The following is a 63,811-nucleotide window of genomic DNA, read 5'->3' on the forward strand; positions in this document are numbered from 1 at the left end:
ATAAGTGAAGAGGGAGGAACGTTGTCATTTATTCAGCACAGTTTGTTTCAGCATATATTCTTTGTTGGGGTGTCAGTCAAACAAACAGCACTCTGTATATCCATGCAGTCAAATGAAATGGTAGCATTGGACTGTACGACTTCAGGCAGCAGGGGTGTGTGTGTGTGTGTAAATTCCCTTTTGGAATGCTCCCCTAGCAAAAAACAAAACCCTCAGTGTCAGTAGCAAACTTGCACTGTTTGTAGGGAGAGAGCAAAAGTAGAACCTTTTCCCCTGAGGTGCTAAGGGAATCTTCATGTGAAAGGGCATCAGAAGAGCAGAGCAGGCCATTCTACCATTTCAGCTCTCAACAGTGTCCTTTTGCTGCTTGTGTTGACAAGGCCCAAGCAAAGCAATGGGCCACCGGTAAAGGAACTTGTGATTGTAGTAATGCAAGTACCTAATGAGAAAAGGAGTCCAAGATGGGTGGGAGTTTCTAAAAAAGGAAATTCTAAAAGCACAATAGCAAGCAATTCCAACAAGGATAAAAGGGGGAAAACAGCAGAAGAAGCAAATGTGGCTTCCTAAAAAGTTTAGAGATGACCTGAAAACAAAAAAGGACACATATAGGAAGTGGAAAGAAGGCCAGGTCACAAAGAAAGAGTACGGGCAGGTATCATGCAATTGCAGGGATGGTGTCAGGAAGGCTAAAGCTGAGAATGAGCTGAGGCTAGCGAGGGATGCTAAAAGCAACAAAAAAGCTTTCTTCAGGTACATCCATAGTAAAAGACAGAGAAAAGAAATGATGGTACTCAATGAGGAAGGCAAAATGATAACAGATGACAAAGAAAAGGCAGAAGTGCTCAATTCCTACTTTGGCTCAGTCTTCTCCCAAAAAAGGGTCTATGACCCTCCCGGGAAACATGAAGTAGAAGGGTCAGGATTGGAGCTTGAGACTGATAGACAAATGGTCAAGGAATACCTAATCACTTTGAATGAGTTCAAGTTGGCAGGGGCCGATAAACTGCATCCTAGAGTATTGAAGGAACTGGCTGAAGAACTCTCTGAACCGCTCTCTATTATCTTTGCAAAATCATGGACAACTGGTGAAGTGCCGGATGACTGGAGAAGAGCTAATGTTGTCCCTATCTTCAAAAGGGGCAAAAAGGAGGAACCAGGGAACTACAGACCAGTCAGCCTAACATCAATCCCTAGAAAAACTCTGGAGCAGATTATAAAGCAGTCAATCTGTAAGCACCTTGAAAACAATGCAGTGATTACTAGGAGTCAACATGGATTTATGAAGAACAAATCCTGCCAAACTAATCTCATCTAATTTTTTATCTGGTAACCTCCCTTGTAGACTGTGGGAATGCTGTGGACATAATATATCTTGACTTCATCAAAGCTTTTGACAAAGTGCCCCATGATATTCTGATCAGCAAGCTAGCTAAATGTGGGCTGGATGGAACAACTATCAGGTGGATCCACAGTTGGCTTCAGATTAATACTCACAAAGTGCTTATCAATGGTTCCTTCTCAAACTGGGCAGAAGTAATGAGTGGGGTACCACAAGGCTCAGTCCTGGGCCCAGTGCTCTTTAACATTTTTGTTAATGACTTGGATGAGGAGGTACAGAGCATGCTTATCAAATTTGCAGATGATACAAGGTTGGGGGGCATAGCTAATACCGTGGAAGACAGAAACAAAATTCAAAGGGACCTTGATAGGCTGGAGCATTGGGTTGAAAACAGAATGAAATTCAATAGGGATAAATGCAAAGTTCTACACTTAGGAAAAAGAAACCAAATGCACAGTTATAAGGTGGGGAATACTTGGCTCAGCCATACGACATGTGAGAAGGAACTTGGAATTGTTGTTGATTACAAGCTGAATATGAGCTAACAGTGCGATGTGACTGCAAAAAAGGCAAATGCTATATTAGGCTGCATTAGCAGACGTATAGTTCCAAATCACGTGAAGTATTAGTTCCCCTGTATTCAGCGCTGGTTAGGCCTGATCTTGAGTAATGCATCTAGTTCTGGTCTCTGCACTTCAAGAAGGATGCAGACAAACTGGAACAGGTTCAGAGGAGGGCAACAAAGATGATCAGGGGACTGGAAACAAAGCCCTATGAGGAGAGACTGAAAGAACTGGGCATGTTTAGCCTGGAGAAGAGAAGACTGAGGGGAGATATGATAGCACTCTTCAAGTGCATGAAAGGTTGCCATGCAGAGGAGGGCCGGGATCTCTTCTCGATCATCCCCGAGTGCAGGACACGGAATAATGGGCTCAAGTTGCAGGAAGCCAGATTTCGACTGAACATCAGGAAAAACTTCCTAACTGTTAGAGCCATACCACAATGGAACCAATGACCTAGAGAGGTAGTGGGCTCTCTGACACTGGAGGCATTGAAGAGGCAGCTGGACAGCCATCTGTCTGGAATGCTTTGATTTGGATTCCTGCATTGAGCAGGGGGTTGGACTCGATGGCCTTATATGCCCCTTCCAACTCTACTATTCTATGATTCTAAGTAGAAACAGTGTTGCACCAACTCACAAGAAGGGGGGGGAATCACAGAAACACACAAAAAGGAAGCAATAGGGCTTTCTGCCAATAGGGATGTAAGATGGCTTTGTTTTCCATTCTGTCCTATATTCGTCACATGCAGCACTGTTTCTCTTCTGCAGCAGTTTGTCTGCAGCCAAAAACCGCATTATTCATCTTGACGTCTGCTGTGGCAAAATTATGTAACTTACATAAACTATGTAACATGCATTATTTAAGAAATTAATCACATGATTATGGAGGCTACATTGCCATTACGGTATTCCACCCTACTCAGGTCAGTGCAAAGGAAGCACAGTGCAAATGTGGGGGCATAGTCATTTATGGATCGTTTGTGCACTGAAAGCAATAACAAGAGCAAATACAGATTATATTTGCTGAAATGATTTCCATTCCACACATGGGATAAATAAGCAAACTTCAGCAATTTCTCCTCCCATTTCCTGTTTTCTTCAGAATTCTCTGACATCCCTATCTGGCAGGGACAATGTGATAATGTGATCTCCATTTTTCAAGCTGAGTTCTCTGTGTGTGTGTGTGTGTGTGTGTGTGTGTGTGTGTGTGTGTGAGAGAGAGAGAGAGAGAGAGAGAGAGAGAGAGAGAGACAGACAGACAGACAGACAGACAGACAGAGAGAGGGAGGGAGGGAGGGAGGGAGAGGATGGACAGGTGGACAAATTTGATGTACTCAGCAGTAAGCTGCAGTAGAAAGTACTTGCTAGCAGCTCAAAAGGCACTTGTGATTAAGAGTGGCAATGCTTTCCATGTGCTGGGATTATTTTGGCCGCTTTAGCAGTTGTTCACAGAGAATTCTGGGCACTGCAGTTTTGTGAGCAGGGCTAGGGATCTCTGACAGAAAATTCTCAACACCTCCTTCAAACTACAGTTCCCAACATTCTTTGGGAGAAGCCATTGAAACAACATGAGAACAAGTTATGTCTTCCTGTACAAAGCACAGGAGCCTTGGGAGACTTTCGACAGCTAAATCTGGGCACCTTCCGCTTCCTACGCATTCCTTTCCTGACTTCCTGACAAATGTACCTGTATGTGGAGTTGGGGATTGTGATCGGATTAGTTTTGCAGACTGAGGAAGTGTGTTTTCCCTGGGGATGACTGTGACGTCCTTCCCTGGTTCTCCCTGTCAGGTTCCCACCTGCTTGTGGCTACTGCCTTTCACTAGGCACCACCAGGGACACCACCAGTCCGGACCGTCCTTTATATGGTTTCTCACTCCGCTCTAGCACAGATCTCACTAGATCCCCCTGCTAGGCAGCACCACCAGTCACGTCCTATAACCAATACTCCCAGAGACTTTGCCTGAGTCTCTCTCTAGCTGGTTACTTTTGTGACTGCGTGCTTATGCTGTTCCCCACCCTCTTGTATCTTTATAGATAAAGCATACAACTCTGGGTTGCTCTGGATACTTGAATTGTTATTAATCCTCCCTTCACTGCTGCCACCATTAGATACTGTTTCTGTTCAGCCTTGGTAATTACCTTGCCCTCCCTTCTGGTATGTATATCCCCCAGCCAAGGATCAGGCCTTTGGTAAACCAAATAAGTATTTATTAAATATCAGAAATAACAAGATTAGTTTTAGAATGTTTCACAAGCGTATGGTTTCATCTATTCCTGTTTTGTACTTGACTTATTATTAATCAGAACTCCAACTCCCTTTCTCCACACTACTGACCTCCACCCTCAAACACCTTCTTCTCCACCCTACTAACATCCACCCAGATTCAACTGTCATTCTTCCATTTATACTCCCAGCCATTCAAACGCTCAGCCAATCATCTGGCATTCTACTGCTCATGTATTTATTTATTTATTATTTTATTAATTATATTTCTATACTGCCCAATAGCCGTAGCTCTCTGGGCGGTGCACAACATAAAAACATCCAATATACAAGTAAAAACATATATCAACAACTTAAAAACAATATACCAAAAGTAGTAGAACATAATTAAACATATAAACAACTACAACACAAGCCTAAAAATATTAAAAACGTATTAAATCATGTACTCCCCCCTCTTCTTTCACTCCACTTACTATATGTCTTCTATATAAACAGCACTTACCATATTTACACTATAAGCAGGAACATCACAATGACCCTCCTCTGATCATCCGCACAGCAATTGCTGAGCCCCTCCGCTCACCAAGCAGCTCTTGGGTTGACTGGGAAGGGAGTGTGATTTACACAGGGAAGGATGGCGGATGAGGAGGGTCGTCTTTGTGCCCTAATTCCCATGTAGATCATGCACATGGCAAACAGGAGGGATGCTGTGAAACTCAGTGGTGGATGGAAATGAAGCACTGCGCAGGGCACACAAAAGGCCCCAGAGCCCACCAGTTGCCCACTAGTGACATGTCCCTAAAAAGGTAACATGTGAAGCGGCCCTGACAACTCCAGTTATGTACAATAGAGACACATGAACCTAGGAAGCTGGTCCATTTAGCGCAGTATTGTCTCCACTGACTGGCAGGGGCTTTCCAAAGTTTGAGGCAGGGGATCTTCTCAGCCCTACCTGGAGATGCTGGGGGCTGAACCTGGGACCTTCTGCATGCAAGACAGGTGCTCCACCCCTGAGCTACGGCCCTTTCCCAGGGATGTTACAAAAATGTATGTGTGTAGAGTGTGTGTGTGTGTGTGTATATATATATATATATGTATGTATGTATATGTAAACACGAACAGCTAAGGACTTCATTATTTTGCCTATTACGTTACTCTTTAATTTTCACCACTGTGCTAAGTATTGCTTTGCCATTTATGGTTGGCTTGGGGGAGAGGTCCCCCGCCTTGTTCATTTTCAGAGAACAGAAAAGCAACCCGCTAACCCATTTTGTTACTAGTGGCTGGTTAGCGCTTTTGAGCAACGGCCAAATCTTTTATTGAAGGGCTGACAAGAGAGGTCTATTTATCTAAATTTCCTGGGAAACAGCCGATTTGCAGGACTAATTGAGGGCTGGGGGTGGCACTGGTGATACAACGCCTATACGAAGCAGAGCCGCCTTCTTTAGAAAAGAGATTGTTGGCCAACAGCAGACAGCCGGTGCTGCCTTTGTTCTGAGCTATAAGTAAAATCTCAATTCCGCATCCAAATTCTGAGCCGAGAAAAGACTAATTCTGCAACCTGAATAGATTATGCAAATCAAACAAACAAACAAAGGGAGCCTTGTGGAGATTGCTTTTTATATGTCCTGCTCATTGTGTCTTGTGGCATTTTATGTCTTCTGGCTTTCGGGGTTCACTTTGCAGTCACAGGGGCTAGAAACTTGCAGAAAAAAGAGGAAAAACCCTCAGTTTCCTACCTTTGTCCTTCCCTTTGAGTCCCCATTCTTCCCCCCACTGTATGATTTTTAAAAAGCTAAGGGACCCCATCCACCAGGGAGTTTTCTTGCAGAAGCCCCATTTAACTGGTTGAGAGCAGCACATGATTACTGTCCTCTTGAATTCCTGCCACTCATGTGCAGTCATGATACCTTTATTCAGCGCTTCCATTTCTAAATGCATGATCACTCTGGTTTCTCTTGCACGCACTAGGAAAGGTGGTGGAACCGAGGTGCAGTAGTCAGATCTGGAGGTACAAAGTAAACTGATAAGTCACGGCTGGGGAACCCCTGGCCCTCAGGCCTCCCAGTTTCAGCCACAACGCCATTATGCCCAGGCCACACCGACCTGGCATTCACCCGACATCACCTGATGTCAGGTGCAGGACGGGCAAAACTGTGGCTGCCAAGGAAGAATTGGGAGCCTTCAAGTGTGCTCTCCAGATTGTTTCTTTACAAGAGCAGCTTGTCTTAGCCTCTGTTTAAATTTGGTGGCAAATGCAAGCCGTGCTTTTTTTCTGTTGGGGGTGTGTCAGACCCTCCTGACACCTTATGTTGTCCGATGAATAAGAGGAGATCTGCCCCTCTGGCTGAAAGTGGTTCCTCGTGATAAGTAATCTGACATCCTTTCCTGCAAACAGCAATGCTGGCAAGCTCTTTCTGGAATCAGTCAGAAGAAGGGACAGAGCTACTGTGCAGATAGAAAGTGTCTCAAGGCTAAGTTGCTCTCATTCATTTCTAGGGGGCGCAGCTGGTAGACCATCAGAGGAGGGGAGGGGGAAATCAGCCTTCCCCCCCCAATATATAAGGTATCAAGAAACTGCCTTATACCGAGTCAGTAGCTCAGTGGTAGAGCTTTGCATGCAGGTCGTCTCAGATCCATTCCCCAATAGCATCTCCAGGAAGACTGGGCTGGGAGAGACTTCCTGTCTGGATCCTGGGCAGATGCCGCCAGGAAGTGAGCTGGATGGACCTTTATCTTTAAACCAGGCTTGGACCAGACAGCCCTTCAAATAGAAAATTGTCCCCTGTAAAGTAGGACACATGGCGATTGTACCCTCATTCCAAATCTCTGCATTGGTGATCTCAATGGGCAATCTTCAGGAACTTGAAAGCTGCCTTATATTAAATAAAACCATTGGTCCATCTAGCTCAGTATTGCCTACACGGACTGGCAGTAGCTCTCCAGGGTTTCAATCAGGAGCCTTTCCCAGCTGTGCCTGGAGATGCCAGGGATTGTACTCGGGACCTTCTGTGTGCAAAGCATGAGCCTTACTACAGAGCCATAGAGATTCCCATCTAGCTCAGTATTGGTGACACTGTCTGGCAGCAGCTGTCCATGTTTTCAGGCTGAAGATGCCGGGATTGAACCCGGGATTTTCTGCATGCAAAGCACATGCTCTGCTACTGAGCTATGGCCCTTCCCCCCCCTTTTTATGATGGGGAAGAGCATCCAGCTCATGCCCATTGCAAGGAAAGAGGCAGCAATATTAAAACAGCTGGGGTTCTCATCAGATTAGATGATGCATGTCCCCCACCCATCTGCAGACATGTTTTCTTGTTGTCTTGTAACTGTCTCCCCCTCCCCTCCCCTCCCGGCCTTGCCACAAAGCCCCGTGAAGAGAGACTGAAAGAACTGGGCATGTTTACAGCCTTGACAAGAGAAGACTGAGGGGAGACAGGATAGCACTTTTTCAGTACTTGAAAGGTTGCCACACAGAGGAGGGCCAGAATCTCTTCTCGATTGGTCGTCCCAGAGTGCAGGACACGGGATAATGGGCTCAAGTTACAAGAAGCCAGATTTCAGCTGAACATTAGGAAAACCTAACTGTTAGAATGGCACAAGAATGGAACCAATGAGCTAGGGAGGAGGTGGGCTCTCCAACGCTGGAGGCACTGAGAGGCAGCTGGAGAGCCATCTGTCGGGGATGTTTTAAGTTGGATTCCTGCACTGAGCAGGGGGTTGGACTTGATGGCTTCATTATATCCCCCTTCCCACTCTATGATTCTAAGTTCCAGAGTATGGCTGCCTCTTTGCCATTGCCACCTGCAAGGTTGATTGGGAAAGCAAGGCCAGCTGTGGGAGAGTAGGTGGGTGTTGAGAGATGCCTTTGCTGTGATGGGATTACTTCTTGCCAGCTGCAACTTCTGTCTGGGGGTGGGGGGAGGAACGATGACCAGATTGCCAGGCAGAAGATGGGAAAGGAAAAATACATCTGATTCTCATCCTCTTTCTGCTTCTGCCAGGATGGATGACCTTACACCACATGTGGCCAAATTCTTTATTCTTGGGTGCCGCTCTCTTTGGCACACAAAAAACAAAGGAAGCTGTGCTGATCCATTAAAAAAAAGAAGAAGCCAAATCCACTGTCTAGAAATTCCTTTATTAGGACCAACCACAACATCACAATCTAACTTAACAGACCATTCTGCCCCATAGATTCCTGCTTGGCAACGCTGCTCCTTAGATGGGGCAATGTTGAGAATATTGGATGCCCTAGAGGTGCTCTTAGTTGGTACTAGAAACCAGGCTTTTAGTGTCACAACTCCAGCCCTCTGGAATCACTTACCAGCCAAAATTAGACAGGTGTCCAGCATTATGAAGTTTAGGCACCTACTGAAGATGTTTTTGATTAAGAAAAGTTTCCATGAAGTATGGAAGATGTTTTTGATTAAGAAAAGTTTCCATGAAGTATGACCCGTTCATTTATGAAATATTAAATGTACAATTGCAGAAATGGTTTTAATTGTTTTTTGAATTTGCATTTTTTTTGTATTTTATTTTATTTTTATCTTGCACATTGCTTTGATGGCCTAAGGCCATGAAGCAATTTACAAAACTGTAAAAAGAATAATCAATAATCAATAAAGTAGTGTGCAAGCTTTCTGGTTTTCACATGCTCTTTCATCAAGCTGAATGTCAAGGAGACAGACACGGGACCAGGAGTCAGAATACACCAACCTTTTGTGCTCTGTAACAATGGCCACATCCACACCATACATTTAAAGCACCCTTATACCACTTTAACAGTCATGGCTTCCCCCAAAGGATCCTGGGAACTTAAGGGTGATGTGAATTGTAGCTCTATGAGAGGTCTCCTAAAAACTCTCAGCACCCTTAACAAACTACAGTTCCCAGGGTACTTTGGAGGGGTAGCCATGACTGTTTAAAGTGGTATAAGGGTGCTTTAAAAAGTGTGGATATGACCAATGTTGATATCACCTAGCACAGCCATCTCTAACCTGGTGCCCTCCAGATGTTTTGGACTACAACTCCCATCAGCCTCAACTTCTAGGTCTGATGTAAGTTGTAGTCAGTAGTATAGTGGCAAATTCAGAAGTGCAGAGTCCCTTCATATTAGTCACAGCTACCCCCCCCACTCTTACTTTGCTGCTGGGCTGAGAATGAGATCCTTGTGCATGCCTTCTTCCACAACAACAGATATCCCTAGGAGCCAGTAAGCATGAAAGCGGAGAGTGTTAGCTGATGAGAAGAGTCTTCTCAATGGCTGACTCACCTCCTTTCACTCTGATTGGCTTCAATCAGCAGGAAAGGACTAGGAAGCATGTTAGAAGACTCTTCTCAGTAGCCAACACACTCTCCTGTCATGCTAATTGTTTCATAGGATGCTGAAGACATAGGGACCCTGTTCCCAAGAAAGTAAAGGATCTAAGACCCCCTGAGACCCTGGACCACTACACCTCTGGTTGTAGTTCAAAACATCTAGAGGGCACCAGACTGAGGATGGCTGATCTAGCAGGGAGGGCCTCTTATCTCTGCTTTGTTCTTTTGGTGCCAACAGAGGCGGCTTCAGGGCTGTTCCTGTGTAAATTGACTCACAAATAAATAAATAAATAAATAAATATTTATTTAAAACATTTTAAGCCCGCCTGCATCAGGGCGGGTTGTATCCATAAAACCATAACAATGTAAAAACAAAGGAGCACAGGAAGTTGTATAACAGGGAATCACTGGTCCTCCTAAATAAGAAGAGCCTGGCTGCAGGGTGAGGCCAAAGGTGGCCCATCTAGTCTCGGGAGGTCTTAGACCCTTTACTTTTTGGGAGCAGGGTCCCTATGTCTTCAGCATCCTATGAGACAATTAGGATGAAAGGGGAGTGTGTTAGCCACTGAAAAGAGTCTTCTAACATGCTTCCTAGTCCCATCTAGTCCAGTTCTCACCGTGGCCCACCAGATGCCGCAATGGGAAAGCCACTGTCTACTTCAGTATGTCTACGCTGACTGCAGCTCAGCAGCTGTCCAGCATTTCAGACAGAGAGTCTTTAGCTGGAGATGAGGAGGACTGGGACCTTCTGGTTGTTCCAAGTAAGAGTGGGGAGCTCACCTCACTGCAGACTGGCCCGTCCGATGTCTGGGAAAGGGCTAGAGCTCAGTGGGAGAACATCTGCTTTGTACACAGAAGGTCCCGGGTTCAATCTCCTGGATTTCTCTGTAGGGCTGGGCATGTCCCCTGCCTGAAACCCTGGAGAGCTGCTGCCAGTCAGTGTGGACAGTATTGAGCTAGATAGACCAGTGGTCTGACTTGGTACAAGGCAGCTATCTAGGTTCCAGTTTCACCGCTGGATCTGTCCTTTAGGTCAATTAAAAACTATCTACCCTCTAAAGGCCCAAGGCACTCTGTGTTCAGGTCTAGGTTAGTCATTCCTCTACCAGGGGGGGCATCTGGGAAGGAGAGCAGGGATCCTCCACCCCTCCCCACAATCATCCGCAGTGCAGCAAATGGTTAGTTCTGTTCTTGTCCTGTTTTTGCTGCTTGGGGTATTTACCTTGGCTGGCTATGGGTACAAGGCACTGTTACAGGAGGGGGGCACCATTTGCAGCTCTGCCTCAGGCAGCAAGATGTCTTGGGGCAGCCCTGTCTGTCACAGGGATGAGGGACGGAAGGATCATCTGCCAGTTTTAGTTCTCTCACTTCCTTCCCCCCAAATCTTAAATTCAGTTCTGCAACAATTTGTGAATTTTTTTTTAAATCCTCTATGAAACCTCTTTAGTGTTTTGGTGCAAATTACTCCTAAAAAAACACATCTTTGTATGCAGTTTTGACTGACATTTTGTCAAGCAATTTTCTCCTAATGTAATGCATTTTTGGGTGCGATTTTCACTGAGCTATGCACTTTTAAGCACACTTTCCCCTAATACATAAGTTTTTGTCAACATTGTTTGCAACAGTTGGAAAAGTGCGCATTTTGAAGGATGGCTCAGTTTTGGTCCTCACATTGCTCCAGAAAGTGTGGATGGGACAGATTCGCCTTTAAATGTGAACTGAATCCCATTTCTCAGCCATCCCTAACGGAGCTACTCCCCCAGCTCTTTTGCCAGTGCTTATCTCAGTGCTCTCGTTCTGTATCCAGCATTTCCGAGGGAGGGATTGTAGCTCAGTAGTACAAGCGCCCGCTTTGCATGCAAAAGGTCCCAGGTTCAGTCCCCGGCATCCCCAAGCAGGGCTAGCAAGAGTCCCTGCCTGAACCCTGGAGAGCCACTGCCCAGGAGGGTGGGCAAGACTGAGCGGGATAGACCAATGATCTGACTCAACTGAAGGCAGATTCCTATGTTCCTATAACTGGGCATGTAACCATCATGCTCAGGCCAGCCCAAAAGATGCAGGCGCCACAGCTCCCGACATGACAGACAGAAGTTCTCCCACACAGTCATTTTCTTGTGCAGCACCCCATCATTTCAGTGGGGCTTGTGCAGGAGAATGTCTTGGCGGATGGTGCCTAATGTGCATTAGGTTCTGCAAGTAGATGGCATGTGGGTCTTCTGCGTGCCGCCCAGGCATCAAAATATTTCTGGCCAACCAGAATCAAGCTATTTCCACTCTCTTCTCCCCTCCCATGCTGTTTAGCATCCAAAATAATGCCAGCCACCAGAAAGAAGAAAATTATTTATTGATTGATACTCTGTCATTCCTCAGAAAGAGCCTACCACAGCTAACAACCTTCATAAATACATCTGGGGTTCTGGACTTCCGGGAAGGGTGACTTAGCCTGTGCCTGCTTTTGAGACGGGCTCCTGCCTCAAAAGAAGCTTATTCAGATATATCAGTCAGATTTTTTTTTTTTTTGACTGATTAAACTTCTCCCGGGTAGGGAGAAACGAAGAGATTAACCTCAAAGCCTATTTTTGTTGGGACGACCAGATCTCATTAATTTATGGGACGAGGTCCAGCCGACGAAGGTGGGACGGATTTTCAACAACAAGCTCTATCTGATAAAGCGAACGTTCATCTTATCTTCTAAGAGAGAACGCACTAACAGGCAAGCACCCTTCTTTCTATATTTTTCTTTTACTTGACTTAAATTGTTGCTGTTTAAAAGAGATTTGCCAGATTGATCGGTTTTTGACATCTCACTGGGGAGCTATAACTTCTCTCTGCTACTCACTAATTAATAGCTTATCTCTGTTTTTGTTGCAAAAAGCTGTCCTGGATTTGCATTCTAAAGATATACACAGAAGAGGGATTTCTATTCCAGATTTTTATTTTGAAGAATATTATATTGTCTGAGACTACTCTCTTTTTGGTCTATTTTATTTTGACGAATCTGTTTCCTGACGACCGCCATTAATTGTTTCGATCCTGGGAACTGCATTTTGTTTACTTAAGCATGGAGAGATAAGGCTGTCTGCTCTGTTTATACTGTGATGTCACCAAGTTTGGAGTATTAACCCAATTGTTGCTGAAATAAGAAGTGGTTTTCCTATATTTTTCTTTTAAAATGGCAATTAAGAAAGTGGCTGAGAATCTGGAAATAACTATGTTTCAGAAAATAATGGATGAGATTGAGATAACGAAACAAAACCTGCGACAGGGTTGTAAGGAGCTGAAAATTGAATTGAGTAAAATGAAGCAGGAGATTAAAGATATAGGGGTCCCTGTGAGAGAGGTGACCCTGGAAGGGGTCCCTGTGAGAGAGGAGACCCCGGAGATTGGAACAAACGTGGAACAGGAAAAAGATTTGGAGTCTATGGACTTTAGAAACAAAATCTATTGTTTGGAGACACAGGAGATTAAAGACATAGGGGTCCTTGTGAGAGAGGAGACCCTGGAGACTGGAACAGGGGTCCCTGTGAGAGAGGAGACCCTGGAGACTGGAACAGGGGTCCCTGTGAGAGAGGAGATCCCGGAGATTGGAACAAACGTGGAACAGGAACAAGATTTGGAGTCTATGGACTTTAGAAATAAAATCTATTGTTTGGAACTCAATGTTATCTCTGAAGAAATTAATGAAGATTCTAGAGATAAAGTTATCAATGGCATGGATAATCTTCTGGACTGGAATGATGTGATGGAGCCCAATATAGAGAAAATCTATGGAATTAACTGCAGCCATGTGACAATGGAAAAACTTTCAAGAGATGACCCAGTGTATTTTGAAAAAAAGAACAGAGATATGATTTTACAGCAGTATTTCAGCAACCTATTCAGAATGGATGGCAAGAAAATATTTGGGATAGAGGTAATTCCCATCAGACTCTTACTATATGACTATGGCTTTGACAGCAAGATTATTATGGAATACTGATAATGGAAGATTGGATACTGAAATTACTGGACTTAACAAGACTACTGAAGATGGAAGATGGAAAGTGGAACTAATAGGGATAATAGAACAATGGCTACTGAAATTACTGAACCTAACAGATTCTGATGTGATGGATTAATTGAAATGTTTATTTTGACTATGGTTATGACAATAAGATTATCATAATTAGTAATGAGATGGATTAATCGATATGCTTATCTGGAAAAAAAAATTGATAGATATATTTCTTAAAGAATTGAAACCTCTCTTTGACTTTTTGTGGAAAGAATAAAGTAATGTTTATGAGATTTGATGATTAAGTAAGATAACTACTGGAGGAAAGTGATTTTATAATATGACTTAAGAGACAGGATTGTTATATATTATAGACTTATAACTGATTTGATCTTTGACAAATGGGAAGTCAATATTTTACTCTTTATTTTTTATTTTTGTTTTTTTTTTTTCTTTTTTTTTTTTTGTTTAACTATTTTTGATTTTGTTTTTTGTCTTTGAATGTTTTATGATTTCGTCTTGTATGTTTTATGAAAATCTGAATAAAAATTATTGAAAAAAAAAATACATCTGGGGTTCTCAAAATGATGCCTATGGGCATCATGGTGCCCAAATGCCCTTTACTATCTGCCAAGATTCCCTGCATTTTCCCCTTTTTAAATAAGCTTTTGGGTTTTTTTGAGGGGGAGGGTGTTTGGTTGGGTGGTGCCTGCTTTTTTGTCTTTGTTTTTGCATAGGGAGTCTATGTTTTGCCTGTTTTGGGGGGGATGATTTCTTTTCTGAGCATCACCAGTTTTCCCCCCCGTGAAATGAGCATACTGTGGTGCCCATAATAGATTCTTAGCTTTCCAAATATGCCCCGGGGTCCAAAATGATTGAGGACCCCTGAAAGGGATCAACATAATTAAAATCATGACACTGAAATCACAAAGATGCTAGACAGGATGCTACAACAGAGTAAAATGCCAGCAATTTGTTGGCTCCTAATTAGCTCCAGTCAGCTAAAACGGCAGTACAAAAACTTCCTCGTGCAAAGCGGTTCAAGTCCACCTTGGCACAGCTGGCCTCTTGGCAAGCTGGTGAGAGATGTCATCCCTAGAGATCCAGACAGTTTGCCTGTATTTAATACTTTCTTTCTTTCTTTCTTTCTTTCTTTCTTTCTTTCTTTCTTTCTTTCTTTCTTTCTTTCTTTCTTTCTTTCTTTCTTTCTTTCTTTCTTTCTTTCTTTCTTTCTTTCTTTCTTTCTTTCTTTCTTTCTTCTGCAGTGGCTTTCCTGGAAACATTTTCCAAGGCGCAGCCACCTTTCTCTGTTATTATAAATTGGCATGGAATGAATAATTTAGCTTCCTCTGGATGATGGATGTGGCCATTGCATGGGAAGGCTGAATTATTCATGGCAAGGAAAAGCAAGACCGAGCAAGTTATCCCTCTGGGCCTTTTTGGAACATGGGAAGCTGCCTTGTAGTGAGTCAGATCTTTGATCCATGTAGTTCAGTATTGTCTACACCAGCGTTTCCCAACGTTGGGTCCCCAGATGTTGCTGGACTACAAGTTCCATCATTCCTGTCTATTGGCCATGCTGGCTGGGGATGATGGGAGTTGTAGTCCAGCAACATCTGGGGACCCAAAGGTTGGGAAAGGCTGATCTACACTGACTGGCAGTGGTTCTCCAGGGTCCCAGACAGGGAATCTTTCCCATTTTCTATCTGGAGATACTGGAGATTGAACCAAAGAGCTTTGCATGCAAAGCGGGTGCTCTACCAGTGAGTTGCGCCACCTCCCACTGGGGCAAAGCTGAGCCACTGGTGGAGGCACCCAACCCTGCACAGAGTGCTGATCCTGTGCAAGTTTACATCTTCCTGGGATGGCCAAAAGGAGACATTTGCTGGGAGGGTGTCTCCATCAACAATCCAGCTGTAACATTTTGCACTAGCTGGAGCTTCCGGACCAGGCACAAGGGTAGCCCCACACAAAATTCGTTGAAATAATCAAGCCTGGAGACTACCAATGCATGAATCATCACAGCCAGGCTATCCCTGTCCAAGAATGGTCATAGTTGGTGTAGCAGCTGTGCCTGGTAAAAGGCACTCCTTGCCATCGAGGCTACCTGAGTAGGGTTGCCAGGTTCCTGGCCTGATCCTGTGTCTTTAGGAGAAGAAAGAGTCAGCCAAGTGCAGGTGTTCTTGCAACACGGTAATGGGAAAAACCACAAGGTGGAATTCTCCCTTCCCCCTGCACAACTTGTAAAGATACAGAAGACCTCTTGGTTGCCAGGCCCCTCCTCCATGAACCTGGCAACCCTATATCTGAGCCTCAAGCGACACAGATGGATCCAGGGTCACCCCCAAACTACGCACCTGTCCTTTCAAAGGGAGAGAAGCTTAGCTGCAAATGGGACCTTGGAGTGTTTGCATGCAGACCATGTGCTCCACCCACTGAGCTCAATCCCTCTCCCTATTATGCACATGACTCCTCCCTTAAGTTGTCTCTGTGGGGATCACCATCAGTCACTTTTGGAATGCTGGAGATCTGTCTCCACTAGTCCACCAGAGATCAACCCTGACAGTCTCTCCTTGGCATCCTGGTACTCTGGCCCAGGAGGGACTGGGCAAGGCATTTCCACTGCAGTGGTCTAAAAATGATTCCCTTGACCCCGAGCGAGGCCTTCTTACAAATAGAGGCCTGCTTATGAGACAGAGCCCACTCTTGAAAGTGACAAAGGAACTGTCAATCTGTGTTTAACTATTGTGGTAAATGAAGGAGCGCATCAGAAGACAGATTATGAAATATCTGCTTAAATTATATGAAAATCACAGCTGAGCTCTGGTAAACAGATCTCTTGCACGCCAAGTGCAACAAAAAGGATGCAGACTTAGGAGCTTCTCAGAAACTTATTATAGCAGCCAACATGGTAACATCCAGAGAGTGAGAGAAACATAGAGATATATCCTTTAATGGGACTTTTCAAATGCAGATATAGCAGTTTTGTGTTCAGTGATCAGGTATGACCATGGCTATGAGAAATGCTTGGATGACTTGATTCAATTTTCAGTAAGAAAATGATGTACTTTTATATTAAGAGCACTATCCTGTGCATGTAGTGTTTACTCAGAGGCATCCCACTGAATTTGATGGGTTTTATTCCTCATCAATCTGTGCAGGATTGCAGCCTGAGACTGTGAGAAATGCCTTTTGCAATCCTCAGTGTGAGAAATGAGAATATCCTGTATGATTTATGTTGTGTTTATGGAAAGGGAGTCTCAAACACAATTCTTGATCAGTTGCCCTATTACTGAAAATCCACACAGACTTTCTTCCTTTTTTCTTTAAGTATCAAGAGCATTAGTACCATTTGTGGACGGTGGGGAGCATTTTCAGTTGAGAATACCGAAGTGTAGCTGTTTTGGCTAAACAATACCAAATGGATTTTGATATGCATGTCTCTGCTTGTTACCTGGAGGATATCTATGTAAAGGGATGAGGGAGAAATTCAGTTCATATTTAAAAGCGAACTTACCTAATTCCCACTTTCAGAAGCAATATGCAAACCAAAGCACAGCCATCCTTCAAAATTCACACTTCTCCAAATTTTGCAATGCAGTTCTTCAGCCAAGTAATGTGCATAAAAATGCATATATTAGTGTAAATAGCATAAAAAAATCCATTATATTGGAGGGGAAATGCTTGGCGAAAATGTGCACATTAAGCAAAATTGCAGACAAAGAAAAGTGCATATAAATAATAATAATAATAATAATAATAATAATAATAATAATAATAATAATAATAATAATAATAATAATAATAATAATATTTAATTTGTTTGTCGCCTATCTGGCAATTAGCCACTCTAGGCGACATACATTAAAATGAGATAAAATACAACAATACAACAATATCAAATACAACAATACAACGATATCAAATGCAGTCATATTAATAACAGCAGATAAAAATACTGGACAGTCATCAATACATATAAAAGCACTTATATTAGCAGCATATGATAGATGGTAAAATCATAAAGATTTACCCTTCCCAAGGACCTCAAAGGCCTGTTGGAAAAGCCACGTCTTCAGGGCCTTGCGGAATACCTCTAGGGAAGGAGCATGTCGAAGGTCATATGGGAGGGAGTTCCAGAGAGTGGAGAAATTCACACTAAAATGATGTGATGAATTTTCACAAGAACTTTTTAAAAAAAAAAAAATGCAAACTGGTGTGCAAATGCGGAGAACTGAAGACTGCAAAAACAAGAGACTGAAAATGGCAGATTTGTCTATCCCTATCTATGTATGATACAAGTGCAGTCAATTTTGAAGATGTTGTCTCGATATTTTTGTATATGTTTGTTTATGGCGAAACAATTACGTTTATTGCTGCTGCTACAAAATCCAGCCATAAAACCTACAAGAAGTACAAAAACATAAATGGCCCCCCAAGCAACCTGAAACAACAGCAACCAGAGAACAAAACGAGCTGTGTGTGAGATTGTGAGAAGTTTCACCAAAACAAAGCTTTAATATACTTTGGACGACCAGATCTCATTAATCACTGCATTCTGGACCAATTTAAACTTCCAAATGCTCTTCACAGGCAGCCCCCCATAGACCACATTCCAGTAACCCCAATGTCGTTGGGAAGTATGATAGTGGCCATGTCTTTGTCTCCTAAGGACCCATCCGTATGACTGTATAATCTGCAATGTTATAGCCTTGTGTCCTCATTAATTCACTGTCATCCTTATGATGTGTCAAGCTAGTACGGATTTTCGCGTTCACAAATCCCCATTAGAAATACCACCAAAACCCTGATATGCTTTCTTAAACGGATAATCAATCACATTAACGTCCATACGCTTGGATGCAATGCCGTGGACATTCCTGCAATAGGCAGTCCATGGACGTTTCTCCATCATATGCCAAGCCCCCTGTCTCCTTCCCACCCAGTAGCACATCCACAAACCTGCACATGCATGGATTTTTTTTAAAAAAAACCCACGTTTCTGCACTCTTCCAAAAAAGTGCACGAAAAACAAACGACCATTATGGACCAATCACTGAAAAGGGGTGGACTTAGGGGAGTGACCAATGCTAAAGCAAAAAAAAAAAAAGCCCACATGTATGGATGCTTGATAGTCAGGTTTTCACAATAATCCAACCACAAACAGAACATGTATGGATCTTGAGGCCACCAAGCAAATATGGAAAATGCAGATTCTGTGATTAGATACTGGGCCACCTTACTTGTGGTCCTTCTTAAAGTTTGGCTTCTGAAACTGGAAGACAAGGAATGGCATGAAGGCTCATCAAATTCAGCCTTCCTGAAACTGGTGCCCTCCAGATGTTCTGGACTACAACTCCCATCATCTCCAGCCAGCATATCTGTGCTGGTGGGGCCGAAGAGAGTTGTAATCTGAAACATCTGTAGGGAACCAAGTTGATGAAGGCTGGTTTTGAGATAAATCATTCCCAGCCTTGCTAGTAGAGGGCCAGGATGCTGTCAATCTAATCCAGCACTCCCCAGCCAGGTGCTCACCAGATGGCTATCTCCCATCAGCTGTGCTGCCTGGGATTGATGGGAGTCATAGTCCAAACCTTCAGGTTGGAGAAGGCTGATCTAATCCAAATATCTTGTTTCTAACAGAGGCCAGCCAGGTGGCCATTCCCACATCCAGTGGTGTGAAATTCCAGGATTTCATTGTATGTTGTGCAAAGAACTATCTTGTCATGTGGCTTGAGTAGCAACAACCAGCTTCTGCACAAATGGGGGTTCAGAAGAAGGACTATGTGAGATCAGTAAATGTGACCCAGCAACTCTCCTTTTAAAAGCTAAAGACCACAGGTCAGAATCCATAAGAGGTGTCTTGAAATCCATTAGTGTAGGCACTGAAGCCTGTTGGTTTCCCAAGGAGAGAGATGTTCTACCCAGATACACCAATGAAGGTTCTTCAGAGAGTCCTTTGAACCACGAATTAAACCTGGAGCCTGTTTTCAATGCCCACGAACACAGGAGATGACAGCACTTCTGAGCTTTCCCATGTCTGTAAGTGACCAGGAACACAGGAAGCTGCCTTACACTAGTCAGACCACTGGTCCATCTAATTCAGTGTTGTCTACACTGACTGGAAGCAGCCATCCAGAGTTTCAGGCAGGAGTCTTTCCTAGCCCTACCTGGAGCTGCCAGGGATTGAACCTGCAATGTTCTGCATGCAAAGCACATACTCTACCACTGCACTATGGCCCTAATACAGCTACAACCAGCCCTGACCCTTCTGGTTTTAGGGGAACAGTTTCCAGGGCACAAAGCAAGAGGTCTAGGCAGGCTTGATCCCACTCCAGCCAGGACATCTACACTTTTATTATATGTTTTGCCTGTAAATAAGTTCCTGAGAAACCTTGAGCTATAATCAAAACTCCTCGCTGAAGCAATGGAAGCTGGTCCATTAGGGCAAATGGGGCACCGCCCCACTAACCTCAGCCTACCCCTGCCTACCTGCCTCCTTACGTACAAGTACTCCTGGGGGCAGAACGGCCCATCAGCTTCCTTCTCCTCAGTCTCAGTGGAACTCAGCAGGAAGGAGGATAAGGACAAAACTAGACTGAGCTGGCTCTGCCTGTCATTGGCTCTGGCTCCATCTACCATGGGCCTCCCTCCTTTCCACCCTGCCAGTTTCGATGGGCACCAGCCACCTCTGCCCTGAAGCTTTGCTGACTGTTGTTGCCTGCCCTGCCTCAGTGGCGCTTACCACCGGCTTGAACATTAGACTCCAGCGTGGTGTAGATTAGCTTTAATTGTGTCTAGTTCATGGCATGTGTCCTTGAATTATGACAGCGCCAAGCAGTACACACAGATGGAGCCTTTAGCAAGCAGTGAGGTTTTTTTGCATCTCTAAGCCATAATTTTGTCTAACAAAACAGAAAAGCAAAATGCACTAGGAAGCTCAGCATGGCCAGGATTTGGCATCCAGATGCAGTACAGTATTTTTGAAAAGTATACCAAGATGTATCATATTCATTTCTGCCCTTTTGGACTCTGCCAGCCAAGAAGGGGCTGTGCCTTGAGACAATATGGCAGCTAGCGTTTTGCTGCTTGAGGCACTCCCACCTTTGTAGAGCCTAGTTTAGGACCGGTGAACATATTGTTGTGCACCACCCCAATCTCTGAGCTGTGCAAGACTTCCAGGGGCTCCTGCACTTATGCAGAGTTTGGTTTCCTTGGAAAGAAGGTCAGCAGAGACTGTGGTGTCTTTCTGAGATATGGTTTATTTGCACATATTCACAATGGAGGGGCTCACAGCATTAAGATGGTTCACAGCATTAACAGTTCAATAGATCTTGCTTTTTCTTCAGGCTTATAGGGAAGCACCCAAAACCATGGTGGAGAAAGCAGGCATCTCTGTGTTATCTTCCTAGTTCCCAGCTTCTCCAGACTAGACTAAAAAACACAAGCCACTACTTGCCTCCAGGGAATGGGGAGGAGGAACTCTCCCTGAAGAGTTCCAATAGCCACAGGATCTCTCTTGGCCACATCCCTTTGGATATATAGATTTCCCATTCAACAAGTCCATTAGCTCACAGGCTAGCTTAACAAAGGAAACTAGCCTGACCAGGGGGATTACCTTCAAATCGATTCCGACTTATGGAGACCCTGCAGTTGATCTCAGTGATCGAGCTGGGATATAAGGGTTCAGGCAGTAAGTAAGACAAGACAGTCCCTTATAAGGGAAAGTTACAACATTTGGGGCTTTTTAGTTTAGAAAAAAGGTGAATTGGGGGCAGTACTATAGTGGCAAATTCAGAAGTTCAGGGTCCCTTCATGACAGTCACAGCCACACCTCACAGCTTTGCCCCTTCTAATATTAAACAACCTTCTAAGATTATAATCTGGAAAGGTTTGATTACTGCTTTCTGCTTCTTTGTCCTTGTTAATGCCTTCTCCCATAACAATAGATGTCCCTATGAGCTAATCAGCTTGAAAGGGGAGTGTGTTACTACTGAGAAGAGTCTTCTCAGTGGCTGATTCACATTTTTCACTGATTGGTTCCAATCTGCAGGCAATATGTTAAATACTCTTTTCAGTGGCCAACAGTCCCCTTTAATGCCAATTAGCTCACAGGATACTGGAGACATAGGGACTCTGCTGGGAGTTCCTAAAAATGTAAGGAGTCTAAATTCCCCCAAGACCCTGGATGACTACACCCCTGGTTAAAGGAAAAGGGATGTGTTTCCCTCCCCCTCATAATACTAGAACCCAGGGCTGTCCAGTGAAGATGAATGTGGAAAGATTCAGGACAGACAAAAGTAAGTCCTTCTTCACACAGCACACAGTTGAACTGTGGAATTTGCTGCCACAAGATGTAATGATGGCCACCAACTTTAAAAAGGGCTAGATATCAATGGCCATTAGCAGGTATGGGGAGCCTTTGGCCCTCCAGGTGCTGCTGAACTACAACTCCCATCAGCCCCAGCAAGCATGGACAATGGCCAAGGATGTTAGAAGTTGTAGCTCAGGAACATCTGGAGGGTGAAACGGTCCTGAAATCTGCTATTAGCTATGATACCTGTGTACTACCTCCAGTATGCCTCTGAATACCAGTTGTTGGGAAGCACAACTTAGGCGAGTGCTATTGTGCTCATATTTTGCTTATAGGCTTCCCATCAGCCACCATGAGAACTTGATGGGACTTGGGTTTCATCTCAACCTTTTGAAGAGGGAAATTGAAATGTTCAAAGAGACCAAAACAACATTGATTGCCACTTAGGTCAAGAGCTTAACAGTCCCTTCTTCCTTCCGTCGCTCATGTCTCCTTTGTCTTCTATTGCAGCTTCACCCTCCTGGCAAGGAGCCACTGAGATTGCCCCAGGTGACCATGCTTAACGGGGAGACAAGCTCCTCCTCAGCTAAGAATGTGGTCCGGAGCTCCAGCATCAGCGGAGAGATGTACAACGTTGAGAAGAATAACGGAGGCAACCCAGATTCGGCTAGTCTTTCATCCAATAAGAAGCGGCGATCCAGCCTGGGGGCCAAGATGGTGGCTATTGTGGGGCTGTCACAATGGAGCAAGAGCACGATGCAGCTCAACCATCCTGGTAAGGAGGCTGTCTGGTCCTTTGTTATGTTGTGAGAAATCAGGGAAGCGAGGCTGGCATCAGCCTTCATAGAACTGTGAGAGTTCGGCACGCTGGATCTATGGCACACTCCCTCTGTAGATCTTTGGGTGTAATGCTCCAAGACCTCAGTGTGTGTATGTGTGTGGATATTAAGCATTGACAGCTGGAAAAAGCATGGGCAAAAGTATATGCGTCTGATGCAGCCATGGGGAACCTCTGACCGTCCAGATGTTGATGGACTCCCACCGACCGCAATGATCAGGGATGGTGGAAGTTAGGGTCTGGTAACATCTAGAGGCTCACAAATTCCTAATTCCTGCTCTAGGGTCTCAGATACCTACCTGAAGTCCAAAGCGTGGGTGAGAGATGGTAAAGGGTGTGAAATTTCAGTAGGGTTTGGAGTACATAAGAACATAAGAAGAGCCTGCTAGAACAGTGGTGTACACAAAAGCAGAAAATGAAGCAGTAAAATCGTAGAATTTTTATCATAAAACCAAATGTTAAAACCAAACATACCTTAAAATGCCAGTTGGAACAAGGAAGGCCTAGTCAAGTTCCTGAAGTTCAGCAAGGTGCCTGTCTCAGCTTGGGAGGGAGTCCCACAGAGCTCCATACAACAGAACCAGCACCTTGAAGTTAGCCTGGTATCTAATTGGTAGCCAGTTGAATACCACCTCAGCTTTCCCCTGCAACGGCTTAATTAAAAAAGGGTAGAGGTGCCCACTTCCCTTTATCCCATGTGCTGAGGAATAAAGGAGTTTGGTGCTATCCTCTCTTGTCAGTTACTGGAATCTTTTGGGGGCAGACCACATAGCTCAGGAGCACAGCACATGCTTTGCATGTAAAAGGTCCCAGGTTCAATCCCAGGAAACCTGGACAGCCACAGCCAGTCAGTGTAATGCTAGCCTAGACGGAACAATAGTCTGAGATGGTGAATGGCACCTTCCGCTGTTCCTATGAGTGACAAAGGTAACAAGCAACACACATGTGCAAATGGATTACAGATACTTATACTTGTTTTGGTTGGGATGAACGCTGAGGAGCCATAGAAAAAGCCATAATAGAAGAGATGGGGTTTGAGGGAGAGGTGTGAAGGAAGAGCCAGTGTGATGCAGTGGGTGGGTAGACTTGGGCTGGAGAGGAGGGTATTCAAAATCTATGCCTTGAAGCTCACTGGATGATCCCAGGCCATTCAAGATCTTGGACTTACAGGGTTGTTGCTGTAAGAATAAAAAGGGAGGGCTGAGCACCTTGGAGGAGGGGTGTTATATAATCATGAACAGCACCAGTTAGCAAGTGGTCAAAGCAGAGGGGAATATGTCTCAAGAGAGAGGCATATTGTAAAAAAAGAAATCTTCATGCATTCTGCCACTGCATGCATATAGTTTTTGTGGTGCAATTGCATTTTGAAGTTTTAGGCTTTGAATAGCTGCAAGGCATGAGAGAACAGGCAGCCCTGTCCTGCATTTGGCATCATTAATTTTCAAAAGAAAGCATCAAGAGGAATTGCTGAAGGGGTGTGGAAAATGGTTTTTCAGAAATAAAGGGACCTGTCAACTATTACAGCTTCGGGATATTTTTATGTGCCTAAAATAGATATTTTTGGGGGAAAGCCTGAAAAATAATAATAGGAAGAGCCCATTATAATCTTGGCAGTTTCTCAAGGCCATTCCTTTGCATTATTTCAGTTCTGGTATTTGTTGGCATTTCATGGTTCCGCTGTGATTTGAAAAGAAGGGGTTTATTTGGAGCTTTTAAAGACTTGCACATCTGAGATGAATCCAAAGGGCTGTAATTATCCTCAGAAAGGCTAAGAAAAAAAAATAACAAAGATAAATAAGTGGAAATGGTGGAGAACGTATCTCAGTAACGAGGAAATCTAAAATACCATTCTCAAATTCTATTGAACGTGAAGAAGTAGTACCAGTTCAATTGGAGACCCCAACCCAGGTTCCCCTTTGATTGTGTAGATCATCCTTCCCCAGCCTGGTGCACTCCAACTGTTTTGGACTACAGCCATGCTGGCTGATGGGAGCTGTAGTCCAAAATACCTGGAGGGCGCCAGCTTAGGGAAGGCTGGTGTAAATGTACACTTCAGGGCCTCTTTCACAAATGATTATTGTGTAACAGAGGCATTTATTTATCAAACCATTTGCATCAGGCATGGGGAACCTTTGGCCCTCCAGATGTTGTTGGACTACAATTCCTATCATCCCTGACCATTGATCATGCTGGGGTTGGAGCTGGATGTCTCTCCAGCTTTTGAGATGTCATACGCATCAGGGTTTGAGTGCAATACTCTCTAGCTCTTGGGGGAGGGGGAGACAGACAGAGACGTTTACTGTTGAATGTGACAGAAATAATTAGAAGGGGAGAGATTGGGGGAGAGAGAGGGCACATACATTTCAAGCACCTGTAAAGCACATGGCTTCCCCCAAAGTATCCTGGGAACTGTAGTTTACCATTCACAGAGCTATAATTCCCAGCACCCTTAACAGACTGCAGTTCCCAGGATTCTGTGGGGGAAGCCACATACTTGAAATGTGCTTGAAATGTACAGGGTGTACTTAGCCAGAGAGAGAAAGAGACGGAGAGAGCTGAGAGTTTCTGCCTAGAGTTGGTTGATGATGAAGCACGCGTTTCTTGTGGCCCTCTTTGGGAAGCCGAGTAGCAGATTTTCTGCCTGCTGGAGGAGTGTCTGTTTCCAATATGCTTAGGTTGACTATTTATAATTAAAACACATGCTACAAAGATGCAAAACAGATTGCTGTCCTGATCCATTGGAAACTGAACTGCACTGTGATGCACCTGGATTCCTCCCTGTTCAGCGAAGTCAGGAGCAAGGGCCAATATATAAAGATGACAAAGCAGAATTCTGAGTACAGAATTCCGGCCCGTCTGGTATTCTCATGAACCTAATGGCTTTGCCAAAATCCTAGCAGCTGCTTAGAAAGGGTTCAGAACTTAGTGCTGAAGTAGCGTCCCTTGACGCTCAGTGCCGTATACATTACATCTTACTTCTCCTGCTGTAGGTCAGCTGCATAGTCTCTGGGGCTAAGAACTGAGATATCATTCAGTTCCTATTGTGCTTGCAATCCTCCGATACTCTGAAGCTGCCGAGTTAGCATGGGCTATTGGGTGTGTGTGGCTTGTGTGACGTAGGTGCCTATCTACAGGGAACTGGACCAGAGAAGACAACAGCACTTTCTAATCTCCACCCTCTTGAGTGTTGGACAGAAAACTAGAACCATCTATGCTTCACCTCTCCTCTCCCTTGTCAGTTGCGTTCAGTGTAGGGAACAGATCAGCAACCCTTCACTATGTTGTCCATGGTGCTGAATCCTTATAAGGAGGGAGGTGTGTGACTTCTGAGATACAGGTTGTGCACACACCATGAATTTAAAGCATGCAACTTCCCCCAAAGAATCCTGGGAACTATAGTTTGTTAAAGGTGCTGGGAATTATAGCTCTGTGAAGGGTAAGCTACAGTTCCTAGGAATCTTTAAGGGATGTCATGTGCTTTAAATGTATGGGGGGGTGTATGCAGCCGTGGTGTACTGGATTTAGTGCAGAATCTGGAACCCCTCTTGCTGTGTTGACTGGCAAGTCTTTTTCAGAATAGTTCAGTCCTGAGTGTATTTCCTTCACTGCCCTCCTCCCCAGCCCAATTACTTCTCTCTTTACCCTGCACTGAACTCTGGCAAAATTTGCCATGAAGGAAGAGAAAAAGGGAACAGCAGAGGTACAGCTGTGAGTGTTAGTACAAATGGGGCTAAATAATCTCTGCTATGGATTGGCCCGCACTGTGTGTTCTGATGGTGAAGCAGAGCAGAATGGGGAGGGGTGGCAGGACTTTTATCTTTTGTGACTTGTTAGAAAGTAGCTGTCTTATGCCAACTCAGGCCACTGGTTCCATCTAGCTCAGTGTTGCCTTCTCCAGCCTTCCCTAATCTGGTACCCTCCAGATGTTGTTGCACTATAGCTCCCATCATCCCTGGCCATTGCCCATGCTGGGAGGGGCTGATGGGAGTTGTAATCCAAGATAGTTGGAAGGCACTAGGTTGGGGAAGTTTGCTCTGTTCTGATTAGCAGCGCTCTCTTGTGTCACAGGGAGAGAGTCTCTCTTATCACTTGTTCCCTTTTGATGGAGGATGTCAGGAGCTGAACCTTGCAGTTTCTGCATGGAAATAGGCCTCCCATAAACCAAGATCTAAATTCATTTTCTACTTCTATTATTTATTTGTTTGTTTGTTTGTTTATTAAATTTATATCTCACTCTTCTTCCCAGTAGGAGCCCAGAGAGGCAAACAAAAACACTAAAAACATTCTAAAACATCTTAAAAACAGACTTTAAAATATATTAAAACAAAACATCTTTAAAAACACCTTTAAAAAAAAAAAGCTTTAAAAACATCTTAAAAAGCAATTCCAACACAGCCACAGACTGGGATAAGCTCTCTACTTAAAAGGTTTGTTGAAAGAAGAAGGTCTGCAGTAGGCGCCAAAAAGATAACAGAGATGGTACCTTTCTAATATTTAAGGGGTAGGAATTCCCACGGGTAGGTGCCACAATGCTAAAGGTCCACTTCTTATGTTGTGCAGAACGGACCCCCTGATAAGATGGTATCTGTAGGATGCCCTCACCGGCACAGCAGTGATGGACTGGGTATATAAGGGGTAAGGCGGTCTTTCAGGTATCCTGGTCCCAAGCTGTATACGGCTTTGTACACCAAGACTAGAACCTTGAAAGTAGGAGACTTCTAACACCAAACTCATTTGGCAGCCTCAGGGCAGTCATTCTTTCTCATCTCCAGCCCCTTATCTGCAACTTGGGGGTTATAATGATGACAAACCTCAGAGGGCTACTGTAAGGATTATGAAGATAAGACATATACACCACTTTGAACACTCAAAAAGTTATGTATACATGAATTTGGGCTGTTTTCGGCATAATTACAATTATTTTATACTATACAAGAAAAGACTTTGAGCACTTTCAACTCTAAATGGGATGCATCATTACAATACTAAGGCCCCAACTGCGGAATACTTTTAACGCAGTATCGTGCCACTTTAAATAGTCATGGCTTCCCCCAAAGAATCCTGGAAGCTGTAGTTTGGTAAGGGTGCTGAGAGCTGTTAGGAGACCTCTTTTCCCCTCACAGAGCCACAATTCCCAGAGTGGTTTAAGGAACTCTGGGAATTGTAGCTCTGTGCAGGCTTCTACTTGGCCATGATGAGAACAGGATGCTGGACTAGATGTATCATAAGAACTTAAGAGCCCTGCTGGAGTCCTGATGACTAGGTGCCAAAGACCCATTTTGCTCAGCATCCTGTTTTCATTGTGGCCAAGCAAATGCCTGTACAGGGATGTGTGGTTTAGGTTCCAGTTCTGTGACTACAGGAAGACTGGACTTTGGCCCTTCTGCACCATTTAAAGCAGTATCATTCCACTTTAAACAATCATGGCTTCCCCCAGAGAATCCTGCGAACTGTAGTTGGGTAAGGGTGCCGAGAGTCGTTAAATGTAAATGGGACTGCCCTCAAGTTGATTCCGACTTATGGCAACCCTATGAAGAGGGTTTTCATGGTAAGCGATGTTCAGAAGGGGTTAACCATTGCCTTCCTCTGAGGCTGAGAGGCAGTGACTGGCCCAAGGTCATCCAGTGAGATTCATGGCTGTGTGGGGATTCGAACCCTGGTCTCCCAGGTCGTAGTCCAACGGTCTAACCACTGTGCCACACTGGCTCTCAAGAGTTGTTAGAGGACCCTTATTCCACTCACAGAGCTATGATTTCGACTGGACATCAGGAAAAACAGAAGAACATAAGAAAAGCCTGCTGGATCAGGCCAGTGGCCCATCTAGTCCAGCATCCTGTTCTCACAGTGGCCAACCAGGTGCCTGGGGGAAGCCCGCAAGTAGGACCCAAATGCAAGAACACTCTCCCCTCCTGAGGCTTCCGGCAACTGGTTTTCAGAAGCATGCTGCCTCTGACTAGGGTGACAGAGCACAGCCATCATGGCTAGTAGCCATTGATAGCCCTGTCCTCCATGAATCTGTCTAATCTTCTTTTAAAGCCATCCAAGCTGGTGGCCATTACTGCATCTTGTGGGAGCAAATTCCATAGTTTAACTATGCGCTGAGTAAAGAAGTACTTCCTTTTGTCTGTCCTGAATCTTCCAACATTCAGCTTCTTTGAATGTCCACGAGTTCTAGTATTATGAGAGAGGGAGAAGAACTTTTCTCTATCCACTTTCTCAATGCCATGCATAATTTTACACTTCTATCATGTCTCCTCTGACCCGCCTTTTCTCTAAACTAAAAAGCCCCAAATGCTGCAACCTTTCCTCGTAAGGGAGTCGCTCCATCCCCTTGATCATTCTGGTTGCCCTCTTCTGAACCTTTTCCAACTCTATAATATCCTTTTTGAGATGAGGCGACCAGAACTGTACACAGTATTCCAAATGCGGCCACACCATAGATTTATACAACGGCATTATGATATCGGCTGTTTTATTTTCAATACCTTTCCTAGTTATCCCTAGCATGGAATTTGCCTTTTTCACAGCTGCCGCACACTGGGTTGACATTTTCATCGTGCTGTCCACTACAACCCCGAGGTCTCTCTCCTGGTCAGTCACCGCCAGTTCAGACCCCATGAGCATATATGTGAAATTAAGATTTTTTGCTCCAATATGCATAATTTTACACTTGTTTATGTTGAATTGCATTTGCTGTTTTCCCGCCCATTCACTCAGTTTGGAGAGGTCTTTTTGGGGCTCTTCGCAATCCCTTTTTGTTTTAACAACCCTGAACAATTTAGTGTCGTCAGCAAACTTGGCCACTTCACTGCTCACTCCTAATTCTAGGTCATTAATGAACAAGTTGAAAAGTACAGGTCCCAATACCGATCCTTGAGGGACTCCACTTTCTACAGCCTCCATTGGGAGAACTGTCCATTTATTCCTACTCTCTGCTTTCTGCTTCTTAACCAGTTCCTTATCCACAGGAGGACCTCTCCTCTTATTCCATGACTGCTAAGCTTCCTCAGAAGTCTTTGGTGAGGTACCTTGTCAAACGCTTTTTGAAAGTCTAAGTACACTATGTCCACTGGATCACCTCTATCTATATGCTTGTTGACACTCTCAAAGAATTCTAATAGGTTACTGAGACAGGACTTTCCTTTGCAGAAGCCATGCTGGCTCTGCTTCAGCAAAGCTTGTTCTTCTATGTGCTTAGTTAATCTAGCTTTAATAATAAGTTAAGCTAACTGGCCTGTCATTTCCGGGATCCCCTCTGGATCCCTTTTTGAATATTGGTGTTACATTTGCCACTTTCCAGTCCTTTCTAGCTGTTAGAGCCATACGACAATGGAACCAATGACCTAGAGAGGTAGTGGGCTCTCCGACACTGGAGGCATTCAAGAGGCAGCTGGACAGCCATCTGTCGGGAATGCTTTGATTTGGATTCCTGCATTGAGCAGCGGGTTGGACTCGATGGCATTATAGGCCCCTTCCAACACTACTATTCCGTGATTCTATGATTCCTAGAGTTCCCTGGAAGAGGAATTGACTGTTAAACTGCTCTGGGAATTGGACTCCATCTCTCATCAGCCCCAGCCAGCATGGCTAGTGATCAGGGATGATGGTAGTTGTAGTACAGCAGCATCTGGAGGGCCACAGCTTTCCCATCCCTCATCTAGGGAGACTTGCTATGCCAGCATTCTTGGGGATGGCTCTGCCCACACAGATAAGCTCATGTGCCCCTCCTCTGGCATTCCTCCAGCTGGCAAGCAGCTCAGGGGAATTTCATGGGCAGCTGGTAGTCAGGCCGTGCTCTGTTGGGATGAGTCACAGACAACAGGGCCAGAGGAACTGCCATGTCAGATCAGGCCATAGGTGTGTCTCATCTCCCTCCCTGGGACAGCCTTACACTTCAGAAGAAAGAAAGCAGCCGGCCTTCACGTTCTGCTGCTTCCTCCCACAACGCCGTTTGCAGTGGTGTGGTGGTGCTGTATGTGAGCGGGTGGTGTACTCCAGCAGATTCTCTCCTGACCTTTAAATCAGTTGACTTATGCCCTGCAATGGTCTAGTTTAATTTCCCCCAGAAATGCCTCTTGGATGACTCTGAGCCAAATTGTCTGGGAATGAAGAGCAAGCAGGGCTCTAGGATGTTCTCTTGCAGGGATTTACAAATGTTTATTATTAATGCTACAGCTGTGCCATTTGATTCTGCCAAGTAACACCCTTCACCAGGTTTTAAGAAAGTTAAGCATTTGATAGGGAACAACAGGTGTTGCTTAATGGGCAAGTTGTGCTGCTCCTTGATTAAAGCCACACTGAGATGTATCTTGAGTGATGTAGAAGTTGACACCAGCCTTCCCCAACCTGGAGCCCTCCAAATGTTTGGGGCTACAGTTCTCCATCAACCTGAGCCAGCATGGCCAATGGTCAGGGGTTGAGGGAATTCTAGTCCAAAACATCTGGTTGGAGAAGGCTGGTTGACATACAAGACATATTTAGCTGGGCAGCTAGCTTACCTATTTATTTCTAGCCTTCCTATCCTGCCTTTCTATAAAAATAATTAAGGTGAGTCCCTGGGTGTGGTCTAGGCTTGCCAGGTCCATGGCCTGAGACTGATCCTGTATCTTTAGGAGAAGAGAAAATCAGCCAAGTGCAGGTGTTCTTGCAACATTGTAATGGGAAAAGCCACAAGGTGGAATTCTCCCTTCCCCCTGCACAACTTTGAAAGATACAGAAGACCTCTTTGAGGCCGGGCCTGGCAACTAAGAGGTCTTCTGTATCTTTAAAAGTTGTGCAGGAAGAATTCCACCTTGTGGTTTTTCCCATTACAGTGTTGCAAGAACACCTGCACTTGGCTGACTTTCTCTTCTCCTAAAGATACAGGATCAGTCTCAGGCCACGAACCTGGCAACCCTAGTGTGGTCTGAAGGCACAAGAGGTTACCACCTTGCTGAAGCTAAGCAGCTCTGGATCTGGTCACTGCCTGGATGGGAGACAACCTGGGAATCACATGTATGCTGCCTTGGGTTCTACAATGAGAGAAAGTCAGGGTATAAATATAAGAAAATAAATAATATAAATATGTTGGGACTACTGCTGCCATTTTGTATACTTGTCTCTAGCCCCCCACAGTCCCTGTGGAATGTGTCAATTTCAGTCATAAGCAGATTATTACAAAGGTGGCTGGAATCGCTCACAGTCTCTCTTCCAGCGGACATGAAGCCCATCTGTGAAGGCCTCTCTAAACTCTCCCTCATTTGGGGCATGCATCACTGTGCGTGAACCATTATTATAGATCCATACATGGATAATCAAAAAAGAGGACCACAGATCTGCATAAAATTTCCATGTGCTCCTTTATATGTATATATACACATTTAGAAATAATTTTAATGGAAATACAACACACCTGGCCATAGCGGGGAAGACCATTACCAAGTGGCATGTGTGTCTGCTCAGTCTGTTGGCCATGTGCTGACAGTTGATGGACACCTTCATAGAATCATAGAATAGTAGAGTTGGAAGGGGTCTATAAGGCCATCAAGTCCAACCCCCTGCTCAATGCAGGAATCCAAATCAAAGCATTCCTGACAGATGGCTGTCCAGCTGCTTCTTGAATGCCTCCAGTGTCGGAGAGCCCACTACCTCTCTAGGTCATTGGTTCCACTGTCGTATGGCTTTAACAGTTAGGAAGTTTTTCCTGATGTCCAATTGAAATCTGGCTTCCTGCAACTTGAGCCCATTATTCCGTGTCCTGCACTCTGGGACGATCGAGAAGAGATTGTGGCCCTCCTCTGTGTGACAACCTTTCATGTACTTGAAGAGTGCTATCATCTGTCCCCTCAGTCTTCTCTTCTCCAGGCTAAACATGCCCAGTTCTTTCAGTCTCTCCTCATAGGGCTTTGTTTCCAGTCCCCTGATCATCCTTGTTGCCCTCCTCTGAACCTTCAAGGCCCCTTCTCTCTGGTTCTTTATTTTTAAACTGAGGAGGCTTGCAAATAGAGCACTGTACTCTGTAATGTAAGACACGTGCTCATCCTAAGCCCATCCATGGGTGCACTCTGTCCTTTCTTCCAGGTCCTTGCCTTCTTGGGATCATGTAAGGGCCTAGCTGCATGATTTCTACCAGACTGTCCCAGAGGACCAGCCTGCTGATGGAAGCTAGCACAAATTAGTTTTAATAACTGAAAGACAGAGCATAAGCTCACTCTCGAAGGAAGGAAGGGAGGAAGGAAGGAAGGAAGGGAGGGAGGGAGGGAGGGGGGAGCGGGTAGACAAGAAGAGGAAGAGTTGTCATGACCACTCTGTGAATGAGATGCCAAGGCACCTGTGAAGTGCTGATTAGGAAAGAAATTAGGAGCCAAAAGGTGCCTGGATGGTGTTGCTCAGTGTTGTCACAACTTCTTTTACTTATGTTTTTAAAATCTGCCTGATTCCCTCTGTAGGGGTGCCACTTTTTAAAGAAGGCTGTTCTCCTGTAACTTTAAGAGAAATCAAGCTTCGCTTTGCTGCCCGGCAGGCCAACTTGCATGCCTGTCCCCTGCCCTCGGTCTGTGGCAGCATGGTCGTAAGTCGACATTGCCTGACTTTTGAATCACACGTGCCGTGGCATGAGGCAATCATGTGAACAGCCCCTCCATCAGACAATGAGGCATCCAAGCAGGCTCTAAGGAAACCACATCTCCCTTTGCTTTGTTGGTTTGCTTGCTTGTTTTTATTACATTACATTTCTCTCCTGCCCTTCTTTCCAAAGGAGCCCATGGAGGCAAACATCAAAGTGGTAAAACAGTGCAATTAAAAATAAAATAAAAGCATGTTTAAAAGCCATCAAGAACCTCTAAAAACATTAGGAATGTCCAGTAGGGGCTGGTGCCCATTGGGTCTGGTAGGGAAGAAGGCAGGGAAGCCAAGAGGAGGTGGAGCTGGAGCTGATGACAGACAGAGCCAACTCGTAGTTTTATTCCCATCCACCTCCCTGCTGAATTCTATAGGGCCAACTGAAACTAAGGAGGAACAGGACCGGAGCCAGCAGGCAGACAGGTTGGGCCCTGGCCAACGGGCCTTGAAGGGCCCCTCCTTAGGGTGGGAGGGTGGTGTTCTGCTCCGTGATCCCCGTCAGTGTCATGTCATGCCCAGTGCTGCTGGAATCTCAGAGTGGGAGCTCCAGGCACACACCTGCCCCATACACGCAGCATGGGCTTCAATAAGACCGCTCCCCCCACTCACCTGTTGCGTTCGTGTGTCAGTGCGCACTCCCTGCATGCTGCACGCACAGGCCTGCCATCACCCAAGATGGTGGTGGTGGCGTCCCTAAGGGGTTGATACCCCTGCTGCCATCTTGGTTGATGACAGCCATGCGCACGCAGCTCATGCAGCATGCGCACTGATGCGAGATGATAGGTGGGTCGGATAGGCCTATTTAAGACCCACACCACCTGTATTGGGAGAGGGTGTTGGGCTGCACAGTGCTGGAGCCCTGGGACAGACTGGTGCCCAAGGGCCCAGTCACACCTGGCGCCGGCCCCGAGGGGAGGAAGCTGACAGCCATGACCACCCCTTGGACTAGATGTAAACAAGAAGGTGGGCAGGTGTGGGATGGCTAACAGTGGACTGAAATTTATTTGTTTATTTATCTATTATACTTGTATACTGTCCCATAGCCGAAGCCCTGTGGGCGGTTTACAGTAGCCAAAAACAAATACAATTACAATACAATTGGTGGGGTAGGAGCCCATTTGCCCTAATGGAGCAGCCTCCACTGAGAGCAACTAAAAACATGTAAAACAGACACATATACCCTCACAACTGATTATGTCAAAGTTGCCAGGAACAGTCTCTTTCAGCCATCAATGCCTGGGCCAAAAGGAATGCTTTTAATTTGAACCTGAAAGTCAATTATGAGGGAGACAGATGCACCACACTAGGGAGGGCATTCCACAAATGGGGAGCCATCACCAAGAAGGCCCTGTCACAGGTCAGTGTCAACTGGGCAGCTGTCCTGAGGCACCACCACCAACAGGGCCTCCCCTGTCTCTTGTACACCCCAAGATGGTTGATATTTGGGGAGGGCCTCTTGGTTCCCAAAGCCATTGAGGGCTTTGTATGCCAGTAGCCAGACCTTAGATTGGACCTGGTAGCCTGACAGAACAGAAGCTGCCTGTTCTCTGCATCACCCTTTCATCGGCCCTCCATCCTTTCCTGCAGTAGGCCAAAGACGAACTCCTACTGGCTGCTACAGGTGGAAGTAGAGGGAGAAATAGGCACATGCAGCCAGAGTGGGTTTTTTTTCTCTAGGATTGCCGGCTGGCCACGGAAAAGTCAGCCTATCTTGCTCTTGTGCCTTTAAAGGAGGCTTGGAAAACAGGTCAAACTGCTGTCAAATGTACAGCATAAGGAGCTAGTTCAAAAGTTGGTGAAGAAGCCCTTTGCATTGTAGGAAGTCAGCACTGAGTGGAACTGAATCATCTGCTGTCCATTTAATCATCTCTCATGTTGTTTAAATAGGATGACTTTATATTTTAATTGATTTTTATTAATTTTATTTCCTGATGTCCAGAGGATATTTCTTCAGTCGGGCACTGTGTTTAATATGTTTAATATGAAACTTCCTTGCCTTTTTGTAGTTGATTTTTATGTGCAATGTTTATTTTTATATGAAAGAGGATGTTCTGGTTGGTTCTTAATTGAGTTTTTACAGACTGTAGAAATTTTTTGGCATTTTTTAAATTTGCTGGTTGGTTAAGATGTTTTAACCTATGTTGTAAACCACTTATTGTATTTATATACTGAAGCTCTTTGGGCAGTTTACAGTAACTAAAAACATTAAAACAAATATACAAATTTAAAACACATCTTTTAAAAACAATGTAAAACACAATTTAAAAATTTAAAACAATTTAAAAACACTTGCTAAAATGCCTGGGAGAAGACGAAAGTCTTGACCTGGTGCTGAAAAGATAACAATGTTGGGACCAGGTGCACCTCGTCAAGGAGATCATTCCATAATTTGGGAGCCACCACCGAGAAGGCCCTCTCCCTTAGAGTTTTGCTTAAAAAGAAGTGGTATAGAAATTGTCCAAATAAAGAAATACTTCTCGTCTAGGACAGGGACATTGAACCCTTCACCGCCTGAGGTCTGTATTCCCCCATAGGCCACTTCCCAGGGGCTCCATGCACGTCTTGGGCAGGGTCAGACAAAAATGGTCAGAGAAACATATTTGCACTGAAAGCTCCATTCCAGCCACACAAAAGTCAGAGGTTTACACACACACATCTCTCCGTCCAGGCAAACAACAAGCATAACCATATCCTCGCCAGGCAAAAACACTCAACATGGGCAGTGAAGGGTATGGCCTGGGGGAGAGTCCTGAAGGCCAGGCAGAGAAGCCCGGAGGGTTGCATTTGGTCCCCAGGGTTGAGGTTCCCCCCTCCTAATCCAGACCACCTTTCTAGCTGTGCTGTTGGGAGGGCTTAATGGGAGTTTTAGGGGAACGGACATGGCTCAGTGGTAGAGCACCTGCTTTGCATGCAGAAGGTCCCAGGTTGAATTTCTGGCATCTCCAGGCAGGGCTGGGAGAGACTCTGGAGAGCTGTTGCCAGTCAGTGTAGTCAATACTGAGCTAGATGGACCAATGGTCTGACTCAGTATAAGGCAGCTTTCTATGTCCCTATGCTTAGTCCCAAACATCTGAAGGGCACCAGGTTGGGGACAAACTCATCCCTCACAGCTGTATGTAGTTCTGCTGCAAAGATCCAGAAGGGGGAAGATGGGCTCACCCCCCTCCTTGATTGGCTTCGAAGCACACCGAGGGTGCTGTCAGGGCCTCCGTTTGGAGGTGGAAGCATTTAAAAATAGCCCTTTTATTCTGGATTCTCCAGAGGCCTGGCAGGAGGCTTGTCTGCGTGAGGTTTTATAGCGCAATCTGCAGACGGCCGCAGCAAGTTGCCGTTGAGCCCCAAAACATTGCAAGTGGGAACAGGAGCTCAACCAGGAGGAGGCTGCTGTGGAGTGGAAAGGAGCAACATCTCTCTCGCCCAAACAAGTGGCTTATATAGGGCTGGGAAAGTTTTCCTGCGCAAACTTCTGAACTGAATCACCTAAGATTAGCTAATTTGGGGTTTCTTTGAATGGATTTTGACCCTGATCATTGTAGGCGTGGGCCCATTCTGGAATGCAGGTTTTGCCACAACCAGCCCCAGAGGCCTTCCCTTCGCTGTCCCCGCAAGCCCTGGCCACAGCTCAGGGGCACAGCGCATGTGCAGAAGGTCCCAAGTTCAATCCCTGGCGACTGCAGGTAGGGCTAGGAATGGCATCCATTGGCTGGTGCTGGTTTGACTGCAATCCATCGACCTAACAGGCTGATATCGATTTGAGTTCGTTCTTTGTCTGCAAGCCGCTCTTTATCAATCCGTTTCCCTCCCCCAGTGGAAAAAATATTGATAGTTTGAAAGGAAACATCAGTTTTTTGAAAGGAAATATCAACACATTGAAGGAAATATTGATATAAATATCAATATTAGTATCAATATTTTAGACGCAGTTTTTTGTAAAAGAAAAAATCAGTTTCCAAAACTAGCTGCAGAAAATTATATCAAAATCTGCAACAATAGCAAATAAGAGAATTAATGGGAAATTCGACACTAAATCCGAGTTGGGCAGAGTTCTAGCACATTCCTAGGAACTCCTGGAGACTTCCTGGTGCCAGTCAGTGTAGAAAGTACTGAGCTAGATGGACCAACGGTCTCTGCTAGTACAAGGCAGTCTGTTCCTTTGCAAGCCCTCTCTTCCCCACTGAGGATGAGGGCTGCTGCTCTGGTGCCAGAACTGTGGCAACTGCAGCCACTGTGGGCGCCAAGAGATGGGCAAGCCTGCTCATCTTGAGAGTGAAGGAGGCCCTCTTGAGTGGCTCAGCCAAACTTTGAAGCCACTCTAGGGGCTGCAGGAGGGCGTCTGTTGGAGATGATGGGAGCTGCACTCAACACCCATGATCCCAGGCAGAAGATGCCACAGAGTCAACCGACTGCAAGTTTCTCCTTCAGTTTTCAAAGATGTGCATGGGAAGGAAGAGCACAGCCACCTCCGCCCCCATCCTGGCCCCCCAAGGGAAGCACTTCCCCCTTGGGGACCAGGACAGGCTGGCATGTGTTTGCAAGCAGAATCAAGGTGCGTAGCCTGCGTGAGGTGGCCTGTGCTGCTCTCTCTAATTCTTCTGGGAGAAATTGAGTGTGGGGGGGAGTCTCCCTCTATCCAAGCACCCCTGTTTAATTTCTCATGACACCCTGATTCCTGAGAGTTATAAGCTGCGATGAGAGATGGAAGGGGCTGGCTACAGAGCTGGGAAGGGCTGGTGCTGATACTGTGGGATCAAACTAGTTATCACTTTTATCAAAGGTATGGTGTTAAAAGGAAACAGTGACTGACTGGTCACCTTCAGAGCAGCTGCCTCTAAGGGCCCAGACTCATAAGAGCAGAAGAGGAGCCTTGCCACTGGATCAGGTCAAACTTAGGCACATCTAGTCCAACATCCTGTTCTCACAGTCTCCAACCAGCTACCTATGAGAAGCCCACACACCTCTTAGAGTTCTTTGAGAGCATCAACAAGCATATAGATAGGTCCACATGACATAGCAGACCTGAACCTTCAAAAAGCTTTCGACAAGGTCCCTCACCAAGCTTAACAGTCATGGAATAAGAAGAGAGGTCCTCTTGTGGATCAGGAACTGGTTAAGTAACAGGAAGCAGACAGTAGGAATAAATGGACAATTTGCTCGATAGAGGGATGTAGAAAGTGGAGTCCTCTAAAGATCCGTATTGGGACCTATGCTTTCTAACTTGTTCATAAGCAATGTAGAGTTCACCCCTGAACAGTGAAGTAGCCAACTTTGCTGATGATACCTAAATTGTTCAGTGTCTTAAAACAAAAAGGGATTGTGAAGAGCTCCAAAAGGGCATCTCCAACCTGGGTGAATGGGTGGTAAAATGGCAAATGCAATTCAATGTAAAAAAGTGTAAAGTTATGCATATTGGGGCAAAAAAATCTTAATGTCACCTATATGCCCATGGGGGTTGAACTGGCTGAGACTGACCAAGAATGAGACTTTGGGGTCGTAGTGGATCTCTCAATGAAGATATCGACCCAGTGTGCGGCAGCTGTGAAAAAGGCAAACTCCATGCTAGGGATCATTAGGAAAGGAATTGAAAATAAAACTGCTGATATCATCATGCCATTATACAAATTTATGTCATGGCCGCATTTGGAATACTGTGTACAGTTCTGGTCACCTCACCTCAAAAAGGATATTGCAGAACTGGAAAAGGTTCAGAAAAGGGCAACCAGAATTATCAAGGGGATGGAGTTACTCCCCTTTGAGGACAGGTTGCAACATTTGGGCCTTTTTAGTTTAGAGAACAGGCGAGTAAGAGGGGACATGATAGAAATGCATAAAATAATGCATGGCATGAACAGAGAAGTTTTTCTCCCTCATAACACTAGAACTCATTGACATCCAATGAAGCTGAATGTTGGAAGATTCAGGCCAGACAAAAGAAAGGACTTCTTTACACAGTGCATAGCTGAACTATGACATTTGCTCCCACAAGAGGCAGTGATGGCCACTGACTTAGATGGCTTTAAAAGAGGATTAGACAAATTCATGGAGGAAAAAGCTATCAGTGGCTGCTAGCCACAATGGCTACTCTCTGCTTCCATGGTCAGAGGCAACATGCTTCTGAATACCAGTTGCTGGAAAACGCAGGAGGGGGGAAGTGTTTTTGTGCTTGAGTCCTGCTTGCGGGCTTCCCACACGCATCTGGGTTGGATACTGTGGGAACAGGATGCTGGACTAGAAAGGCCATTGGCCTGATCTAGGAGGCTCTTCTTAAGCCTGCAAGCACGACCTGAGTGCAACAATGCTCTTGGAACACTTAGTAGCCCTTGAGTATCCTCCGTGGATTTGCCTAATCCTTTCCAAAAGCTATCAAAAGGCCATCACTACATCCTGTGGGAACAAATTCCACAGTTTTGCTATGGGCTGCGTGAAGAAGTTAATTTCTTGTGTCTGCCTGAATGTTCTGACATTCGGCTTCATTGGATGGCCTTGCTGGGTTCTAGCCTTAGAAGACTGCACAAGTGCAGGGTCTCATTGTTCATTCCGAGCGCAGAAGGATTTGGAAGGCAAATGCAGCTCACTTCATAATACATCCAAACATTTTGAGCTTGTTCCAGAGAGCAGTGTTAAACATTTCATGGCTGAAAGAGCAACTGAGCACATTAAAGGCCTTTTGAACATATTTTTTTTTAAAGGCCGAATAAATCCCTGTGAATAATTTATCAAAGGGCCAGGGGCTGGCAATGCAGGGATCAGAAATCTGTTGTAGGGTGTGCACAGTGTGAATCCTCTTCTCTTTCATCTGCTTTCAAACATTCTCAAAAGATGCCACCCTTGATGCTCCCCTCAGAGTTTGGGGGTCTGCAAGGTGGCGGGGACTCTTTCCAAGTGGCTTGGCCAATCAGGCTCTACTACCCCTGTGCAGGTGAAAGGTCAGTTGTAAAGGGCAGGAAAACAGCACACAAAACAGAGCATTGCTTTGGTGAGAGATCAGGTGGGAAAATTAGCTCTCATGTAACTCTGAGAATTACAGCTGTGCTCCTGGGGAACATACAAGAGGAGACAGATGTTCTCCAGCTTAATTGCTGTGAATTCTTAGGTTGGCTGTTTGTCTGATTTTGGTTTTGGTTGTGCAGTAGATTTGTCAACTTTTTTTAACAAAAAAATCTTAGACCGCCCTTGCACATTTCACAACATCTGGAGCAACAGACAAAATCAGAAGCTATATTGCTTGCCTCCCTGTTGTGAAAAGTGTTACTAACACCTAAGGCGCAAGTGTTCTGTTGGCAATCCTATGCGGTGGTGAAGAATGTGAGCTGTGAAGCAGGAAACCCCTGGTCCAAACATTAATCTCAGCTACAAGCTCACCAGATGGCCTTAGGCATGATACTGTTCCAGGCCTGTGGTACTAACCTGGTTGTGTGACCCACCAAAATGAAGGCAGCCCAACAGAGGATCAGCATTTTTGCTGCCTCCTTGGGACATCACAAATCCAGGGAGAAGGGGTGGGGTAGTTGTGTCAAGTATGTCACAGGTTACAATACACTGCCTGTGGGCTGCATGCAACTTGGTGGTCAGCAATCCTACAAACCTGCCCCATTTTCTCAGCCTTAGTCTACCATGCTTCAGTCTGTAATATGAGGATATAATAATATTGGAACCTTGTGATGTCTTTGTCAAAATCTGCTTACAATTTTTTAATTTTTTTTAAAAAACTTTATTTTTCATATATATCAGCATGTAAAAATAAATGGAATTCATAAAAATAGTATTTGTTTTGCCTTGCCTAGTACACAATACTACCATTTGTGTCATCATTCTTATTTTCATACTACATAGGGAGAATGTGAAGAGCAATGCATTGTTCCATCTCAACCTATTAATTCTCTCTGTGAAAGTTCCTGTGAAGTTGGTGTTGAGGTCCCACTTTCACTAGTTGTTAACCAGATCTGTGCCATTGACCTACAAAATCATTGTCCATGTTTGTTTGTGTCATTGCTTGTACTTGCTTTGTCAATCTTTCCATTAAGGCACTGTGCCATATTAAAATTTTAAAAGTTTCCATTCTTGAAATGTCCCCCCTTCTTCAGTTTTCTAGTTTCTTGCTCTTACCTGTCCAGCTGCAGCTAACAGCACTGATAACATCTCTTTATGTGATGCTTCTGAATTTTGATAATCAAATATTGTTAACAATGCCAGGATCTACATGGTGGCTTATTATTTTCCCACATTCTAAGAAAACCTTTCCCCAAAAAACCTTGTGTAACATCGCATGCCCACCACATATGGAAATATGTGCCCAGTTCTGAGCACCCATGTCACCAACACACTGGACTCATTGATGCATACATTAAGCTTAGTTTTCTTGGAGTGACATATCAACGATATATACATTTAAATGTGCCTTCCCTTCTTTTTTCTGAAACTGATCTTACAGGTGTTTTTCCCCACACCTCTTTCAAAGTTTTCATTGTAATATTACAGTGTAGGTCTCTGTCCCAGCAAAGTTTTATCTGATTATGAATTGACAGGTAATAGGAAACATAGAGCACAGCTGGCATAGACCATGCAAGTCCCACAGCAGCACAAGGCTCCAGCTTGCCACGCATCTCTGAGAAAAAAAGGCTTCTCTCTCAAGCCCCTCTTGTTAATCACCTGGATCACCAGCTGCACGCAGCAGAGCCAGGAGCAAGTCTCTCTCTCAAGCTGAGGGTGGAAGGCGCAGCACACATACATAACCTCCAGAGAAATATTTCTGAAAAAATTAAACACCCCTTAAATGTCAATGGATTCAAATATTATCCGGTCTGCATTTAACCGGTACATTAAAAGCCTGCCCAAAATGTCCGGGCTGCTCCACCTTGGGTAAGCCTGGAGCAAAACTGAACTTCACTGAGAATTCCTCTTGGCTTGATTGTTAACCCATTTCATTTCCATTCCACTTGTCTTGGAACCTATCTGTTAACCTATTAGATCGATATTCCTCTGGATTGGACACCTACTCAAGGTAGCTTCCAAAACCACAAATCACAGGCACACAAAAAAATCATTTCATAAAATCAGCAGTAAGTGCATACAATATAAATAGCATTCATCGCAAGCCAGTGAAATGAACCAGGGTGTGGTAAGCCTGTGGCGGGGGGGGGGAGAGTTCTTTTAGTGGCCCCTGCCCACTCAGTGTGCCCATTCTCTTTGCCACGGTTGCTGCTGCCATTCATTTGCTTCTTCTGGGTGCAGTCCACTCCACCTCCCTCTGCAAGGTGTGAGGAGGTTACTACTTTCCCCCCTCACTCCTTTCGTGATTGCCTGGAAAGGGCAGGTGAACAAGCAGTGCTAGCAAAGAGGAGGAGCAACAGGCCCTGGAGGCTCCAGGGATTGGCATTGCCCCCCCCACAGGGACATGAGCCCTGGCAGATGCCCGACAGTGCCATCCTGATACTGGCCCTGAATACAACTTATCAAGAGAATGCAGTCTTTCAGATTCAAACCCTGACGTTTTCCTAATAAGAAGAGGCAAGGCGGATCCTACGTGCATATGCTGTAAGTCCCACCTTGAGAAACAGGCCTTACTTTCCCAGAAGTCTGCATAGAAATGCAGCCCTTCCATTCTCTTGAAGGCTCAGTAATTCACGCTGAGGTGGATTTCTGTAGACCTGAGAGAATGGCTAGTGTGCCATAATGAAAATGGACTGCCTTCAAGTCGATTCCGACTTATGGCGACCCTATGAATTGTTGGAAGTGGGGCAAGAGCAGCTCCTGTTTTGTTCTTTTGTTTGTGTTCCAGAAGGGAGATAGAGTTAGGGTCCTCCAGATGGCTAGGCTTGACTACCTTTACCTGTGATGCTCTGACTGACTTCTTTCCATAGTTAGACTGATATGCTTAGGGAAGCTTATCTGCCCCTCCTCCTTCCACCCTTTATTCTCTTCTCTTCTTCAACTGTCCGAGAGAGAGGAGACACCTTTGTCTCTGCTCTCTCTCTCCTGAGCCATGAGGGCGACTCCCAAGCCTGGGAGTTGTGCCTCCAACTTAGTTTGTTAGAACTAGGTATGCCTTTCCTATCTACTATGCATTTCTATAAATAAAGTAGCTTTTCTTATTTTACTAAGTCTTAAATCTCAGTTATCCTAATGCAGGGTAAAAGCCTGCCACTTAGGTAAAAGCACACACTGGCACACATGCATCTCAGACTGTTGACAATCTCTGCTAATATCTATACAAATTTACATAACATGAGCAGGGTTTTCATGGTAAGCGGGTTCAGAGGTGGTTTTACCATTGCCTTCCTCTGAGGCTGAGAGGCAGTGACTGGCCCAAGGTCACCCAGTGGGCTTCATGGCTATGTGGGGATTCAAACCCGGGTCTCCCAGGTCATAGTCCAACACCCTAACCCAGCCTTTCCCAACCAGTGTGCCTCCAAATGTTGTTGGACCACAACTCCCATCTTTCCTGACCATTGCTGGCTGAGGTTGATGGGAGTTGTGGTCCAACAACATCTGGAGGCACACTGGTTGGGAAAGGCTGCCTTAACCACTACACCACACTGGCTCTCATGTCATAATAAGACATTCATTAAATGCTTCCCTGGGAAGGGAATAATAAGCATTAAACTAGTTGTAAGTCTGTTTTAGATTTTAATGTTTGGTAGCCACATTGTGATTTTCAGATGGAAAGGTGGTGTATAAATGTTTTAATAAATAAACAACACTGTGGTGCAGATGCATTCAAAGAGTAATCCTCAAGAGTTTGATGGACTTTAAGGTTGGCTCTATGGTATTTAGGAAGTTGGGTATCTTAGAATCAATAGAGCGAGAATTCTGATGAATTAGGATTTAGCACTAGAGTTTTCAATTGTCTGTGTATTCTCCATCTTTGCACAGTGATCCTGTTTGTGCCAAACTTCAGGAGCTTTCTCCTGATGTGCTCTCTCGCTCCCTCTACTTGAATAATCCAAGCTCCAAGCAGGGAGGAAGCAAGCCAAGCCTATAATAGCAGAGGGGGACACGAAGCCACTTTCCTTTCAAAATAGTGATACTTTCTTTCAAAATATCAACAGTTCTTTTCAAAATATTGATAGTTTCTTTCAAAATATCAACAATTCCTTTTAAACTTTGATTTCTTTCAATGTCAAAATATTTGGGGGGAGAATGGTAAAAGCAATGGATAGTGGACAGAGAATGAACTCAGATTGATACTGTCTGTTATGTTGATGGAATGCTTTTGAAGCAGCACCAGCCAACGGATCCCATCCCTAGGCAGATCATAAACAAATCACTGGTACTGTTTCAGTCTCTTTCCCTCTCCCAACTTACTGTAATGATTTCTTTCTTTCCAGATGGGGGTCCAAAGAAGCTTCGTAGCAACATCCGCAGAAGTACGGAGACTGGCATTGCTGTGGAGATGAGGAACAGGGTCACCCGGCAAGGTAGCCGGGAGTCAACCGATGGAAGCACCAATAGTAACAGCTCCGATGGCACGTAAGGCCCAGTGGGAGTGGGAGAAGACTGCCTAGGGATGGGGGAGAAATTTGATTCAGTTCGTATTTTAAAGCTGAATCTATCAAAGTTCCTTTTTGTGAAACAATATGAGAACCAACACGCCGCCCATCCTTCAAAAGTCACACCTATCCAAATTTTGCGATGCAGTTCTCCAACCAACCGACGTTTTAAAAAATGCACATATCAGCAGGAAGTGTGCATAGAAATGAATGCATTAGTGAATATAACATACAAAAATGCATCATATTAGGAGAAATTGTTTGCAAAAATGTCTACATTAGTCAAAACTACATACAAAAATGTTTTGATTAGGAGAAATTTGCCCTAAAATGCTGAAGAGTTTTTTTTTTTATCCCTGCAAATTGCTGCAGAAATGTGGAGAACTGAATTTCATACTGGAAAAATGAAAAACAGAGAGAACTGAAATTGCCAGATCCTTCCATCCCCTAATATCACCTTGCCGATGCCCCACATATAAGCACAGGAGAAATAGATTATAGTTCCCTGGTGGCTTGTTTTTTTCCTTCTTTTTAAAGCCATCTTCTGTTGTTGGTGGCATATAAGTGGGACAAAGGCACAAAAGGAAAAGGAAGCCCTGCTGCTTCCTGTTTCCTCCAGCCCTCCTGTGCATCCTCAAAACCAGAACGTACACATTCCTCCAACGGAAGCGCCTGCAAGGACAGTGAATCAAAGTATGACACACGTTCATTGGCCTTCCTTCTCCCCATTTGTGTCCCTGTCATGTCTGTAACCACCCTGTGCCTTCTTGAGGAAGAAATGGATGAAGCAGCAGAAGAGGATGTGTTAGTGTCTCGCAGGCTTCACACTGCCAGGCTTTGTCTGAAGGCAGGGAGGGGCAGCTCTTCTGAGGGAAACGGGAGCATTCTTTGTCCTCCCATAGATGATCCCTTGATTCCTTATGGGAAAGATCTGCATCTTCAAGGCCTGGTGTCAAGGGTCAGCTGGGTCGGGCACTAGTCGATGGCCCACAACCCAGCAGGGGGCCCATTGACAAGAGCCCCCTGGGCCTGCTCCTCCTCTGCACCATTGCAACCAGTTTCTTCTCCCGCCTCTCACTCTGGCCCAAAGAGGATCAGCAAGTAAACGACAATGGTGGTGAGATGGAGGCAGAGTTGGTGCCACTACCTGCTTGTTCATTGGCTCTGTCTGCCAACCAATCAGGTGTGAGCACTTGATACAGAGCAACAGCAGATGCTGGCATGAATGGCAGTAAGGGGGCAGCCTCACTGAGGGAGGGGGGCATTGAGGGTGTCTTGCTCAACCCCCCCCCCAAAAAAAACTCTGGAGCTGGCACTGACGTCTTCTCCATCAGGCAAATGTAGGGAGAATAGTGAATCTCATTTCTGCACCTTCTCTCATTGGTCCTCCTGAATGTCCAAAGGAGCCGCTGCTCACTGATTTCCCATACTATCATTTCTCCCCTCTCACCCCCTTTCTCTGTCACCCTTCCCTTCAGGTTTATTTTCCCCACAACCCGGCTGGGAGCCGAAAGCCAGTTCAGCGACTTCTTAGATGGGCTGGGGCCGGCACAAATTGTGGGACGGCAGACACTAGCTACTCCGCCAATGGGTGAGTAAACTGGTGGGGCATTATAGGCTCCCAGTGCTATGGGGTTACCTGGCTGAACCAGAGAACACCCACCCCTCTTTTGATTTTGTGCATCTGCACTATACATTTAAAGCACTATTATACCACTTTAAACATTCATGGCTTCCCCCAAAGAATCCTGGAAGCTGTAGTTTGTTAAGAGTGCTGAGAATTGTTAGGAGACCCCTATTCCCCTCATAGAACTACATTTCCCAGAGTGCTTTAATAGTCAATCCCTCTTCCCAGAGAATTGTAGCTCTGTGAGGGGAACAGGGACCTCCAAACAACTCTCAGCGCCCTTAACAAACTACAGTTCCCAGGATTCATTGAGGGAAGCCATGACTGTATAAAGTAGTATGATATTGCTTTAAATGTATAGAACAGATGAGGCTTCTGTTAAAGCCAGTTCCCATTGATCAGGTGCAGCACAAGGGCAGGTTGTTGCAAAGCTCTTCACGGACTGGCCAGAGATGGCCTGTTAATTCTGGCCCATTCTTGACTTTGGATGTGGGAATCAAAGGTTCAAATCCTCGCAATGCTTATGAAGTTCACCACCAGACAGCTTACTTTTTAATAGGAAGGGGAAAAGTGGGGCCTCCTGATGTTGCTGCACTCCAGTTCCCATCAGCCAATGGGTGATAGTTAGGAATGAGAGGAGCTGTAGTCCAGCAACATCTGGAAGGCCACAGGTTCCCCACCCTTTCCTTAAATTGTTCTTAACAATATGCCAGAAAAGGCACAGATCCTTTTATTGCTGTTGTTAAGAAGAGATCTGTATGATTGCCTTGTGTTGATAATATTGCTACTATGGGATGTCAGAAATGCTTTTTAAAGACACATTTTGTTTTGCAAACAAGCCGTGAATGTAGTTGAATAGTGTCCCAGTCCAGTACTTAATGTTGAGAATGGTGGGTTCAGGGAGACGCAAGCCTGCTTGAAAGTCTGCCCTATATGCAGAAGGTGCCAGGTTCAGTCCCCAGCATTTCCAGGTAGAGTTGGGTGAAACCCTGGAGAGCTGCTGCCAGTCAGTGAAGACAATACTGGGCTGGATGGATCAATGGTCTGACTCAGTATACGGCAGCCTTCTGTGTTCCTCTCGGTTTTTTATATGAGAGTAGGATGCTATCACACTAAGCATTGAGGGAATTCAGCCTGAAAGCTCATGCCCTCTAGTGGTAAGCTGTGGGATAGCCCATCATTCACTCTTTTTTACAAATAATACCCAACCTTGCAAGTCTCTCCCTTTTGCACACTTAGCAACAGAAAACATTGCTTCTCTTCTGCTCCCTGCTGGTTAAAAACAGGAATGACAGGCATAGAAATTTATCCTAGGGCTGTATTCATATGAGTAGGCAACACACTTTTGCTTTGTGCTGTTCATGAGCCCTGTTCACACCTTACTCACATGCAGGGAATAAGTGTGTGGAGAGAGGAGTTGGGACCATGCTTTTAGCTCCATTCCCAAAATGGCATCTCTTTTTTGTCCTGTTTGCGAGTGGGGACTCTGTGTGATCAGGACACCAGCACAATGAGATGTCCTGATATGCAGACCCCCAACTCGTGAGCAGGCAGTGGCGGCTGGTGGCTCCATCTCAGTGGGGCAGTGGAATCTGCTCTGGGGTTTTAGTCCGACCACTGCCCCACTGAAATGGAACCACCTTCTGCCACTGTGATTAGGAGCTCAACATACTGAGCTTTCTTTTCACACAACCAGAGGCCAACATGGGTGTGGGGAAAGGTTATGCAATGTCGGGTTAGGGTTTAACGCACAGCCCGGCTTCTCTCTTACATGCTTTTTAAATGGCTTTTAAATATGTTTTTAAAGAATTTTAAAATATATATTTTAAAGATATTTTTACTGTTTTGTCTCTCGTTTGCCACCCTGGGCTCCTTCTGGGAGGAAGGGTGGGATAGAAATAACAACAACAACAACAACAACAACAACAACAAGAAGAATAGTACATGCTTATGCCATACATCAGGTATGGGGAACCTTTGGCCTTCCTCATGTTGCTGACCTACAGTTTCCATCATCCCTGGCCACTGGCCATGCTTGATGGATCTAATGGAGTTGTAGTTCAGCAGCTTCTGAAGGGCCAAAGGTTCCTCACACTTGCCCTATGTGCAAGTAATGTGTGCAAAGAGTTACAGCCTCAACATAGAACAGGACACAAACTGATCCAGCAGAATCTTGGTCAGTGACTTCCTGTGGATACAGCCCTGAATTATCCTCTTTGATGCTTTTTGGGAAGGATAGCTCAGTGGTAGAGCACATCTTTGCATGCACAAAGGCCAGGGTTCAATACTTGGCATCCTTGAGAAAGACCCTTCTTCGAAACCCTAGTCAGTATAGACTGGTGGTGATGAACCTGTGGCCCTCCAGATGATATTGGATTCCAGCTACCATCATCCCTGACTATTGGCCATGTTGGCTAGGAGGCTGATTGGAGTTGGGAGTCCAACAACATATGGAGAGCCACAGCTTTCTTACCATTGATGTAGGCAATACTGAGCTAAATGGACCAATGAACCAATGGACTGGCTCAGCAGAAGCCATATTATTATGCTCCTAAACTGTTGCCCCCCTTCCTGTCCGGGATGATCAGAAGCTCTCTACTAAGGGATTGTGACTTGGTGAGGGGTCAGTTTTTGTAAGCCATTTGCACTGATGGTCAGAAAATGTTTTTTTTAATCTGTTGAACCCCATACAGAGCGAATATTTTCTGAACCTGTTTCCATTTTATATTGTTTTGTCTTGAAAATGAAATGAACTGCCTTCAAGTCGAGCCCGACTTACGGGTGACCCTATGAATAGGGTTTTCATGGAGAGCAGTATTCAGAGGGGGTTTACCATTGCCTTCCTCTGAGGCTGAGAGGCAGTGACTGGCCCAAGGTCACCCAGGGAGCTTCATGGCTGTGTGGGGGTTTGAACCCTGGTCTCCCAGGTCATAGCCCAACACCTTAACCACTACACTGCACTGGCTCTCTGTTTTGTCTTAATATTGTTTTATTATGGGATTGTGATGTTTTAATTGTCGCAAGCTGCTCCTAGTAAGGTGAAAACATAAAAAGGGTGGGAGACTTATTTTTGAATGAATGAACTTCACAAGATTAAACAGGGAGAAAGGGGAGCTTACTCCCTGGAATAAAGACACATTTCAGGAGTTGCCAGAGCAATATGCCTGGACAGGAAACCTCTTCACATGAGGCGGCATAGTGCTGCATGTACTGGCCCTGCCTGTTCCCTCCCCTGCCTTCACATGTTCAGTGGAGAAGACCTGAAGGGGACTTTTATTTACATCCGTTTGAGTTCAAGTAGAACATGATTGGAGACCCTTCTCTAATGGGGTCCCTGATCTTGTGGAGGATTGTAGTCATGCTCAAGCAAATGTGAGTAAAAGTCTCTTCGGACTTTCCCACTCAATATAGGTGGGGTGACGCTCACCAGGACTTAAGGAGTGAGGCTTGTGTACATTCTTCTGTTCCTGTATACTGTATAGCACTGGTCTTCATCCTTGGGTCCCCAGATGTTGTTGGACTACAACTCCCATCAACCCTAAACAGCTTAGCCAATGGCCAAGGATGATGGGTTTTGTAGTCTAACAACATCTGGGGACCCAAGATTGAAGAACAGTGCTATATACTGCCTAACTGTTGATATGTTCAGATTCCTGAACACCTCATTAGCTATGATGGCTGGTGCTCATCAGGGCTGGCAGGGCGGAAGGCAGGGAGCCCAGAGAGTAGGCGGAGCCAGAGCCAATGACAGGTACAGCCAAGTAGTTCTAGTTTTGCCTCCATCCTCCTCCCTTCTGAGTTCTACGAGGGTGAAACAGACTAAGGAGGAAGAAGCTGACAGGCAGTGCCACCAGCCTCTGGGCTGGCTGTAGGGATGGGGCAGAAACTAGGTTCACATTTAAAGCCAAATTCATCACACTTGCACTTCCTGAAACAAGAACCGAAACAGAGCTGTCCTTCAACATTTGCCCTTATCTGAATTTTGCAGTGCCATTCTCCAAACAAGCAGCGTTTAGCAAAGTGCATATATTAGAGGAAAACATGCACAAAAATGAATCTATTAGCAAAGATAACACACACAAATGCCTTGTACTGGGATAAACTGCTTGCAAAAATGTGTACATTAGCCAAAACTGTATACAAAGATGTGTTTAGTAGGAGAAATTCACGCTAAAATGCTAAAGAATTTTCATGAGGATTTTTCTTTTTTAAAAAACGGCAGATTTCTGCAGAACTGAATTTAAGACAGGAAAAATGAGAAATGGGGAGAACTGAAATTGACAGATGTGTCCATCCGTAGCTGATTCTAAGTAAGAAACATGACAGTGGGGACTGTCTGAAGGCGTACTGAAGTTGGTGGGGCAGTGCTCCATTCACCCTAATAGACCATCTTCTATTGCTGTTCCAGGGGTGTTGTCATCTGGGGTCTCAGGGAATCTTAGACCCCTTGCTTTTTTGTGTGCAGGGTCCGTATGTCTACAGCATCCTATGAGCTAATCAGCACGAGTTAGCCACCGAGAAAAGTCTTCTAATCTGCTTCCTTGCCTTTTCCTGCTGATTGGACCCAATAAGAGTGAAAGGTGGTGAGTGAGAAGACTCTTCTCAGTAGCTAACACTCTCCCCTTTCATGTTTATTGGCTCTTTGGGGTGTCTGTTGTTGTGGAAGAAGGCATTAACAAGGATCTCATTTTTAACCAGCAGCAAAAAAAGGGGTATGTATGGCTGTGATTAACATGAAGGGTCCCTGCACTTCTGAATGTGCCACTATGCTACTGTGCTCTTCAGTCAGTATCCAGTCCGTGGTCTCCAGCACATCACACAGGTTTCTAAACATGGATACACTACTGGAGTGCTATGAGAAGTTAACATGTACATGCATGACCAGTGTTGACTTCTCTGCCATTCTCTAGGTGATGTTCACATTGGAATGATTGACAGGAATGGACAGCTGGAGGTAGAAGTAATAGAGGCCCGGGGCCTCACTCCGAAACTTGGATCCAAGTCTGTTCCTGGTGAGTAGCCACGTCAGGTATCTATAGCAAAGAAGGAAAGTCCTGTGTAAGGTGGAAAACAGCATAGAGGAGCACCCATACACACCAATATCATTTCTCTTCTGCATATCTGGTGCATGAAATATCATAGATATAACGTCAGCAGCAAAAGGATTATTTGGGAAGAGCTGAGAGCAGAGCTGATCCACTTGCACATTTAGAATCACAGAATCATAGAACAGTCGAGTTGGAAAGGGCCTATAAGGTCATCAAGTCCAACCCCCTGCTCAATGCAGGAATCCAAATCAAAGCATTCCCGACAGATGGCTGTCCAGCTGCCTCTTGAATGCCTCCAGTGTCGGAGAGCCCACTACCTCTCTAGGTCATTGGTTCCATTGTCGTATGGCTCTAACAGTTAGGAAGTTTTTCCTGATGTTCAGTTGAAATCTGGCTTCCTGCAAATTGAGCCCATTATTCCGTGTCCTGCACTCTGGGACGATCGAGAAGAGATCTCGGCCCTCCTCTGTGTGACAACCTTTCGTGTACTTGAAGAGTGCTATCATATGTCCCCTCAGTCTTCTCTAGGTTAAATTCACCCAGTTCTTTCAGTCTCTCCACATAGGGCTTTGTTTCCAGTCCCCTGATCATCCTTGTTACCCTCCTCTGAACCTGTTCCAGTTTGTCTGCATCCTTCTTGAAGTGCGGAGACCAGAACTGGATGCAGTACTCAAGATGAGGCCTAACCAGTGCTGAATAGAGGGGAACTAATAGTTCATGCAATTTGGAAACTATACTTCTGTTAATGCAGCCTAATATAGCGTTTGCCTTTTTTGCAGCCACATCACGCTGTTGGCTCATATTCAGTTTGTAATCAACAACAATTCCAAGTTCCTTCTCACATGTCGTATTGCTGAGCCAAGTATCCCCCATCTTATAACTGTGCATTTGGTTTCTTTTTCCTAAGTATAGAACTTTGCATTTATCCCTGTTGAATTTCATTCTGTTGTTTCCAGCCCAATGTGCCAGCCTATCAAGGTCCTTTTGAATTTTGTTTCTGTCTTCCACAGTATTAGCTGTGCTGCCCAATTTTGTATGCAAATTTGATAAGCATGCTCTGTACCTCCTCATCCAAGTTGTTAATAAAAATGTTGAAGAGCACTGGGCCCAGGACCGAGCCCTGTGGTACTCCACTCGTTACTTTCACCCAGTTTGAGAAAGAACCCTTGATAAGCACTCTATGAGTATGATTCTGGAGGCAACTGTGGATCCACCTGATAGTTGTTCCATCCAGCCCACATTTAGCTAGCTTGCTAATCAGAATATCATGGGGCACTTTGTCAAAAGCTTTGCTGAAGTTGAGATATATTATGTCCACAGTATTCCCACAGTCTACAAGGGAGGTTACCCCATCAAAAAATGAGATAAGATTAGTTTGGCAGGATTTGTTCTTCATAAATCCGTGTTGGCTGCTAGTAATCACTGCATTGTTTTCAAGGTGCTTACAGATTGACTGCTTTATAATCTGCTCCAGAATTTTTCCAGGGAATGATGTTAGGCTGACTGGTCTGTAGTTCCTCAGTTCCTCCTTTTTGCCCTTTTTGAAGATAGGGACAACATTAGCTCTCCTCCACGATTTCTCAAAGATAATAGAGAGCGGTTCTGAGAGTTCTTCAGCCAGTTCCTTCAATACTCTAGGATGCAGTTTATCGGGACCTGACAATTGGAACTCATACATGCCACCTTGGGTTCCATGACTGGAGAAAGATGTAATCTAAGTGTAAGCATGTACATTTTTAAAAAACAAAATAAAAATATGCAGAATGCACATAGTAGAACACTTTCCTACAGCTGAGTGGGTGAAATTGGCACTGACAGACAACCTGTCTTTTAGGCAGAGGGAGCCCTGCTGTGAGACAAGGTGGGACACTTGGCTGAGGTGCAGAGCAGGCTGACCTGGATCCAGGAGACAGACAATGCACTTGGAATTAGAATCATAGAATCGTAGAGTTAGAAGAGGCCTATCAGGCCATCGAGCCCCTGCTCAGTGTCTCTTGCACAAGGCCCATCAAAATATAGGATTGCTATGCAAGAGTGGTTAGTGGTAGGACAAAGCATTTGACTTTTGTACCTTGGCCCCCCAAATATACCTTGTGCTTTGGGCAGTGTGGGTTATCAGTTTGAGGGTCATGTGCAAATGATGAAGTACTTTTTTTAATGTGGGTTTTTCTTCTTTTTAAAAAACAATAAAATGTTGAGGCGGCAAATCATTTCTAGTTGTTTTCTTGCTTTGGAGGGCTAAACGTGACCATTATATTCATACACACATGCACTTCCTTTGGATGTAGAAAGAATATGTAACATGGGGCTCACATTTGTAGAGAGGCAAGTGGGAAATAAATATATTCAGGTCTTCCTTGTGAGGGAAAAGTCTGAGGAAAACTGGGTCCTTTTCAGCTCTCCCATTTAGATTTTTCTTCCAAGATTCTTACCATCATCACTCTCACTAAGACAGCCAACCCTGCTCCCATTTTCTTTTTAACTCTGAAGAACACACAGATTATTTTTATAAACAGTTTGACGACAGGTTTGTAAGGTAGGCCAAGTAGGCCAATGGATAGTTGAGGCTGTTAATGAACACTTTTTACATTTCATTCAAGATACATTTTCATGAAAAGCTATTTGATTATGCTTTATATCGCCTAAATATCTGGGCCCTGAGACTGAAGGGTCTCCCCCTTTAATCTAGCTCCTGCTTCCACATTTCCTTTTACCACAAGGCTACGCTTTATCTGAGGCCCCTTGCCACAATATAATTTTGTTTAACCATAAGGGCAAATGGAAGTGCCTTAATGTAAGAATATGGTATTCTTTCAACAGCCCCCCACCACACCAAATAAACAAGGAAAAAATGGCCTCAATGCAATCCATCTGCTAGACTGCCTCAAAAACCAGCCCTGAGACATGGTTGACATTATAACAGGCCATTCACATTTCTGTCTCTCTGCCAATGCAGCCACCTACGTCAAGGTTTATCTGCTAGAAAATGGCGCTTGCTTGGCCAAGAAGAAAACAAAGACGGCCAAGAAGACTTGCGACCCATTGTACCAGCAGGCTCTGCTCTTTGATGAGGGCCCTCAGGGCAAAGTGCTACAGGTGAATGCTTTCCTCCTCTTTAAATGGTAAGAGGATCACCACCATTGCCCTAAAAAGGGTTTCTGAGGTACAATCCTGCTAGTGGCCTGTATCTGCCCTCAGACGCAATAGGCCCTGGAGGTTCATAAGGGAAAGAATATTCTAGAAGCTTTTAGGAGTGTAGCCCATTGGGCCTAAGTGGAAATGTCTGCTGAGGTAAAATGCCCTAATTATAGGAGGAGCTCAGAAGGCTTGTGTTTTTTTGAGATGGTACTCACCTCTTTTTGGCAGCCATTTTGTGCTGGCACCAATGGCACTTTTATCAAGATATGAGTACCGGCACCTCATGTTTTACAAAAAAGCAAGCAAGAAAAAAAGCACTGGTTACCACAGAAGGCAGGCGGGAGGCTATGAGGCAACTGAGGAGTATAGTTCTCAGTACTCACTGGTACCATCACAAACCCCCCCACTGAGAACAACTCTTTTGTTTTGCCACCCAGAATAGCCATTTTGTACTAGCACACATGGCAATTTTACCAAGATATGAGTAGCAGCACCTCATTTTTTACCCAACAAAAAAATAACTGGTTGTGTTCAATGCTCCCCAAGAATACTGATGTTAAACTCAGAACAAAGGATGTGCTTCTGTGAAGCCCCAGTTTTAGGCAAGAGCGAAACTATTTAAGGAATGTTCAGGCATTCACAAAAGTGTGGATGAGGGCAGGGACACATGTGCCGGACTCTCAACATCATCATGTGTATTGTGCCCCCCTCACTCTCTGCTTTTTTCCATGTTGAGCAGAGAAAGTCTGCTTTATTAGGTCCCCAAATGCAAGCTCTTTGCAGATCTTCCCCACTCTAAAGGGGAAAGTTCAGGGACAGTGGAGGTATGTGTGAGACATCCACCCCCACACACCCACCCACACATACACACACACACACAAGAGGACATTGGGGGCTTGCATGTAAACCCCTTTCCCAAGACCATGGAAACACAGTTCACATGTTCAGGGCAAAATGCAAAATTTCAGGCAAACCTGAGATTGCAGCCAATCTGAGTAGCCAAAAGTGGTAAAAAAAAAGTGGTAGAGAGGTATATGAGAGAATTTTTTAAAAACTAAACTAAAATTAAAACCTTGGCATAGGCAAGATTTTTTGTGGGTGATAATGTAGGATTTTATGGTAGGGTAGCTGAAATTGTGGCCCCAGCTCACTTCAGCAGGGAACCGACAGCCTTGTCACCCGGTGGGGCACATGCATGCACCACTGCCCCTCCCAAGCTGTGCTCCCTCCCGTAGGATTTTTTTTGAAAACTGCCTTTTTAATTTGTGACATCACAGACAATGACAGCCTCCGTTAAAAGAACGAGTGCTTGTTTTAAAAACAGGAGCAAGTTAAGAATAGGACCCTCTGAAAAAATTCAGTGGATGAGGCAGGATGAACGCACAACAAAAGCCTCATCTGGAAGAGGCCCCAAAAGTCGGCTCACTCAAGACTTTTCCCTACTGAGGGTGGATTTTTCATGATCACAATCACACTATGATTACTTAAGTGATCTTGGAAAAAAGAGCCTGTATAGTACATTACCCTTGAATAATTAAATATTAGAACTTTGTATTATGGGCTACGATTAGACCCCACCCCTTGGACAGATGAATGTATTGCTCTGTTGCATACTTTCCCGTGTGTACAGATTTCATCCAAATTCTTCATGCCTTTCTAGAATCCAGTTGCAGAAAGGAAGAAACTAGGGTGCCATTTTAGAAGTCAGATTTCCTACAAGTGTAAAAAGCCCTGCTTTTGTTGTATTAGGAATGTGTTTTTGGGGTTACATTTTCATATTTCACTGTTAGTATAGCAATGTTATCCGCAAGGGTCAAACAGTGATTTATTTATTGACAAACTCATATTTTGATGGTAGTATTCTCAAGGCTGGTCAGTGGCTTAAAATAATCAATACAAGAGCAATTAGAATTATATTTGAGATGCATGCCTAAGACATTAACAGTGCAATCCTATACCTGTCTTCTCAGAAGTAGGGATAGACAAATCTGTCAATCTCAGTTTCTCACTATTCGTCACAAAAATCTGTCAGCACGTTTATCTTAATGTATTCATTTTTGTGTGCAATTTTGCCTAATATACACATTTTTGCTAGTCATTTTCCCATATATAGTACATTTTGCATGTTAATTTCACTAATATATGCATGTTATGCACATGTCCTCTAATATATGCACTTTTGTAAACAGTTTTTGTTCTGAGACTTGTATCGCAAAATTCAGAGAAGTGCAAATTTCAAAGGATAGTTCTGTTTTGGTTCTCATTTTGTTTCAGGAAGGGCAGATTAGGCAGGAACTGAACCAAATTTTCTCCCCATCCCTACTCAGAAGCAGGGATGTACAAAGGCATCATTTCCCACTCCACCCTGTATTCGCCACGTGCAAAACTTTTTCTGTTCTGCTACCGTTGATCTTCCGCCAAAACCTATTATTCATCTTGCCATCAACTGCTGGCAAAATTACATAAATTACATAATTGATTACATAAATTGCACCATCATTACGTTATTCCATCCCATTCATTTCATAGCAAAGGAAATGTAATGCAGGTGGTGGTAGTGCGGAACATAATCAATTATGTATTGTTTGTGGACTGAAAACAACAACATCAACAAATACTGATCTTGTTAGCTGGATTGGTTTCTGTTCTGGACATGGAACAAATAAGCGTTCCATTGAATTCATTGGGACTTACTCCCAGGTAAGTCTGTATAGGATTGCAGCCTAAACCAGTTTGCAATCCTTATGCACACTTACCTAAGATTAAGTCCCATTGAATATAGTAGGACTTGCTTCAGAGTTATGATGGATAGGATTGCCCTGTTAATAATTTAGTCACCCAGTTGCATTTGCCTATCACAGTAAACCATGGTTCATGGTTTACCATGAATGCACAGATCGCTTCCACTTTCCTCCTTCCCACTTGGTAGAAGTGATAAACTATATACCTTGGCACAACATTGCATCTGAACCAGGAATCAAACAATCCACTATCTGAAGCCAAGGTTCTGTTCTTGGCTTAACCAATCATGGTTTGTTTGGAGGGAAAGAGACCACATACCCCAGTTCAGATTAACCCTAAGCCAAGCACTGTGGTTTATCATGCCTGCTCGGTAGTGGGGAGGATCAGAGCAAGAGTGGGGTGCATGTTCACAGCAAACCGTTAATCATGGCTTAACGTGATGGGCGAATGCACCCAATATGTAGAATTAGGAGGCTGGCTATGAACTTAGCTGCTGTTAAGGTTTAATCACATGTGGTCTGAAAAGCAAGAGAAAGGAGATGCAACATCCCTCCCTAAATAGCACCTGGCAGGCACCTTCCTTACTTTTTTATTCTCAGCCGCCATGTTCTGCTGGCAGTTCAACACTTCCTTCTCCTTCCTTTTAGGTGATTGTTTGGGGAGATTATGGGCGCATGGACCACAAGTGCTTCATGGGAATGGCCCAGATTGTTCTAGAAGAGCTGGACCTGTCCAATGTGATGACCGGTTGGTACAAGCTCTTTCCCACCTCCTCGCTGGCGGACTCCACCATCGGACCCCTTACACGTCAGCTGTCCCAGTCCTCTCTAGAGAGTTCAATAAGTCCATCTTGCCCTTGAAGGATGGGCTGGGAGGAAAGAACAACAGGAAGAAGGATACACTCTGCTCTGCCCCGACTTTTGGTAGCACGGTTTGTAAATATCCCATGGCTTTCCCTCCCATCACCCTTCCTTCTACTTAACATAGGGAAAACCTGCTCCCAACTATTTTAGACGTGTCCCTCACTACAGGTATGCAATAGAGGAGGGGAAAATTCCAGAATGTGCTGGGGGATGAATTAAAAAGGGAAGGGGGGAGGAACATGTGATAAAGGAAAAGTCATGTGACTGGCTCCCAGTTTTGAGACTGTTACATCACCTTCAAACAAATTGCCTTTGCAAAAGAGTCAACCATTTCTCACATCGGTAATGCATTTTGGGGATCTCTCCAACCTGACTTGTTTCATCCCATTGCAAACAGCATGTTAACTGAATACGTGTTTTTTTTCCTGCTCAGTATTGTTTTGTTTCCATATCTTTGGAGGAGAAAGTAGAGCTTTTCTCCTCATTTTTCTTTAAAAAAACAAAAAAAAAAAGAATGACAAATATCCAGCACTATTAAAAACATTTTTTTAAAAAAGGAATGTAGCATCTTCAGACATTATGTAGCCTGCCATGTGCTCACAAATATCTGCAACATTTGTGTAGACAGTTTTTCTCCTGACAGGAAGTGCCTCTTAGCCACTTCCTGCTCAATTTCTGGGTGCAAGGCTTGCAAGCATTGACTAAGCAATTTGCTCAATCATAATTTTGTTTATCTTGCATATAAGGGGTGGAGAGAAGAGTACTTCTGCCAAAATGTAGGGGTGAGGGACTACAAATGGTGCATTTGAAATGACTGTTAAGTTCAAAGCATATTAAGGTTCCTGTTTCACTTTCTCACCTTATGAGCAATTTAATTTGTTCCTTCCTACTCCAGTCAAGGCTTTAGCCATTGCGTCTCTTAAGGTCTTTGGGGCTAATGCAATTTCTCACCCAGCCTCCACTGGAACGAATGAGCCCAGTGGGGTTAGGTTGCTTCAGCACACAAGATAATCTTGCTGTATCGTGTCCATTGCACAGTTTCACCTTCACACGATCTGCCTTTGCATCTGAGTCCATTTTGCAGCCCAGGAGGCAGGATGCTGAACAACTGCCATTCATATAGAAGGTGAAACGTAATGGCAGAAGCACACTAGGCAAGGTTGAACACACCTCTCTCAAACCCCTTGGTGGGCTACAGAGGGACATATCTGAGTAGCATCCCTTGGTTTTCTCATAAGGGTGAGTGTGGGTCTCTAACTGTTTTGAATTTAAAACCTTCTGACTCCAATCCTAAATGCACTTACTAGGGAGTAAGCCCCCTTGAACACCCAATGGGGTTTTACATCTGTGTAAACCTGCATAGGATTGGGTTGTTAGTTGGGTGCGTTTTAAGTAGCAACCTAGCCCCCAAAGCAAGGGCCAGTTCTTGTAGCAAAACTGAGAATTACAGAAGCTTTTAATGAAGGTGCCTACTGAAATTTGATGAAAATACTCAGGGGAGATACTACTGGAAATCACAGTTTCTTCTTCATTATTCCTTTTTTATTTTTTAAGTTTTGCACTGACTGTACTGTCGGAGCTGTAAAACAGAAGAACCACTTGTCATTGCAGAGACAAACTTTCTGCTTACCAGATGCCTCTGGATGTTCCACACTGAATCCAGCTGCTGCTTCCAAACGTAAATGCACTGGCCAGCATCCAAAGGAAAAAGCAACTAGTTCCATGCATGCACTCAAGGAGCTTTGGACTTCAATTTCTCAAACAATAAACCTGCCCCTTCTTTAACAAAAGCAGCTTGAAATATATCATTTAATGGGCAAGGATGGGAGGAGGCAAACTCCTCTCTGAGGATTCCCAGGAGTCCTCTGGGTGCTCTAAAAATAGCCCTTTGGGTCCCAGCCGTTGTATTTCAATAATGACCTCATTTCTTTTGCTTTATTTCTATGCATGAAATCATATATTTCAGTAACTCTGAAGTAAAAGACCTCTTTATTGAACTGTTTTTCTAAGCCTCCAAAAAAAAAGGGGGGGGGAGAGAGACACTTTCTCTAAGATCACAACCTGGCCTAAAGGAGGAAAAATCCAAAGGACATTTGTCTCATTGTCTGTATTTTCTGGTGGACAGCAGGCATTTAGATGCTTCTCTGTTGATTTGCCTCTTTGTCCGTCCTCCCCTTCTCCTCAGCTTTGTCTGAGAGATCATCTTATGAACTTATGAATTCCAAAATATATCATGGTAAATAAGGGGCAAGAACCATGAGAAAGCAGGCTCTGTTATCATGGCAAGTTTGGAAAGTTCCACTGAAACATTCCCCTGAGCAAGCCCCACAGAAATGAATGAGGGCAGCACCATTATCTTCTCCCTGGAGGGTTGTGCCTGTTGAGGTTTAGTCTGAAGCCCCAAAGCTCGGAAGGCCAAATGGGGAATAAGATGCATGCATGGCTGATGTAAAATAGCAGACCCGTAGGCTTGAGCTAAGCAGAGTTGCGATGGAGAGCAAACTTTTTTTTTAAAAAAGTAATCTTTGTAAAAAAGGGGTTGCATCCATAGACTAAGACTAAAACAAGGGCAGAAGACATAAAGGCTCAACCAATGTTTGAAAAGCAATCTAGATTCCCTTGCACTCAAGATCCGGATTTTCTAGAGGACACATAGCCCATTCTGGTAGCGGTGATACTGTAGGAAAGAAAGCTGATGCAAACCAAGGACTTCCCTTTCTTTATACCAAGGGTTGATGGAAGTGCCTTTCATTGAACAGAGAGCCACTACCAAGAAGGCCCTGCTCTGCCTCCCCCATATTATTCCACCAGTAAATGGGGCTCTGAGCAAAGTTTTGCCAGCAGATCTTGAAGGAAGATGGGCTTGTATGAGAAAACACAGCTAATGAGTGTAGAATTCGATAGTCAATTTGCATCATATATGAACCCAAGTTACAGGAAATGCATGAAAGTGAAATGAAAATTGGGATCTTTGGTTAAAGTGGTGGTGGTGGTGTTCAGAACTCATATGGCATATCATGCCAAAGTATTTGCCTTGGGAATGGAACTGTAATGGTGAACAGCAACAGTCATGACTTCGTGCTGTTAAGACTAGCTGCTCCAGTTAAATGCTAGTTATTGGTTGTATACCTCATGATTTTAATTATTGATCTGTTGTGACTTGTTTTAAGTGTTTGTCTGTCTGATAGAGGACACTGTAGGTGGTGAAAAACAGTTGTGAGATGTCTCCATTAGCACATCTCATCCACTTTGCCTGGCTCGATTGGAGAAGGATTCAGATCTCTTAAGAGTTTTTGTTTATTACCATCATTCAGATTTCACCTTAATTTATTTTATTTCAAAAATAAGGCCACAGAACCATAATCACAACTGAAACAATAACAGACAATTAAGAGCCCTTCAGCACAAAATGTATACAAGACAGCCAACTTGCATAGCCTTTCCCAAACTGGTGCCCTCCAGAAGTTTTGGACTACAACTCTCATCAGCCACAGCCAGCACACCAAAAACATCTGGCAAGCACCAGGTAGGGGAAGGCTGCCCTGGGGTATGCAAGAAGGGCAAGAGCTTCTTGAATCACCACAATCAAGTCAAACAGAACTAAGGACATGGGTTTCAATGGCTTTTGCTTCCATAGAGATGAATTCTATCCCTGCATTTCATGTAAGAATGCATTCCTGTGACTGACTTGGTACATTATCTTTCAGGGTGGGAGATCCATGCACCACTGGAATCCTGCACATGGGGGGGGGCAATGTGGGAGGGGCAGGGAATACAAACTTGCCAGTACTGTGTCACATCTCCTGGGAGCTGGCGGGTTTCAGTGGGAAGGGACCTCATAATTTGCCCCACACATAGGGTTTCTTTAACTTGATGTTGCCATCACAGTGTGGCAGATGGCTAGGGTAAAAGACTCAGCCTTGGCTGTTTTTTGGAGGATAAAATTGATGGTGGAGGGAGGGGCTGTGGGTGCTTCCTTGAACTCCTTAGAAGGAAAGGTGAGGATGAAAAAATGTAAGTGAATAGATAATGCAAGATGGCTGGGATCTAAAATGTGATTGGAAAAGGTGTCATGGAGACAGCCCCCAGCTGACTATCACATGAAATTGTGGTTGTTAGAATTCACATGGAAGTTGCTCAGCGGCGTCACTAGCTGGAGTGGGGGGGGTGCGGACCTCTGGTGCGCGCCCTCCCTGGGGCATAGACGAGGTGGCTGGGCTTGCATGCGAGGTGGCTGGGCACCCAGCCAGAGAAGGCCTGGGAACGCCGGCGCGCCTCCCTCGCCCCGCCGATGCTGCTCCCGGTCTTGCCTGCCCGCCCGCCTCCGAGGAGTTGGAGCAGCCTTGCCGGGCAACAGCGCGGGGTGGGGCAGCTCTGGGTGTCACCCCCCTCATGGTGACACCCGGGTGCGGGCCGCACCCTCCGCACCCCGGTAGTGACGCCCCTGAAGTTGCTACTGAGATGTAGGGCCTGCGGAATCCATTGTCCACTCCATAACTCGGAGCTGTTGAGGAGAGATGGCAAAGAGATGAGTGTGTGCTAACTGAGGCTGTTTTTAAGTCACTGGTCTGTGTCCACATTGAGGGTAGGGGGGAGGGAAATATGATTGTCAATGACTAAACCTTCCAAGCACTTGTTAGAATGGAGGATTGTATTCCAATATTCATAAGCAAGGGCCTTCGAAGCAATGCTTTCATGATGCCAGAGATGATGGTTTGTTCTCGCTGGGTTTGGGTGCAATAGCCTCACCTGAGACGGAGCTGCCTCTTGCCTAGTAACAAACAGCTCTGGACTGTTAGCACTTTTTGGTGTTGGTGGCCTTGTTGGGTGATTTCCTTCTTTTTTGTTCTTTGGAAAAAGGGCTTATTCCTTACTGTGTCATTAACTGAATGAAAATCTTTCACCTCCCCATCAGTTTGGTCTTCCCTTCCCTTAAAAAACAATAATAAAGCAACTAGCAAAACAGCACAGGTGATACCATCAGAGTGCCCAGAGTCTGTCATTGGAAACTGGAGGCAATTCTACCTCTAAATCCTGTTTGGCCTGGAGTTGTTCTGGAACGGTAGTCCTGGTAAGGCCTGATATCTATTCATAAGACAATTTTAAACCCCAAAAAAGAGTATCATCCAAAGGAGGAAAAAAAGAGAGCGACAAATGCTTCAAGCCTGATTTAGAAACTAATTTCACTGCCATTGCTTTAAAATGAGACCTCTAATGCTGCCCCGAAGGAAAGATCCCTTGTGAACAGGAATCCTTCTCTGGGCAGAATTGCTGGCCCCTCCAACACAGAGGTGGTGCAGGCATTGATATATTTACAAAGTTTTATGCCACCTTTCAGTATAAAAATATTAAAGAAGTGTACAATACAGGTAAATAAACTGTGTACAGTTCTATACCGATAATAAAAATGTTAGCATCAAGCTGTGCAGTCACTGCAGTGCGAATGTTTTGGCTCCCCACATCTACCTGCCACTGCCCACCTTGGCAAGCAGGCAAGTCGGCGGTGGCAGCCTTAGCAAGCAAGCTAGCAGGCAGCCTAGGTGCAGTGGTGGCGACAGCCTGGTTGGGAAGCCACTGTGCAGCAAGGGGCACTGCATGGCTGCACTCTTTGTCCAGGGCAGCACCAGCAGAGGAACAGGCGAGGCATGCGGGTTAGAAAGGGGAGTGGGGGTGTCTGGGGTGTGGCAGGAGAGCCACAGTGTTGGCAGG

The 63,811-nt window shown here is 44.8% G+C and overlaps 1 protein-coding gene across 1 annotated transcript; it reads left to right on the forward strand.

The window, feature by feature from the left end:
- The first annotated feature begins 22,289 nt into the window (after positions 1–22,289).
- Positions 22,290–58,099, forward strand: RIMS3 (regulating synaptic membrane exocytosis 3). Its single transcript, XM_061597010.1, has 6 exons — positions 22,290–22,536; positions 44,523–44,664; positions 46,163–46,275; positions 51,222–51,323; positions 54,316–54,455; positions 57,887–58,099. The coding sequence occupies exons 1-6, from the start codon at positions 22,317–22,319 to the stop codon at positions 58,097–58,099; spliced, it is 930 nt and encodes a 309-aa protein (XP_061452994.1). The 5' UTR covers positions 22,290–22,316.
- The last annotated feature ends 5,712 nt before the right edge of the window (positions 58,100–63,811 follow it).

The sequence above is a fragment of the Rhineura floridana genome, chromosome 15 (genome assembly GCF_030035675.1).
Source record: "Rhineura floridana isolate rRhiFlo1 chromosome 15, rRhiFlo1.hap2, whole genome shotgun sequence".
Lineage (NCBI taxonomy): Eukaryota > Metazoa > Chordata > Lepidosauria > Squamata > Rhineuridae > Rhineura > Rhineura floridana.

Excerpts from the sequence above, each read along its gene's own strand:
- RIMS3 (XM_061597010.1), top strand. The coding sequence starts at position 22,317 with ATGCTTAACGGGGAGACAAGCTCCTCCTCAGCTAAGAATGTGGTCCGG. Across the intron at positions 51,324-54,315 it reads TGGATCCAAGTCTGTTCCTG|CCACCTACGTCAAGGTTTAT; the intron begins GTGAGTAGCCAC and ends CTGCCAATGCAG. Across the intron at positions 54,456-57,886 it reads CTCAGGGCAAAGTGCTACAG|GTGATTGTTTGGGGAGATTA; the intron begins GTGAATGCTTTC and ends CCTTCCTTTTAG.